We start from the raw sequence: 72,089 nt of genomic DNA on the forward strand, positions 1-72,089 counted from the left end.
GGTCAGCATAAATAGAGATGCCTGGGTGGGAGCTGGGCACTGAGATCTCTGCTCCAGAGGTTAGTCCCCGGAAAGGGCTGGGGGAGTGGGGTGGAGTGGAGACTGCTTGGGAGGTCTAGAAACTGGTCTGTCAAGTTTGACTGGGCAGAGACTGCCTGGGAGACTAGAAAAGAGAGCATCACAGAGGGAGGGAGCAATATGCTAAGGGAAGGGATGTGGAAAACCGCATCAGAGGGAACCTGGGAAAAGAGCAGTCCGCACCAGTGTTGGGGAGGGGAGAGAAGAAGGGGTGGGCCAGCACAGAATACTCCAAATGCCACAGGGAGATTACTGGCCTGCTATTTATCAGAAAGCTTTGCTTCCCAATGCATCCCCTCCACTGCCACCCCTTTCACACACGCTGGACCTGGGGCTGCCTGCCTTCTGGGAGGGCTGGCCTCAGCAATTGCCACAATCCTACCACCACAGGGGCTGTTCCTACCATGGCTTACTTGCCCTATGGAGGGGCTACACCCCCACGGAACAACAACAAACACTGCCAGCCCCCAGGAAAAGGCCTGCAGCCCAGAAAAGCTAGAACAGGCTTTTCCAGTCTATGAAAAGATCTGTCTAATTCTCAGAAAGTCCTTCCCAGTTTGGCTGCCCTGGGGAAGAGCCTCTTGGGTTCACAGCAGCCCAGGTAGCAAATCCATCCAGCAGCTCCAGCCCTTGGGGGTGCTGCACTCTTGTAGAAGAGCTGCCCAGCACCACCAGCCTGCTGCAAGAGCCTCACAGCCCAAAAACACCAAAGCAAGATCTGCCTGGCTGAGTGAAATCTGCTGCCATTGTGGTGTGGACCTCCCAGTCCTTTCTGCCCTCAGGAAGTCCTTTGCTTCAAAGAGACCCTGTTAGCCCTGCCAGCACTCCAGAAAAGCCACACTGCCTCAAAAAAAGACTGACCAACAATGCCAGCCCTCAGGAAACATTCCACAGAAGTGACAAGGCAAACACTGACCAGCCACAGAGGGTACTACACCAGGAAAAAGAAAACAACAAGCAAGATGAAAAAGCTGAGATACTGCCCCCAGTTAAACCAACAGAACACACCTAAAGCAGTCAACAATGAAACAGATTTCTGCAGTCTGACAGACCTGGCGTTCAAACGAGAAATAGTGAAAATACTGAAGGAATTAAGAGAACATATGAACGTTAATGCAGACACCCTCAGAGAGGAACTGGAAACTATAAGGAGGAGCCAAGTAAAACTAGAAAATACATTGGTAGAGATACAAACTGAACTAAGGGCAGTAAAATCCAGAATGAATAATGCAGAAGAACGAATCAGTGATATGGAAGATAGAATAATGGAAATCATCCAATCATGTCAACAGACAGAAAACCAAATGAAGAAACATGAAAGCAATATAAGAGACTATGGGATAATATAAAGCGAGCCAGTCTACACATAATAGGAATTCCAGAAGGAGTATAAAAATAAAAGGGGATGGTAAATATATTTGTAGAAATCATCATTGGAACCTTCCGAAATCTAAAGGATACTGAGTTCAAGATACAGGAATCACAGAGGGCCCCAAACAAGGTGAACCCAAATAGACCCACACCAAGACACATCATAATAAAAATGGCAAAAGTTAGTGATAAAGAGAGGACCCTAAGGGTACCAAGAGAAAAGCAGAATGTTACCTACAAGGGAACCCCAATAAGATTATCAGCTGATTTCTCTACAGAAACACTACAGGCCAGGAGGGAAAGGCAAGAGATATTTAAAGTGATGAAAGGAGAAAATATGCACCCTAGACTACTCTATTCAGCAAGAACATCATTTAAAATAGAAGGAGAAATAATTTTTTTTCCAACAAAGAAAAGCTAAAAGAATACAGCAATACAAAACCCAGGCTAAAAGAAATACTGAAAGGTCTTCTCTAAACCAAAAAGCAAGGAAGGAAAGAAAGGGAGGAAAAGAAAAAAAAAAGAAGAGGAAGAACTCAGATTGGGGAAACCACAATCGGAGAGCAGTCACTCAAATAAGCCAGCATACAGATTTAATCATGAACATGTTTCAAACAAAATAAAATTAAGAAGAAAAAAAAGTGTCATCAAAATCATAAAATGTGGGCAAGGGATGTTAGAAAATAAATAGACCCTTTGTTTGTTTATCTTCTTAATTTTAGTATAGTAATGAAGTGTTTGCACCCACAGGACCATCAGGCTAAAACACACAATTATAGGAAGGGGTTTGCATATTTAAAAACCATGGCAACCACAAGCCAAAACGAAACATTGCATTTGCAAAAAATGAAAAAACAAAACAAAACCAAACACTCAAGCAGATAATAACTGGAGACCATCCATCCAAAAAAAAAAAAAAAAAAAAAAAAGAAGAATGGAGGACCATAGAATCAACTGGAACACCAGGTTCAAAATGGCAATAAATAATCATCTATCAATTATCACCTTAAATGTCAATGGACTGAAGTCTCCAATACAAAGACAGAGAGTTGCTGAGTGGATAAAAGGGCAAAAACCTTTAATATGCTGCCTACAAGAAACTCACCACAGGACAAAGAATACATATAGATTGAAAGTGAAGGGGTGGGAAAAAATATTTCACGCCAATAGACATGACAGGAAAGCATGAGTTGCAACACGTATATCATACACAATAGACTTTAAAACAAAAGACATACAGACAAAGAAGGACACTCTTTAATGATTAAGAGATCCATCCAAGGAGAGGATGTTACTATCACCAACATATATGCCCCAAATATAGGAGCACCCAGATACATACAACAAATATTAACAGACATAAAGGGAGAAATTGATGGAAATCCTAACATAGTAGGAGATTTTAATACCCCACTCGCAGCAATGGACAGAGCCTCTAGACAGAAAACGAATAAAGCATCACAGATCCTAAAGGAAGCAATAGAAAAGTTAGACACTTCATATCTTCAGGACACTACATCCCAAAAAATAGAATACATATTCTTCTCAAGTGCACATGGAACATTCTCAAATCGAACACATCTTGGGACATAAAGCTAACCTCAATAAATTTAGGAGCATAGAAATTATCTCAAGTATCTTCTCTGACCACAACACCATGAAATTAGAAATCAACCATGGGAAGAGAAAGGAGAAAAAACCTACTACATGGAGACTAAACAACATGCTACTAAAAAACCAATGGGTCAATGAGGAAATCAAGAAGGAAATTAAAAACTACCTTGAAACAAATGATAATGAAGACACAGCCTCTCAAAATCTATGGGATGCTGCAAAAGCAGTGCTCAGAGGGAAATTTATAGCAATACAGGCCTTTCTCAAAAAAGAAGAAAGATCCAAAATTGACAACTTAACCCTCCACCTAAACAAATTAGAAAAAGAAGAACAAAAATGTCCTAAAGTCAGCAGAAGGAAGGAAATTATAAAGATCAAAGAAGAAATCAATAAAATAGAGACTCAAAAAACAATAGAGAAAATTAAAAAAAAAAAAAAAAACAAGAGCTGGTTCTTTGAAAAGGTAGACAAAATTGAAAAGCCCCTGGCCTGAATCACTAAGAAGAGGAGAGAAAGAACTCAAATAAACAAAATTAGAAATGCAAAAGGAGAAATCACAACAGATACAGCAGAAATACAAAAAACATAAGAGAATACTATGAACAACTATATGTTAACACATTTGACAATCTGGAAGAAGTGGACAATTTTCTAGAATCATATAGCCTGCCAAAACTGAATCAAGAAGAAACAGACCAACAGAACAGACCGATCACTAGAAATGAAATTGAAGAGGTCATAAAAACATTCCCTACAAATAAAAGTCCAGGACCAGATGGCTTCACAAATGAATTCTATCAAACATATAAAGAGGAACTGGTGCCCATCCTCCTTAAACTCTTTCAAAATGTTGAAGAAGAAGGAATACTCCCAAAGACATTCAATGATTCCAGCATCACCCTAATTCCAAAAGCAGACAGAGATAACACCAAAAAAGAAAACTATTGGCCAATATCATTGATGAATATAGATGCAAAAATTCTCAACAAAATCTTAGCCAACCGAATCCAACAACATATCAAAAAAATTATACACCATGACCAGGTAGGGTTCATCCCAGGTTCACAAGGATGGTTCAATATACGCAAATCAATCAACATCATACACCACATTAACAAAAGAAAAGTCAAAATCCACATGATCATCTCAATAGATGCAGAAAAAGCATTTGCCAAAGTCCAACATCCATTCATGTTCAAGACCCTCGCCAAAGTGGGTATAGAGGGAACATTCCTGAACATAATCAAAGCCATTTATGACAAACCCACAGCAAATATAATACTCAATGGGGAAAAACTGAAAGCCTTCTTACTCAAATCTGGAACAAGACAGGGATGCCCACTCTCACCACTGCTATTCAACGTAGTTTTGGAAGTCGGAGCCACAGCAATTAGACAAACGAAAGAAATAAAAGACATCCATATAGGAAGAGAAGACATAAAACTGTCACTGTATGCAGACGACATGATACTATACATAGAAAACCCTAAGGACTCAACCCAAAAGCTCCTTGAACTGATTAATAAATTCAGCAAAGCAGCAGGCTATAAGATTAACATTCAGAAGTCCGTCGCATTTCTGTACACCAGCAATGAAATATTAGAAAAGGAATACAGAAATACAATACCCTTTAAAATTGCACCTCACAAAATCAAATATCTCAGAATACACCTGACCTAGGAGGGAAAGGACTATATGCTGAGAAGCATAAAACTTTATTCAAAGAAATCAAAGAAGATGTAAAGAAATGGAAAGATATTCTACGTTCATGGATTGGAAAAATCAATATTGTAAAAATGGCCATACTACCCAAAGCAATCTACAGATTCAATGCAATCCCTATCAAATTACCCATGGCATTTGTCATAGAACTAGAACAAACAATCCAAACTTTTATATGGAACCACAAAAGACCCAGAATCACCAAATCAATCCTGAGAAAAAAAAAAAAAAAACAAGCAGGAGGCATAACTCTCCCAGACTTCAAGAAATACTACAAAGCCACAGTCATCAAACCAGTGTGGGACTGGTATCAAAACAGACCGACAGACCAATGGAACAGAATAGAGAACCTGGAAATAAACCAATGGAACAGAATAGAGAACCCAGAAACAAATGGTCAATTAATCTTTGACAAGGGAGGCAAGAACATAAAATGGGACAAAGAAAGTCTATTCAGCAAGCATTGATGGGAAACCTGGACAGCTGCATGCAAAGCAATGAAACGAGAACACACCCTCACACCATGCACACAAATAAACTCCAAATGGCTGAAACACTTCAACGTAAGACAGGACACCATCAAACTCCTAGAAGAGAACATAGGCAAAGCACTCTCTGACATCAACAACATGACTATTTTCTCAGGTCCGTCTCCCAAAGCAAGAGAAATAAGAGCAAAAAGAAACCCATGGGACCTCATCCAACTGAAAGGCTTTGGCACAGCAAAGGAAACCAAAAAGAAAACAAAAAGAAATTTCAGAATGGGAGAAAATAGTGTCAAATGATGCAACGGACAAGGGCATAATCTCTAGCATATGTAAGCAACTTATACAACTCAACAGCAAAAAAGCCAATCAAGCAATGGAAAAATGGACAAAAGACCTGAATAGACATTTCTCCAAGGAAGATATACAGATGGCCGGCAAACACTTGAAAACATGCTCAACATCACTGATCAAAAGAGAAATGCAAATCAAAACTACCATGAGATATCACCTCACACCAATCAGAATGGCCATCATTCATAAATCCACAAATAACAAGTGCTGGAGGGGCTGTGGAGAAAAGGGAACCCTTCTGAACTCTTGGAGGGAATGGAAACTGGTACAGCCACTTTGGAGAACAGTGTGGAGAGACCTTAGAAACCTATACATAGAACTTCCATATGACCCTGCAATCCCACTCTTGGGCATATATCCAGACAAAACTCTACACAAAAGAGACACATGCGCCCATGTTCATTGCAGCACTATTCGCAATAGCTAGGACATAGAAACAACCCAAATGTCCATCGACAGATGATTGGATTCGGAAGAGGTGGTATATATACACAATGGAATACTACTCAGCCATAAAAAAAGAATGACATAATGCCATTTGCAGCAACATGGATGGAACTAGAGAATCTCACCCTGAGTGAAATGAGCCAGAAAGACAAAGACAAATACCATGTGATATCACTTATAACTGGGATCTAATATCCAGCACTAATGAACATCTCCTCAGAAAAGAAAATCATGGACTTGGAGAAGAGACTTGTGGCTGCCTGATGGGAGAGGGAGGGAGTGGGAGGGATTGGGAGCTTGGGGTTATCAGACACAACTTAGTATACTTACACGGAGATTCTGCTGAATAGCATTGAGAACAATGTGTAGATACTCATGTTGCAACAAAACAAAGGGTGTGGAAAAAAATATATACATGTAAGGATAACTTGATTCCCATGCTGTACAGTTGGAAAATAATATAAAATAAAAAATTTTAAAAAATGAAAAAAATAGGTAACTATCAAGGACCAACTATATAGCACATGAACATATATTTAATATTTTGTGATAGCATAAGAAAATATACATATATAGTACATACTATATAAAAGATCTAACCACTTTGCACTACACTTGAAACTAAGACATTTTAAGTCAACCATACTTCAAATTAATTACTTAATCAATTAAATAATTTTAAAAACTATGCCAAGAATACATAAACATAAACATAATAAACTTTACATATATATATAATATTTATATACTTCAAAAATTGTAAAAAGGTCACACATAATAATAAAACATATTAAAAAACAAAATTTAAACATACTTACACATATAAACAAAGGAGGTTGATGCACTGAAGTACACACATTGAATGTGTATACTGGGTAATGTCATATTTAATGTCTATTACTTATGTAATGATAATTCAACAATAAATATGACTAAAGGGAAAGAGATTGATCCAAAAACCATGACAATTTAAAGCACGATTTAGAACGTGCTAGAGATATTGGTGTTCAACTTAAAATATTTTAAGGCTTTTGTAACAAGGTCAGTGAGTGAAATAAGAATGTTGTTTAGGTTATTCTCACTTGGCAAAGAGGTTATTTTTTCTGAAAAGTATCCCCAGAGCCAATGTCATGTCTCTGTTTCTCAGACTATAGATGAAAGTGTTCAGCATGGGGGTGACCACTGTGTACATCATGGAAGCAAAGATGTCTTTGTCATGGGACTGGCCTGATGAGGAGGAAAAGTACACTTCCATAATTGTCCCATAGAATAGAGATACCACAGAGAGGTGGGAGCCATAGGAGGACAAGGCTTTGCAAATCCCTTTAGTAGAAGAGACCCTCATGATAGCGACACCAATGCGGCCATAAGATATTAGGATGAAACTCAAAAGATAAATGAGTACTGCAGCTCCTCCAGTGAATATGACCAGATCATTGAGAGAGGTATCTGAGAAGGACAGCTTAAGCAGTGTAGCAAGGTCACAGAAGAAGTGGGGGATGATGCTGTGAGTACAGAAGGACAGTTGAGCCAGGAGGAAAGTGTGGGTCAGGGTACTGGCACAGGAGAGTAGCCATGATTTAGCCAAGAAACATAGACACAATTCTTTCCTCATGATGATGCCATAGCATAGAGGGTGACAAATATCCACATAGCTATAATATGCTATCACTGCAAGAAGATTTTCAATGCAAGCAAAAAAATATATCTGTGTCACACACCCTGCATAGGGAATGGATTGATCCTGAGTCTGCATGTTCATCAGCATTTTAGGGACAGTGACAGATGAAAAGGAGATGTCCGTGAGGTCCATGTGACTAAGGAAGAAGTACATTCAGGTGTGGAGACAAGGGTCCAGCCTGATGAGCATGGTGATGAGCAGGTTCCCCAGCACTGTGGTCAGGTACATGCCCAGGAACAGAGCAAAGGACATGCCCTGCTTCTCTGGCTGGATGGGGAGCCCCAGGAGGATGAACTTGGACATGATCCTCTGGTTCTCCCTCCTCATGTTGCTTTACTCTATTCTGGGAGTAGAGAGAAATCAGAAATTCCTGGAACTTAGAAGCACCATGCATAGCAGTTACCATTTGGTCACCAGTTTTCTCAGAGTGACTATGTCAGTGTGAAGACAGGTCTCACCATATTGCACTCACACAGTGATACTTCATCCAGTCTAGTGAGAGGAACAAACTTGATATTTCTGAACACTGACACAATAATTTGGAGAAAGCATATGACTTCAATCAAACCCTTCAGAGGAAATAGATAATGGTTCATTCATTTTAAAATGTAGCTATCATGATATACAGTAGGGAGAGAGTAATAACTAAGACACAATGTCTGCCATGGCTCTACTCTCAAATGGTTTATGTGCTTATGTCTGTATTATACACATACACACACACACAAACACACACACACACACACACACACACACACACACACACACACACCACTTCAACTATTATTTGGAAGATTAATGTACCAAGTACAAACTAAAGTGATTAACGCATAAACTTATTTTTATCATCAGAATGAGTATACCACATACCAAATAAAAGAAAGAAGGAATGAAAGAAAGAAAGAGATGAAGAAATAAAGGAAGGGAGGAAAAAAGTTGGAAGGAAGGGAGGTAGAGAGGAAGTAAAAGACAAACATTAGGTTTCCTTCTGAGGTCTCACTCTCACATCCAGAAAACAATACATGACCAGATCATGAATAATCCTTTAAGATTATTAGGTCCACAGAACTTGAATCACTGCTTTAAAAAAATTCCAATAAATAAATTCCTTAATATCTGTCATTGTCTCTCTCTCCCCTTCCATCACTATGGATTTAAAATGGCTCATTTACAAGCATACATGCAAAGTGAGCAACAGGAGAATTTGCCCAAGGAGGTGACCAGTATGTGAAGATGTTTCAGGTGCTGTAGAACCATGGACCTATATCAGAATTCACAGTTGCCTGATTAACTAGACAAGGTTCCAAAATTGATCCCACCTTGTTCCCCAGAATGAAAATGTTGAAATCAATAAATATGTATGAGGAACATTGGGAGAAAATCAGTAACCTTCAAACCATCTTGACCAAGTGCCCCCAATGTAGCATAAAATGACTTTTCTAGCTGTTTATCTAAAACTTAGAAAAAAGAACAGTCAGGTTGCATGGCTGATCAGGTCAAATGCTTACACATGTTTTCAAGGCCCTCACATGAGCCTCTCTGCTCTACAGCCATCCAAGGAAAGGAGAAGTAGATTGTGAGTATGTCATACACAGAAACAGACACTCAGCATGACACATAGTGACAAACACAAAACACCCGTTCTTGTTTTTGGCCCTCTCCAACTTATACTCATCCTAGTCAGAAGTGTGAATGTTTGTATGGATTCATACCAACTTACTTACAACTTTACAAAGGAAATCTTTTGTCACACGCAATTGAAAAAAACATGCAAACAAAAACCCATCTACACTGTTTGTGGGTATGTAAAGTGATGCTGCCAATATGGAAAACAGTATGGAGATTCCCTAAGACATTCAAAATAGAACTACTACAAGATACATTAATCACACTTCTGGGTGTACACAGAAAAGACAGGAATCAGGATCTCAGAGATGTATGTACTCTTACATATCCACGGCAACTCTGTGCACAAGAGATAAGCTCTGGAAACAAGCCACATGTTCATCAAGAGATGAATGGATAAATGTAGCATATACATAAAATAGAATATCATTTTGGAAAAAAACTTGGAAATCCTGCCATTTATGCAAGAGGGATGAACCAGGAGGAGGTTATGCTAAGTGAAATAAGCCAGTCCTACAAGGACAAATACTACACAACTTCACTTTGAGAAACTAAGAGAAGAAGAGAATAAACAGCAATCACCAAGGGCTATGGGGAAAGGAAATGGAGTGTTGTTATTTAATTAAAACCAAGTTTCAGTTGTGCAAGATGAATTGGTTCTAGAGACCTGACATACAGCATAATGCTTAGAGTCAAAAATACTATACTGCACACCTAAAAATTCCTTAAAATAGTAGAGCTCATGTGCAGTTTTCTTACCACAAAAAAAGGACACAAGGATATTTTGAGAGGAGAAAGATATGTTGAGGACCTTGATTGTGGTGGTAGCTTTACAAGTGTGTTCATATGTCCAAACATCTCAAAATTTTATACTTTAAATATGTGCAGTTTTTTTGTGTATCAACTATACCTCATAAGCTATCTAAAAAATAAAAAAACACATCCAGTCACCCATAAAACTCACAAACCATACACACTCACACACAGAAACTCCAATACACACACTGAGAACACCCTGTGTTCAAACCGAACACAAAAATAACACAAAAAGAAGCAACATGCACAGAGCAACTGAAGAATACACACATGTATTGCACATTTCCAGCCTCCATAGTCTATTATTAGCACTATACAATAGGTCTTTCCACAAGGATGGAAATACTCCATAGCTGTGTTGTCCAATACAGCAGAACCAGTCTCCTGTGGCTACTGGAGACTGGAAATATAGCTAATGCAACTTAGGAACCCACGTATTAATTTCAGGTCATTTTATTTAATTTGAATATTATGGCCACTTGTGCCTGGTGGCGCCATGGAAGTTGGTGTGTGAATCAGCCACCAAAAATACATGGTTATATGAAAAATGTAAACACGCATTTTCTCTACCTCTTCTTCGTCATCCTCATATCAACATACCCATCTAGGCCAAGTGATGGTTCCCCACCTTGGTGTGATCTATGCTGGACCAGGCTACTACCTGAGGATTCATCTCATATGTCCCCATGGCCTGAGGATATTTGGCACTTCTATGCCTTTTTATAAGAACAAGATCAATGAGGGTGATCTGAATTAGCCAACAGGACTGAGACCCCAGGGAACACACCCTCAAGTTTCTGGTTAGAGAAGAAGCCAACTGAGTTAATTGCCCAATTTCTTGTGTCCCTCTTGAGATGGATGCAGTGCAGGGACCAAAGGGGATGAACTGCAAGAGTCCCAGAAGATGTCTCTAATATCAGTGAAATATTGGTCTTATCTCTACCTGTTCATGAGGAGAAGGAGAGGTCACAAATACCCTTGAACTTTGAAGAAACTACAATGGAATCTGCCACTCCATTCATTGCATAAAGGAACAGAGTAGGACCAGCCCTTGAGATCCCATACCACTGACCCTGAAGTGTGTTGGAGCTCACATCTCATCACCATCATTTATAACATCCATGTGAAACCACAAAAGACCCACAAAACCAAAGCTATCTTTCAGACAATGGATGAAACTTTTGGCATCACACTTCCTGATTAGAAATTATACTACAGACCTTTAGAAATCAGCACAGTATGTTACTTATATTAAAATACACATATAACAAATGGAAGAGAATATTGAGCCAGAAATAATTGTACACACATATGATCAACAGATCTTTGACAAGGGAACCAAAAACACACAATCGGGAAAGGTTAGTTTCTTCAATAAATGGTTCTGGGAAAACACAAAAGAAAGAAAGTGAATCTGCAACAGTGAAAACAAATGTCAGTGCCATCCCATCCTGGTGGCTAAAAATCTTTGCCATCTTCATTCGCAACAACATGGCTATAAGGGAGATATTAAAGTGCATCTCACAATTCACAGCCATGTTCCAATAACATGGATGGATCTAGAAGGTATTATGCTCTGTGAAATAAGGCAGAGAGATAATGGTAAATATCATGATATCTCATTCATACCTGGAGACTAAAAATCAAAACAAACCAACTAAACCAAATGAAAATAGACTCATAAATACAGAGAAGAAACTGGTGGTTGTCAGAGGAAACAGTGTCTGGGTGAGAGGGATGAAATAGGTGATGTGGGTGAAGATGAACAAACCTCCAGTTATAAAATAAAGAAACCTTGGGATTTAATATATAGCATAAGGAATATGCTCAATAATACTGGTAGAAGCTTATGGGAATAGAGATTTACTAGATTAATAATTGTGGTGATCATTTCATGATGTATTAAAATGTCAAATCACTACATAATTCACCTGACACTAACATAATATTGTTTGCAAACTAATTTTCACACAGCGCCTGAATAGGGACTTGAACCCTCCACCCTCAGATTTAAGGTCTGATGCTCTACTCAGTGAGGTACACAGGCCCTGAAAATTTTATTTCAATAAAGAAGTTAGCAAAGTTGCTTCATGCTAGAATACTCCACAAACTATCATTCATCATGCTGAAACATTTTATGTATATTTGGGTCCTAGGCTAAGGGCTTTACCTATATCTTAAATAATATCAAACATAAGCCTTACATTCCCAGATTTTTTCAAAAATTGCACAGCTTCATTAAGAATTTGTGTTCTTTGGAATTCACTTTGTGGCTCAGCAGGTGATAATCCTGATTAGTATCCAGCAGGATGCAGGTTCGAACCCTGGCCTCACTCATTCATTTAAGAATCTGGTGTTGCCACAGGCTGCATTGTAGGCAGCTCAGATCCAGAGTTGCTGTGCCTGTGGTGTCAGCCAGCAGCTGCAGCTCTGATTCAACCCCTAGCCTGGGGACTTCCATATGATACAGGTGCAGCCATCAAAAGGAAAAAAAAAATCCAGTTACTAGTGATTTTATCATTGTTCAATTGGTTAAGGCAGTTTTTGCCAGGTTCTCTACAATATCTTACTATTTTAACCTTTGTAATTAACTAGGTATCTTTTGGTAGATATTTTGAGACTATGTAACCACAACACTTTTCTTAATACAATTTTACCTGCTATATCTAATACCCATTGATGATTCATATATGGAACAAACTATTGTAAATATGTGGGCCAAGTGGTGATTTTCTAATTTGATCATTTCCATTAGGGTTATTAGCTATATTATATGATAGACAGGGACTTTTCCTTACTCCATATTCACTTTTTTTTTTCACTGATATATTTATATCATCACAGACTCATGAATTCATACTATTCTCTGATTTATAAGCAATTACTGATGTTATTAATTTTGAAGTTCTAATTATCCATATTTGGCCAATGGGAGCCCTTTCAAATGGTTTCCATATACCCTTGATTCAGCGAGCACTTTTAATTTTCAAAACCAGCAAAATTTCACTGGCCTTGTGTCCTGGCTCCAGACCTAGTATCATCTCTTTTTCTAAGTCACTTTGGTTCCTGTTAGGAGACACTGATATTCAAAAATCAAATTTGGCATTACTTGTGTTTGTTGCTTATAAGGCTTCTAAGTAATTTCAGAGAATACAGCCAGGAAACATGTATAAAATAAACAAAGGGTATAGAAATTAGAAACAAGAAAACTAAAGGAATGGTTACCCATAAGAGATGGGTCAAGAGTGGGACAGAAAGAATTGGAGATGTGAACCAGACAGATGTTGATATATAATTTCAATCTGTTTATACACATTAGAACCCATGAGTTCAAATTGTTAACTTCAATTCTAGTTTGACACTATAGAGTAGCCTCTCTTTTTCCATGTACATTGCACCTTTCCTGATTCAGGAGTCATTGTCTTGTCCAGGACAAGTTTACTTATTTACTAAATCTTTGAATACATGTAATTACAGAATCTTGAATTAAAACCACTGTTAATAGCAAACTAACTTCAGCTGAAAAAAATTGCATGCCGAAAAATGTGCTTACTTTTTTTTCATCATTGTGAAATTAGTTTACAGACAAAATTCAGTGTTCAATAACTTAATTACTTTTTCCCCCTTCAGTCTGATTATGGTATTAACTCAAAATATAGTTAGACTTATTTTTTGTTTTATTCTGTTTGCTTTATTTTCCCTGACCTTCATATTTTTTAGTAGTGAGAGCTAACACAGTCAAAACTATACAAATAAATATATGCATCTCTCCATCTTTTCTATCATATTCCCACCCCAACCCCTGTCAGTAAAGAGTCTCATTAGTTTCTAATTTTTTCCTTGTGTGTTTCTACTTGTTCAATGGGAAGATACATGTATATATTAATTTCCATTCTTTTTAACATAGGAAGTAGCATGCTATACATGCTCTTTTATGCACTGCTTTTTCCATTTAATAATATATCACAGAAAATCTTCCAAATCATTCATAGGTATTTTTGTCATTATTTTTTCATAGCTGTGAAGCACTCAATTGCATTGAGATTCCATATTTCCCTTTTGAAGGACTAGCATAAAATAGCAGTGATGAATGTACTAAATGCCACCTAAATATACATTTACAGTGAATAAAATCTATGCTAACATGAAAAAAAAAATAAAAACATAAAATGGTAAATTTCAAGTTGGGTAGCACATTATAAAATAAATTTGTTATGAAAAATCAAGAGATAATCTCTACATAAAGCATGGAAAAGAATAATAAAATAATATATGATTAATAAGTTAATTAGGAGATATGGAATAACAAAATATATATTTATTTAAGCACAAAAGTGATAAAGAGAAGCAAGTAGAAATATGAAATCAGATGTCTCTATAAGAAAATGTATAGAAACGTGGAAAACATAAATTCAAATACATTATGATTATATGGGATGTTAATAGATCAAATTCTCCAGAAATACAATGATGGTCAACATACATGAAAAGAGTAAAACCCAACTTTACATACCTAAGAACAAACACTTTCCAGATATAAGGACATAAGAAAGTTTAAAGTGTTGGAAAAGAAACACATGTTAACACTAACTAAAAAAAGCTGGCATATTTAAAGTAATATCAGGGGAAGGAAATGAGAAGTGGGGTAGGAGCCATGGATAAAGAGAAATCTCCAAATATAAATGCAGTGGTGTGCTGTTGAATGAAAAAAGAAAAGGCTCCCTATCATAGGAGAGAATTACTCAGTAGCATTTTCCAATTTCCATAATGTAATTTTGCCCGTAGTGGCTGATTTCAATCCACCAGCTTGCTGTCATTGACTGTGGACTTGAAAAGAGATGTTCACAATCAGCTTGAAGCCACTGCAAGCTAATTTCAGCACATCTAGCAGAGAAGCATCTGTCCACAGGAGCAGAACATGATACTAAATTGGTCTGTTCTCAATAATATAGCACAAAAAAAGCAAAAATTGACATATATAAAAGGAGAAAAAGACAAAAACCAAAATCATAATTATGTGACATATTTTGTATAGGGTATTTTCAGATACTTTATGAGAGATGAAAAATTATAAATGTTAAAGATAAGCAATATTAAAAATGCAAGTAACAAACTGGACTTTATCAACATATTAAAAATATAAATGATGGCTGAATGCATATCAGAAGTTACAGAGTTGCCAAACTTGTGATAATTTTAGGAGATATATCTCACTGTGCTCATGACTGCAAAAAGAATTTTTAGTGATTATACTTCATAAAGTTAGCCCTATTGACAAATATCTCTAAGGCCTGTTTTCTGTCTATTTTCCTGAGGCTAGAGATGAAGGGGTTCAGCATGGGAGTAACTACTGTATACATGATGGAAGTGATTATGAAATTGTCATAGGAGTCCCATGATGAGAAGAAAAAGTAAATAGTAGCAAGTGTCCCATAGTATAAAGACACCATGAAGAGATGGGAGCCACAGGTGGAAAAAACTTTAAAGAGGCTATTGGAGGAAGAGACCCTCATAACTGTGGTACCTATATGAATATACAAGCCCAAGATACTACTCAAAGGCAGGATGAAAAGGGTTCCTCCCACAGGAAAAATTAATAGCTCACTGAGGGATGTTTCTGAACATCTCAACTTCAGGAGGTCAGTGAGGTTACAGAAGAACTGGAAGGTGGTACTGTCCACAGAGAAGAACAGATGGACCAAGAGAAGGGTGTGCAACAGGGCATGGATACAACAGAGGAACCAGGACACAGCTACTAAGGAGACATGCAATTCCTGCTTCATGATGGTGCTGTAGTGGAGAGGCTGGTAAGAAGGTCAGAGTGTGACCTTGAAATTTGAGAAGGAGACTTTGTATAGACCTGTTTTCTCTGACTACCCATCCTGCCCCAGACAAGAGTAAAAGAGGAAACTCCAAGACACAAACATGGAGTCTGGAGTAAGATAAAAAACTGTTTTAATAAAACTGAAGCAGAGTGTCAAAAGTCTTGCACTTACAAGGGCCCTTCTGGAGTAGCTAAATCACAGAAAATTGGATGCTAATAGCTCTGCAAAATAGGTTTCCTATGGAGCTTCCTGTGTGGATTTTGGTTTCAGAGAGATAGAGGGTAAAACATGTGAGAATGTCCAACACACATATACAGATATTTATTTCTTCTATGTGAAGGAAGTCATGGTGTGGGTTGGTTATGCAAAAGTACTCACACACTAGCACAGTAACACATAATTGGAGATTTATAGATTTATCTGGCTTATACTCTCATTAGGTAAATACAGTCAGGGTGTGAGTCAGCATCACACAAATCTATGTAAATCTCACAAACAAAATACACATGTACTACACAGTTACACACAAAGAACTGTCAAGCATCCTAGACCAGAGGTATTATCATCACAAGAAGTCCTACATATTTGAATCACAAGCAATTCGCAAGGTTTTATACATGGTGCAAAAACAGAAGATGCAAGTAAAATAAATACACATTTAGGAAATGTCCAGTCTTCTCTGACCTATTTATATCCCAGTGTGTGTCATTCAGTGTGATTTTCAGTTACACATACACACATAGACTCATGAAACACAACACAAACAACAAATACACATAACTTCTCTGATGGTCATGCACACACTTACACACAGACACACATGCCTGACTTGGGATGTTTCTGGACTCCTTCTGAGCTATACCCATGCTCTGAGTTGAAATATATTATGCTTCATTCTGTTACCTAGATTCTCACTTTATGTACAGAAGACTCAGCATCCAAATGAGAAAAGCAAACCTTGGTGGCCTAAGGACATGTACAGACTCTGCTGTTGGTTCTCCAGCTTCAAAATAATGCACAAGGAGATATGCTTTTCTCCATCCTAAAGAAACCCCAGAGGGAATCCATCACATTCCCTGGCTAGAGAATCAGTCTATTGGGGCAATTGCCCAAATTCCTCCTGACTGTCTGGGAAAGAGGATGATTAGAGTCCACAGGGGCTGAGCAGCACCTGGTTTCACAGGGGAAAAGTGTCCCTGATATCACTGGTACCTTGGCTTTCTGGTCAAGTCTTTGATGAGAAGCAGTTGTTCCCTCATTGCCCATGGCCTCTGTGTCATGAACACAACTTCTCCCAACAGCAGTGTATGGCACATTCAGTGTAAGGGCTTTTGCAAGTTTTTGCATCTTCTCCATCACTTACACAGGCTTTCATTAGGACACAAAGACCCTTAAAATGGACAGGTCTCAGAGTTCCCATTGTGGCTCAGCAAGTTACTAACCTGTCATAGTGTCTGTAAGGATTCAGGTTCAATCTGTGTCCTTATTCAGTGGTTTAAGGATCCCAAGTTGATGTAAAATGTAGTGCAGTTTTCAGATGTGGCCCAGATCCAATGCACTGTGGCTGTGGCATAAGCCAGACTCTGAAGCTATGATTCAAACCCTTGACCAGGAACTTCCATATGCCACTGGTATGGCCATAAAATAAAATGTGCATGTCTCCCAACTACCCTGTAGGTTTTGTATTGTACAGTCTGTGGCTTATTTAGGAGAAGGGGGAATTGAATCTATAACTCTGGAAAAAAGACTTGGTTCTTCCCCTTCTAAGAGAGCTCACCTGAGCAATTTATCAAAAACCACTGAGACTCAGTTTCTTCAAAATGGAAATAATAATTGTACTCTTCAAATGAATTTGAAGTATGGGTCAATGAGCACCTAATGAAAGTTTAATAAATGTCAATGTTTATTATAAATGTCTTTGTATAACTAGAGATCAGCTATGACTCACAACAGGCAATTGTGACTGGTAACTGTTGAGTGAATTCATCTGTTCATTCATTCACTCACTTAAATAATAATTAATGCTCCCACAAAGTAATTCTGATATATCCTCTAGAGACATAATAGAGAAAAAAATAGACAGAAATCCCTCTCTTAGAATGCACCTCCAAGTGGAAGTTGTTAAAGAAAAATTTAATAATGAAAAATGAGTGGTAGGTAAATGATGAAAAGTGCTTGGGTATGATAAAAATCGGGCATGGAGCTAGGGAGACTTTAGAATTTCAGGGAGGCCTCTGGTGCCCTAGAGGTTAATGATCTGGCATTTTCACTGCTATGATGCAGGGTTGGATCCCTGGTCCAGAAATTGCTGTATGCCATGGGTGTAGTAAAAAAACATTTGTTTTTCAAAAAATATAAAGTGTTACAGGATTCTTAAATAAAAAACCCAGACATCCCTTCAATCAAGTGGCTCCAGGTCTGCAAACTGGATTTCAGTCTATTAGACTCCCCAAAATTGAAAGGACTCCTGCTCTCCAGTATTAGTGAAGATATGGTAGAACTGGAACTCTTATTCCACATACCCAGCATGTGACTAGGTATTTGTCCAAAGGAAAAGAATGTATATATTTATGCATAGACTTAGATAAGAGTGTTCATAACAGCCTTAGTTAATAGCCCAAACCTGGAAGCAGAGCAGATGTTCATTAGTGGACTTATGATATAGCAAAGGAAACTCTATGCAGTATTTTGTAAAAACCAATCATGAGAAAGAACCTGAGAATATATACATGTGTGTGAGTGTGTGTGTGTGTTTGTGTGTGTGTGCATAACTGAATCACTTTGCTGTACACTTGAAACTAACACAACATGGTATGTGAACTATACTTCAATTAAAAATAAAATTGAATTAAAATATAAAAATAAAAATAGGGAAACTTCAAAAATTAAAATGAAAAAATAATTTAAAATTTTAAAATAATTTTAAAAATTAAAAAAATTTTGAGATGAATATACCCAATAGCTGTGGTATATCCATACAATGGAATACTACTCAGCAATAAGAAGAATGAAATACTGATACACAGGACAACATGAATGAACCTCAAAATGTTATGTTGAGTAAAAGATGGCAGCAATATAAGAATAGATACTGCATGGTTCCACTGAAATAAGCTTCTAGGAGATGCAAACAAATCCATGAGACAGAAACATATTAGTGTTTCCCATGAGGACAGGTGGGAGAAGCAGAGAGGGCAGAGTGTAGACATCAGGGAAATTCACAATCTTCATGGCTGTGGTGAAGTTTTCATTGGTGTATATGTATGTCAAAATTAGTCAAATGGTATAATTTTGAAGTTGATTGTATGTCACTTACACCTCAAAAAATCTGAGCATTTTTAAAGAACCAATAACAAAATCAAGTATGGCCATGTTATTCCTCTATTGAATCCCTTCCATTGGGTTCCCAAATCAGACAGAAAACAAGAAATTCTATGACAGTGGTTAATTTTATGTGTCAACTTGGCTACGCTATGGTCCCCAGATATTTTCTCAAACACAATTCTATATGTTTCCATGAAGGTATTTTTGAGGATGAGATTAACATTGCAATCAGTAGACTGTTAATAAAACAGATTGTTCTCCATAATATCTGTGGGCCTCATCTAATCAGTTGAAGGTCTTAAGAAAATGAATGATCTCCCACAAAGAAGAGCACTTCTGTCACCAGCCTGACTTCAGACTCAAACTATATATTTTCTCTGGGTTTCCAACCAGCCACCCTACCCTACAGAATATACTTGCTAGCCTCCACAATTATGTTAGCCAATTCTTTAAATCAATCTCTCTCTCTCTCTCTCTCTCTCTCTCTCTCTCTCTCTCTCTCTCTCACTCTATTTCTCTTGATCTATTTTTTCCTTCCTTTTTGGACATGCTGTGGCTTATGGAAGTTCCCAGATCAGGGGTCAGATCCGAGCCACACTTTCAACCTATGCCACAAGTAGTGGCAATGCTGGACCCTTTAAACCACTGCATAGATGCCACCAATCCTTTTGCATCACAACAGGAACTCCATAATCTCTCTCTCTTATTCCCCCCCCAAATCACACATCCTATTGGTTCTATTTCTCTGGAGAACCTTGACTAATATATCATCAATGACCTTAAGTTCCCTACAAATCTGGGCTTCTCATATTTCTAAAACTTATCACCTACCACCCCTCCCCTACTCACACTGTCCAGCTACAGAGACCCCCTTATTGTCCTTGGAATAGCCAGGCACTATCTCACTTCAGAGTATTTCCAGGTGCTGATCTCCATGCTTTTGTCCAGGTATCACAATGACTCACTTACCTTTCCTCACTTATGTCTTTGTTTGGATGTTACCTTCCCAATGAACTCTACCTAAACCATATGATGTTAAATTATGAACCCCACCCCCAGTACTCCTACACCCCCCTTTTAAGTCCTCCTTTATTCATAAGAGTTCTTACCCACAAAACAATTAGAATTTATTTATTTCAGGCATAGAAACCCATCTTCCATAGAAACTTCATCCCAGTAATGAAATAATTACATTTAAAAATAAGTAAAGTTTATGGTGTGTTAGAATGTTAAAACCTGCTATAAAAAAAAAGGAGCTGGATCAGGAGTGCTGGAATGTAAACTCTACATGGGATATATATCTTTTTAAGTTGTGTTCCCAGAATATATAAAATTTCCTGACACATAAAATCTTGCAGTAAATATTTTTGTGTGCATAAATTGTAAATTCGCATATGTAGATTTTTCATATTAGAACTCTGGGGGAGAGAACACTTATTTTCCAAAATTAAAATTAATCCAATAGCTATAGACTCTTCTCAACACAAAAATCCAATTTAGGGGGAAACATCAGTCTTCCTAGAATATGGAAACTTGGTAATTGAATTGACTGCTCTGTGCTCCACTACTGTCTCAGGCACAATCAAATTAAAGTTTATTTAGGTTTCAGCAATCCATACAAAGTACTTTATTAACAAGATACTGCATTGAGGATATAAGCATTCTGGACTTTACTAAGACTAAACATTAGAAATTAATGTTTGTAGCTCTGGAAGGCAAGAAGCCAAGACATGGAAGAACCTAAATGTCCGTCAATATAGGATTAAATAAAGAAGATGTGATACATATATGTAATGTAATACTACTCAACATAAAACAGCATAAAATAATGCCATTTGCAGCAACCTGGATGGACCTAGACATATCATATTAAGTAAAGTATGCCAGACAGAGAAAGACAAATATCATATGATATCACTAATATGTGTGACCTAAAGAAAATGACAGAAATAAACTTATGTACAAGTCAGAAATAGACCTGCATACATAGAAAACAAGTATGCTTAATAAAGGGGAAAGGGGGAAGGATAAATTAGGAGTTTGGGATTAACCTGTACACACTTCTATATGTAAAACTAACTGTTATATGTAAAGATAAGTAAAAATGACCAGTCATATAGCACAGTGAACTATACTCAATATTTTGAATAATATATAAGGAGAAAGAATCTGAATATATATATATATATATATGTACATAATTGATTAATTTTGCTATATACTTGGAACTAACATATAATTGTAGGTCAGCTATGCTTCAAATAAATAACATTTTAAAAAATTAAAAAAACAATGCCCAAGAATAGATGACCATAATAAATTTATATATATATATATATTTCAAAAAGCTTTAAAAATCAAAAGATAACAATATTACAACACATTGAAAAAAAAAACAAAATTTAAACAAACACATACACACAAAGAAGTTGGGTCTTTGAAGACCACAAGTTGAACATGTGTTTTGGGTACTGTCATATTTAGGGTTATGGAATAATAAATCAACAAGAGATATGACTAAAGGGAAAGATTGATCCAAAAACAATGATCATTTAAAGAACAATTAAGAAAGTGTTAGAGACATGGGTGATCACCACACAACTTTTTAAGGCATTTCTGACAAGGTCTCTGAGTGAAATAAGCACATGGTTAGGTAATTCTCACTTGGCTAAAAGGTTACTGCTTCTGAAAAGAAGCCATAGAGCCAATGTCATGTCTCTGTTTCTCAGGCTGTAGATGAAAGGGTTCAGCATGGGGGTGAGCACTGTGTACATCATGGAAGCAATTATGTCTTTGTCATTGGACTGCCTTGATGAGGAGGAAAAGTACACTGTCATAATTATCCCATAGAATATAGACACCATGTAAAGGGGGAGCCACAGTTGGACAAGGCTTTTCAAATCCCTTTAGACGAGGGGACCCTAAGGATGGAGAGCCCAATGTAGCCATAAGAGACCAGGATGAAACTCAGTGGGAAAATGACAACTGCAGCCCCTTCAGTGAATATGACCAGCTCATTGAGAAAGGTGTCTGAGAAGGACAGCTTGAGTAGGTTGGGGATGCTACAGAAAAAATGGGGGATGATGTTGTCAGCACAGAAGGACAGATGAGCCAAGAGGAGGGTATGAAAATGGGCCCTGGTACAGCAGAGAATCCAGGAGCCAGTCACCATCAGAGCATACAGTCCTTCTCTCTTGGTGGTGCAGTGCATACGGTGACAGATGGTCATGTACCTGTCATAGGCCATCACAATGAGGGGGAGACTATTGACACAATGAAAAGCATATAAAAATACACCTGTGATATGAACTCTGGATAAGAGATGGATAGTTCCTGGGTCTGCATGTTCTTCACCATCTTTGGGACAGTGAGAGATGAAAAGGAAATGTCTGTGAGGGCCAATTGGCTGAGGAAGAAATACATGGGGGTGTGGAGGTGAGGATTCAGCCTGATGAGCAAATCCCCAAGCACTGTGGTCAGGTATATGCCCAGGAATAGGACAAAGTATATGCACTGCTGCTCTGGCCAGATAGGGAGCCCCAGGAGGGGGAACTTGGACATGGATCTCTGGTTCTCCCTCTTCATTATCCTTTCCTCTCTTTGGGGATTGAGTAGAAATGGGAAATTCCAGAACTTTGAAGTACTGAGCTTAGCAGTTACCACTGGTCACATGTGTTTTCAGCATGATTGTGTCAGTGTATGGACAGGTCTAAATGCACTACACTCACACACTATGCCTCATCTAGTCTGGTGAGAGCAATGCAATGTGATTTGTCTTGAGACTGACAGAGTCATGTAAAGAAAGTATATGACCTCAATCAAACCCTTCTGTGGAAATAACAAACAGCTCATACTTTGTTTGACATAGTAGAGACACTATCATAGACAATAGGGAGAGAGTAATAAATAAGACACATTCCATTTCATGACTTTTCTGTCAGGCTGCTTATATGCTTGTGTCTGTCTAACACAACCACTCATGCATGCACATGCAAACACACACACAAACACACACACACACACACACCACTTAAAGCATTATTTGGAAAATTAGTGTAATATGTACAAAATAAAGTGATAAACACATAACACCTCTTATAATTAGGGTGAATACAAGAAAAGAAGGAAGGGAGAAAGAAAGGGAGGGAGGAAGGAAGAAAAGGTCAAACATTATGACAGTCCTTCAAAAAATTAAAGGTAGAATTACCATATGATTCAGAAATTTAACTTCTGCTTCTGTGACCAAAGGAATTGAAAGGAGGGGCCAAAGAGCTATTTATACAGCCATGTTCAAACAGCATTATTCACAATAGCCAAAAGATGGAAACAACCATGTACTTTAACAAATGAATGGATAAGTACAATGTAGTCTATGCATACAATGGAATATTATCAACCTTAAAAAGGAAATAAATCCTGACACAGCTGCAACATGAATGAACCTTGAAGACATTATGCTAAGTAAAATCATGCAATATTATGGTATTTCTTATGGTAAATACCATAAGAATCCATTTATATGACATGGATTAATGGTCAAATTAATAGAGACAAAAAATGGAATGGTGACTGCCAGGGGCTGTGGGAGAAGGAAAATGGGTATCTATTTCTCTATGGGTATAGAGATTCAATTTAGGAAGATTAAAAATTGTGGGACTCCCTGTCATGGCTCATGTTAATGAATCCAACTAGTAGACAGGACATGGATTCAATCTCTGGCCTTTCTCTGGGTGTTAATGATCCAGCATTGCTGTGAGCTAGTGTAGGTAGCAGACACAGCTGGGATCCCACATTGTCGTGGCTCTGGTGTAGGCTAGCAGCTGCAGCTCTGAATCAACCACTAGCCTAGGATCTTCCATATGCCTATGGGTGCAATGCATTAAAAAAAATCTGGAGGTGGATAGAGGTGGTGGTTGTACAATAATGTGAATTAGTTAGTGCCACAGAAATGTGTACAGAAACTATTGAAATGTTATTTGGTTACATATATTTTACTGCAATAAAAATTTTTAATTTAAAAAATGTCACAAGTTAATAAATCATTGACTAAAAATAAAATCAAAAGCAGTGTGATCCAAAAAATAAATAAATCAGCTCATTATTTGGGCAGGATAAGTAAGCAGACATCAGGAACTAAATATGGCAAAGTTATAGGAGGTCATCAAGCAAGATCAAGTAGCTTCCAAAAAATATGAGTTTATTCTGAGGTGTTGCTCTCACATCCAGGCAATAGTGCAGGCCTAGATCATGGATGGCCCTGGATGATTAGGAGGTCCACATCACTTGACTCATTGCATTTTTAATAAATCTGCCAATAAATAGCTTCATTCATATCTGCCATTGTCTCTCTCTCCCCTTCCATCACCACGGCTTTAAAATGGCTCTGTTCTGAGCATACATGCAATGTGAGTGACATGAGAATTTGCTAAAGGAGGTGACCAGAGAGCCAAGTTATTACAGATGCTGTAGGACCAAGGATGTATATCAGAATTCAGATCCATCTGATTAACTAGAGAAGGTTCCAAAATTTACCCCAACCTGTTCCCCAGAGTGGAGATGTAGAAATCATTAAACACCAGTGAGGAACATTACATGAAGTTTGGTAGCCTTCAAACCATCTGTACAAAGTGTCAGCAACTTAGCATAAAGAGGACTTTGTTTGCTGTCTGTTTATGTCTAGAGCTAAGAAAAAGGAAGACTCAGGCTGTTAGGCTGTCTTACCAGTTCAAATGCATACACATATTTCCAAGGCCCTCACAAGGCCCTCTCTTCTCTACAGCCATCCAAAGAGAGGAGAAGTAGAGTGTGAGTGTGTTAAACACACAAACACTCAGCACGACACATAGTGACAGAAAACAAAACCCCAGGTGCTGCTCTTTGACTCTCTGACCGATACTTATCCTACTCAGAAGTGTGGAGGTTGGTATTGATTCATACCAACTTACATACAACTTTAAAATGAAATCATGTGTTCCCATTGTGGTGCAGCAGAAATGAATCTGAATAGGAACCATGAGGTTGTGGGTTCAATACCTTGAGCTTCACTCATTCGTTAAGGATCTGGCATTGTCATGAGCTGTGGTGTAGGGTACAGACGCAGCTCAGATCTGGCATTGCTATGGCTCTGGCACAGGCCCACAGCTGTAGCTCTGATTAGAGTCCTAGCCTGGGAACCTCCATATGCCTCAGGTGTGTCCTTAAAAAGACAAAAACAAATAAACAAAAAATAAAAAGATACATTTTATCACACATGACTTATAAAACATTCAAACAAGAACTCTTCTACACTGCTGGTGGGGATGTAGAGTGGTGTCACCAATATGGAAAACTATATGGAGGCACCCCAAAACATTAAAAATTAGAAGCACCACATGATCCATAAATCTGACTGCTAGGTTTACACTAGAAAGGACTGGAATCAGGATATCAGAGATGTATCTACTCTCCTATATGAATTACAGAAGTGTGCACAATAGATAAGATATCAAACAAACTGCATGTCCATTAACACATGAATTGATAAACATTGCACACAATGGAATATATTTTTTCCTTTGAAAAAAGGAAATCCTGCCATTTGTGACAAGGATGAGCCAAGAGGAGTTTATGCTAAGTAAAATAAGCCAGTCCTATAAAGGCAAATACAGCACAATTTCCCTTGGAGAAACTCACATAAATGTCAGTCACCAAGGGCTAGGGGAAAGGAGAAATGAAGTGTTGTTATTTAATTGAAAATGTGTCAGATATACAAGATGAATTAATTCTAGAGACCTGCTATGCAGCATAATGCCTAGAGTGAAAAACACTGTACTATGAACCTAAAAATTCCTTAAAAGAGTAGATATCATGTTGAATTTTCTTTCCACATACAAAGGACACAAGGACATTTTGAGAGGAGACAGATATGTCGATGACCTTGATTGTTGGTAATGACTTCAAAAGTGTGTGCACATGTCCAAAATCCTCAAATTATATACATTAAACATGTGCAGTATTTTTTTGTATATCAATTATACCTCATAAGCTGTTTTTCAAAAAAAAACACATCATGCAAAGTCTACATCCAGTAATCAACACAACTCACAAACCATACACACTCACACACAAAGATACTCCACTATACACACTATGAATCACATGTGGTCAAACCTAACACAAAAATAACATTAAAAAATTCAACATCACACAGTAACCCAAGCACTTACACGTGTATTGTAGATTTCCAGCCTCCATGGTCTATTATCAACACTGTACAATAGGACTTTCCAACAAGGATGGAAATACTCTACAGCTCTGTTGTCCAATACATCAGCTCCAGTCTCCTGTGACTACTGGAGTCTTGAAACATATCTAGGGCAACTGTGGAAATGAAATTAAAATTTAAGGTCATTTTAATTAATTTTAAGGTTATGGACACTTTGGGCTGGTGGCACCAAGTAAGTCAGTGTGTGAATTAATCACTAAAAACACATGGTTATAGGAACAACACAAACACACATTTTCCCTATCTCTTCTTCCTATACCTCACATCTAGAAACACATACAGGACAATTGATGGCTCCCCAACTTGCTCAGATCTGTGCTGGTAGAGGCTACTACATGAGGACTCATCTTTTATGCCTCCATGGCCTTATGATATTTTCCACCTCCCTGCCTGTTTACAAGAAGGAGAACCATGAGCAGGAAATCCACATTTACCAATAGGACTAATACCCCAGGGAACACATCCCCAACTTCTGCTTAGAGAGGAAATCAACTGAGTTAATTGACCAATTCCTTACCTTACTATTGAGATGGATCTAGTGCAGAGACCAAAGGGGCTGAACTATAGAGGTCCCAGAATGTGTCTCTAGTGTCAGTGACACATTTGTCTTCCCTCTGATTCTCCATGAGGAGAAGGAGTGGCCATGATCTTCCTTGAACTTTGAAGAACCTACAATGGAATCTGCCACTCTGTACACTGCAGAAAGGACAGAACAGAATAGAATTGGCTCTTGAGAGCCCACACCACTGCCTCTGAGTGTGTTGGGGATCAAATCCCATTGCCATCACTCATTCTGTCCACATGAAACCACAAAAGACCCACAAAAACCAAAGCCATCTTAAGCAAAATGGACAAACCCCTAGGTCTCACAATTTCTGATTGCAAACTATGCTACAAACCTTTAGAAATCAACACAGTATGTTACTGACATTATAATACACAAATGAAAAATGAAACAGAATATGGAGCACAGAAATAAACCCACACATATATGCTCAACTTATCTTTGATAAAGGAGCCAAAAACCCACAATGGGGAAAGGTTAGTCTCTTCAATAAATGGTGCTGGGAAACTGGATATCCACACGCAAGAGAATGAAAGTGAATCCCCAACAGTGAAAACAACTGTCTATGTCATTCCATTATGGGGACAAAAATGGTTTCTGCCTTCATTGGCAACAACGTGGCCATAAGGGAGATACTGAAGTGTTTCTCACAATTCACAGCCATGTTCCAACAACATGGATGGATCTAGAGGGTATTATGCTCTGTGAAATAAGGCAGAGAGACAACAATAAATATCATGGTGTCACACTTAAATCTGGAATCTAAAAATCAAAACAACAAATCAACAAAACAAAATGAAAACAGACCCATAAATACAAAGAAGATACTGGTGGTTGCCAGAGGGGACAGTGTCTGGGGGAGAAGGATGAAATAGTTGATGTGGATGAAGAGGAAAATACCTCCAGTTATAAAACAAAGAAACCTGAGTGATTTAATATACAGCATAAAGAATGGTCAATAACACTGTAAAAACTTTTGTGGACAGATAGTTACTAGATTAATAATTGTTGTGATCATTACATAATGTATGAAAATGTCAAGTAACCATGTCATACACCTGAAACTAAAATAATAATATTTGCAAACAATATTTCACACAGCCCCTGGACAGGGACTTGAACCTTGGACCCTCAGATTAAAAGTGTGGTGTTGTATTGACTGAGCTACACAGGCCCTGAAAATTATATTTCTTTTCTTTTTCCTTCTTTTTTTTGGGGGTGCACCTGCAGCGTATGGAGGTTTCCAATCTAGGGGTTGAGTCAGAGCTACAGCTCCTGGCCTATGCCACAGCAATGTGGGATCCAAGCCGTGTCTGCAATCTATACCACAGCTCAAGGCAATGCCAGATCCTTATCCAACTGAGGCTGGCTGGGAATGGATCTGCATTCTCATGGATGCTAGCTGGGTTCTTTAACCACTGAGCCATGATGGGAACACCTGCCATTATATTTCATTAAAGCTTCTTGGTGCTATAATAGTCCAATATCATTCATAATGCTGCAAAATTTTATGAATCTTGGTGCTATAATAGTCCAATATCATTCATAATGCTGCAAAATTTTATGAATCTTTGCAGCCTAGGATAAGGGCTTTACCCATGTTTTGTCATTAATACCAAACATAGGCTTTACATTCTCAGATTTTTTTTGAAAATTACACAGCTTCTTTAAGAATTTGTGTTCTTTGGAGTTCCCTATGTGGCTCAGTGGCTTATGAACCAGACTAGTATCCCTGGTCTCACTCATTTCATTGAGGATCCGTTATTGCCACAAGCTGCAATGTAGGATGGCAGCTGCAGCTCCAATTCTACCCCTAGCCTGGGAACTCCCATATGCTGCAGGTATAGCCCTAAACAGGAAAAAAAATTCCAGTGGCTACTTATCTGATCCTTGATTAACTGGTTAAGGTGCTCTCTGCCAGGTTCTATACAGTAAGTTTCAATTATAACTTTGTAATTAACTAAGTTTCATTTGGTAGATGTTTTAAGTTGTATAACCACAACACTTTTCTTAAAACAGCTTCACCCACTATATATAACAGTCATTGATGATACTTACATTGAAAAAATTATTGCAAATGTGATGGCCAAATGCTTATTTTCTAATTTGATCATTTCCTCTGTTGATTAGCTGCATTAAACTGTGTGAAGGAACTTCCCTTTACTCCACAAGCATTTAATTTTTCATTGATTTATTTATATTATCAGGGTCTCATGAATTTTATTTTTATGTGAGTTATAACCCATTACTGATGTTATTAATTTTGAAGCTGTAATCATCAAGATTTGGCCAATGGGAGTCCCTTCCTGCTGACTCCCATGCCCCCATGATTCATTGAGAACTTTTTATTTTCAATCTCAGCAAAATTTCCCTGGTCTTGTTGTGTCCTGGCCCCATACCTAGAATCTGCCATTTTTCTAAGTAAATTTGCTTCATGTTAGAGGAGACAGATACTCAAAAACCAAATTTGGCATTTGCTCACCCATAAGAGATGGGTCAGAAGTGGGACAGAAATAATGGGAAATGGGAACCAGACAGATATTGTTATATAATTTCACTCTATTTATACACATTACAACCCATGAGTTTAAGTTGGTATATTCAATTCTAGCTCAAGACCACAGAGTTCTTTCTAGCCTCTCTTTTTCCATGTACATCACACCTTCGCTCCAGTGAGGAGTCAGGCCCTTTATCAGAACAAGTCTACATACTTACTAAATTTTGAATATATATAATTTCAGAAACTTGAACAGAAACTCTGTTAATAAAAAAATGAACTTAGCTCAAAAAATTTTCATATAACAAAATGTGCTTTCATTGTTGTGAGCTTAGTTTATAAACAAAATTCACTGTTTAATAAATTAGTTACTTTATTTTCCCCTTTAGTCTGATTATGGTATTAACTAAAAATATAGTTAGGCTCATTTTTTGTTTTATTCCAGTTTGCTTTATTTTCCTTCACCTTCTTTTTTATTTTTTAGTGGTTAAAGATAACATAGTCAAAACTATACAAATAAATATACTCATCTCTCCATCTTTTCTATCCTATTCTCACCCCAATCCCTGTAGGTAAGCAGTCTCATTAGTTTCAAATTTATTCTTCTTGCTCAATTTTTCAATAGTCCAAAGAGGGAGGAGTTCCTATTGTGGCTCAGTGGGTTAAGGAACCCTGGCCTTGTCTCTGAGGATATTGGATCACCCCACCCCTTGCTCAGTGGGTTAAGGATCCACGTTGTCACAAGTGGCAGCATAGGTTAGAGATTTGGCTTGGACTTGATCCCTAGCCTGGGAACATCTAGATGTAGCTGTAAAAACAAACAAAAAAAAAAATAGAAAGCAAACAAAACTTCATTAACAACATACTCAGAAGAAGAAAACTACCATGATTATAGAGTTAGTACCTGCTGTAGTCACAATTCTCTCCAATGTTGTTAAAAACATATTGGAATCTTTGCTCCTATGTCCCTAGTGTTCTTCCCTCTTCTTAAGGTCCTGCCGATTTTGTCTATTTCAGGATTTGAAGGAGTGCTTCTGCTCAGATAACTGTCCACACTCATATTCCTGCAGCACTTTAGTTTGCCAATGGCTTTCATATGCCTTCAATTTCATTCAATCCATCAAACTTTATTTGTGTCTGGGAAGTAGAGGAGACTGTTTTTTTCCCTTAATTTTACCAACAGGAGTACTGAAATCACTTAAAGAATCTCACACAGATACAGTATATTAGAGGCTGGTCCAAAGCCTGATTCCTTCGTTCCTTCGTTCCTTTCTTCCTTTCTTCTTTCCTTTCTTCCATCTTTCTTCCTTTCTTTCTCTTTCTTTCTTTCTTTCTTTCTTTCTTTCTTTCTTTCTTTCTTTCTTTCTTTCAATATCATTCCTTTGCATGCTTTTTAGTGCTGAACGTGCATCATATGGGATTTCTAAGGCTGTGGGTAAAATCTGAACTGCAGCTTCCCACCTAATCCACAGCCACAAAAACTATGGATGCAAGTAGTGTCTGTGACCTACACCAGAGCTCACAGTAACATTGGATCTTAACCCACTAAGTGAGGCCATGGATGAAACCCACACACTCATGAATACTTCAGGTACATAACCCAATGAGTCAGAACAGGAACTCCTTCAAGCATTGATTTTCTGATCATCTTTTCACTAGAAAAATAATCCACCCATTTTTATGGGGGGTAGAAAAGCTAAAGTCAAATGTTAAATGTGCAAAGTTAAAGTTAAATATTAAAATATGCCTGGGATGGGAAATTGATATTGTGTAAGAATCTGCTGGTAGATTTTTGCTCCAGACCAGAGAGGTGCTGAGGATTATTAACTGACTCAGTTCACAGGGAACAAGGAGGTACCAGACACTTGACCCTTCTGTAAAGCACAGGCATTTCACTGAAAGATGCTAGGTCAAACTCAGCCCAGGATCTCACAGATCACCTGTAGGAGAACCAGAGCTCCTAATGACACCCAGGAGCTGCAATGGGAACAGAAGGGAAAAATACAGACATGGTACTTTGATTCCAACAGCACTGTGTGCAAAGAGGTGGCTGGACAATTACGCAGTAGCAAAGAAGAGATGGAGTGTGACCTAGGGATGGGGCATTGAGAGAGAGACTATGGATGGGCTTGATTTTCCTGTCTTCATACCAAATATTGTCCTTTGCCCAATAGGAAATGGAGAGTCAAGCTTTAGGGTCTCCATGGTGCTAAAATTTGATAAGTGTTTTCAATGTGCCTAGCTTCTTAAGCAACTTACAACCAAGATCTGTTCATCAAATAGCATGATCCCATCTAAGAGCACTGGATGCTGAGAATCACCATGGCCAAACCCAAGGCCACAAATCCATTAAGTAGGGAAAAGATAAAGATCTGGGTATCCACATATGTGATCCCAGAAATGAGGATTTTGTTTCTAAACCATTTTACCAAAATTGAAGCAGGCTGTCAAAAATATTGACCTTATAGTGTCCCTGCTGGTGTAGTCAAATCACAGAAAAATGGATGACAATATTCTGCAAAATAGGTTTCTTGTGGAACTGACTGTGTGGATTATGGTCTTAGGCAAGTGGAAAATAAAAAGTGTGAAAATGTCAAACACACACACACAGATATTTATTTCTTCTGTGTGACAGGATTCAAAGCATGAATATGTTTCAAAAAAGTACTCACACACTATCACAGACACACTCTTGATAAATGGAGATTTATAGATTTATCTGGCTTATACTCTCAGTAGGTAATACAGTCAGGGTGTGAGCCAACTTCACACAAATCTATGCAAAACTCACAAAAAAATACACATGTACAACACAGCTACACACACCAAACTGTGTATCATCCTAGACCAGAGGTATTGTTTACACAAGAAGTCATTCATATTCAAATCACAAGCAGTGCATCAGGTCTTACACATGATGCACAAGCAGTAGATGCACGTAGAGTAAGCACACACTGAGGAAATGTCCAGGCTTCTCTGATCTCTCTATATCCTAGTGAGTGGCATTCAGTGTGTTTGTCCATTACACATACACACTTAGACTCAAAAAACACAACACACACACACACTAATGCACATAACTTATGTAATGGTCATTCACAGTCTTAAACCAAGACACATGTGCATGTCTCTGGAGGTTTCTTGGCTCTATGAGCTATACCTGAGCTCTGAATTCAAATACTTTCTGCTTCAGTCATTCACAGTCTTAAACCAAGACACATGTGCATGACTCTGGAGGTTTCTTGGCTCTATGAGCTATACCTGAGCTCTGAATTCAAATACTTTCTGCTTCATTCTACTACCTAAATCCTCACTTTCTTTCCAGAAGACTGCCAATCTAAAAAAAAAATATATCAAAACTTTGCGGCCTGAGGAGCTGTACAGACTCTCATGTTGGTTCTCCAGCTTCAAACCATGCACAAGGAGACTGCCTTTTCTCCATCTTAAAGAGCCCTCAGAGGGAAATTGTCCCCAGTCCCTGACTAGAGAAAAAGTCCACTGGAGCAACTGCCCAACTCCCTCCTGGTCCTCAGGAAGGAGGATGATAAGCATCCACAGTGTTGAGCTGCACCTGGTTTCACAGGAGAATGTGTCCCTGATATGCGTGGTACCTGGGTTTCTAGTTGAGTATCTGATGAGATGCAGGAGATTCTTCATTGGATGGGGCCTCTGCATCATGAGTACAGCTTCTCTAAAGGGCAGTGAATGGCACAGACAGTGGAAGTGCATCTGTCCCCAACACCAGTACAGACTTTCATCAGAACACAAAGCCCCTTAAAAAGTGCTCATCCCCCCACTCCTCTGGAATGTTTTGTAGGGTAGGTCTATGCATGGTTCAGAAGAAGGTGAAATGACTATAACACTCTGGAAGAAAGACTCAGTTACTCCAGGTTTAAGAGAGCATACTTGAGCAATTTATCAAAGACCACTGAGACTCAGTTACTTCAAAGTGGAAATAATGATCATAGTCACTGTGTGATTTGGAATAGTGGTTAAATGAACCCTAATGAAAGTTTATTAAATATAAAGGTTTATCATCCATGTCTTTTTAATTTTTCTTAGTTTTTTTTCCACTGTACAGCATGGGGACCAAGTTACACATACATGTATACATACATTTTCCTTCCATTTTTGTGTTGTAAGTATCTAGACATAGTTCTCAAAGCTACACAGCAGGATCTCATTGTAAATCAATTCCAGGAGCAACAGTTTGCATCCACTAACCCCATGCTCCCAAACCTTCCCACCAACTCACTCTTCTCCCAGGAAGCCACAAGTCTATCCTCAAAGTCTATGATTTTCTTTTCTGTGAAAACATTAATTTGTGCTGAATATTAGATTCCAGTTATAAGTGATATCATATGGTATTTACCTTTTTCTGACTTATTTCACTCAGCATGAGAGTCTCTAGTTCCATCCATGTTGTGCAAATGGCATTAATTTTTATGGCTGAAGTAGTACTCTTCTTTTTATGGCTGAGTAGTATTCCATTGTATATGTATACCACATCTTCCTAATCCAATCAACTGTTGATGGACATTCAGGTTGTTTCCAGCTCTTGGCTATTGTGAAGAGAGCTTCAATGAACATGTGGGTACATGAGTATTTTTTAAGGAAAGTTATGTCCAGATATATGCCCCAAGAGTGGGACTGCTGGGTCATATGGTAGTTCTATGTATAGATTTCTAAGGTACCTCCATACTGTTCTCCATACTGTTCTCTATAGTGGCTGTACCAGCTTACATTCCCACCAACAGTGTAGGAGGGTTCCCTTTTCTCCACAACCCCTCCAGCACTTGTTATGTGTGGACTTATTAATGATGGCCATTCTTAATGGTGTGAGGTATCTCATGGTAGTTTTGATTTGCATTTCTCTAATAATCAGGGATGTTCAGCAATTCTTCATGTGTTTGTTGGCCATCTGTATATCTTCCTTGGATAATGGTCTATTCATGTATTTTTCCCTTTTTTCCACTGGGTTGTTGGCTTTTTTGCTGTTGAGTTTTATAAGTTGCTTGTATATCCTAGAGATTAAGCACTTGCCCATTGCATCATTTGAAACTATTTTCTCCCATTCTTTAAGTTGTTTTGTTTTCTTTTTGGTTTCCTTTGCTGTGCAAAACTTTTCAGTTTGATGAGGTCCCATGGGTTTATTTTTGCTCTTTCATCTGTTGCCTTGGGAGAATAACCTGAGAAAATATTCATGAGGTTGATGTCAGACAATGTTTTGCCTATGTTCACTTCCAGGATTTTGATGGTGTCTTGTCTTATATTCAAGTATTTCACCCAGTTTGAGTTTATTTTGGTGCATGTGTGAGGGTATGTTCTATTTTCATTTCTTTGCATGCAGCCATACAGGTTTCCCAGCAATGCTTACTGAATAGACTTTCTTTTCCCATTTTATGTTCTTGCCTACTCTTTCAAAGATTAATTGACTAGGTGTCAGGGTTTATTTCTGGATTCCCTATTCTGTTCCATTGGTCTGTATGTCTGTTTTGGTACCAGTACCACAATGTCTTGGTGACTATGGCTTTGTAATATTGCTTGAAGTCTGGAGAGTTATGCCTCCTGCTTGGTTTTTGTTTCTCAGGACTGCTTTGGCAATTCTGGGTCTTTTGTGGTTCCATATAAATTTTTGGATTGTTTGCTCTAGTTCTGTGAAAAATGTCATGGGTAATTTGATTGGGATTTCATTGAATCTGTAGATTGCTTTGGGTAATGTGGCCATTTTAACAATGTTGATTTTCCAATCCATGAACATGGACTATCTTTCCATTTCTTTACATCTTCTTTAATTTCCTTAAATAATATTTTATCATTCTTGGCATATAAGTCCTTTACCTCATTGGTCATGTGTTTTCCCAGTTATTTGATTTTTGGGGTGCAATTTTAATAGGTATTATATTTTTGTATTCCTTTTCTATTATTTCATTGTTAGTATACAGAAATGTGACTGACTTCTGAATGTTAATCTTATATCCTGCTACTTTGCTGAATTTATTAATCAGTTCAAGTCATTTTTGGGTTGAATCCTTAGGGTTTTCTATGTATAATATCATGTCATCTGCATACAGTGACAGTTTTATCTATTCTCTTCCTATATGGATGCCTTTTATTTCTTTGGTTTGTCTAGGTGCTATGGCTAGGACTTCCAAATCTATGTTGAAGAGCAGTGGTGAGAGTGGGCATCCCTGTCTTTTTCCAGATTTGAGTGAGAAGGCTTTCAGTTTTTCCCCATTGCATATTATATTTACTGTGGGTTTATCATAAATGGCTTTAATTATGTTCAGGAATGTTCCCTCTATTCCCACTTTGGTGAGAGTTTTTATCATGAATGGATGTTGGACTCTGTCAAATCCTTTTTCCTCACCTATTGAGATGATCATATGGTTTTTGGCTTTAAAATGTGGTGTATGACATTGATTGATTTATGTATGTTGAACCATCCTTGTGAAACTGGGATGAGCCCCACCTGGTCATGGTGTATGATCTTTTTTATATGTTGTTGGATTTGGTTGGCTACGATTTTGTTGATAATTTTTTGCATCTATTTTCGTCAAAGATATTGGCTGTTAGTATTCTTTTTTGGTGTTATCTTTGTCTGTTTTTGGAATTTAGGTGATGTTGGCATCATAGAATGTCTTTGGGAATGTTCCTTCTTCCTTAACCTCATGAAAAAGTTTAAGGAGGATGGGCACCTGGTCAATGTCTTTGTATTGCTGGAGATCAGCTATGGCTCCCAACAGGGATTTGTGATTGGCAACTGTTGCATGAATTCATCTGTTCATTCATTCACTCATTCCCTTATATAATCACTAAGGTTCCCACAAATGTAATACTGGTATAATCTCTAGAGACATAATATATAATAATATAACCAGAAATCCCTCTCTAAGAACACATATCTAATTTGGAGATGATGCAGAAATACTTATTAAGGCAAACTGAATGGCAGGTAAACAGTGAAAACTGCTGCAGAATAATGAAATCATGCATGGAGTTAGGGAGACTCAAAAAATTCAAAAAATACCAAATGTCACAGGATTATTTTTCATAGGACTCCAATCTTTTACATTACTCCAATCATCTGACTTCAGCTTTTTAAACTGGTTTATTCCCTTATAAACTTTTTAGAATGTCTAAAATTGAAAGAATATCTGCTCTCATTGTTGCTGAAGATATGATGGAACTGGAATTCTCATACACTGCTCATGGGAATACAAAAAGTTTGAACATTTTCTTTAAAATTAATCTTATACGTAGGTATTTGTATTTGTCATATATATATATATATATATATATATCTAGGCATTTGTCTAATATATATATAGTTATACATAGGTCAGGTATTTGTCTAAAAAAAGAGTGTATATAATTATAGATAGATTTATTTGAGAATGTTTGTAACAACACTATTTAATAGGCAGAAGCTAGAAATAACTCATATGTTCATCAGTGGACTTATTTTATTAAGTGAATGTATTTCCTATAATAGCACAAGAAACTATACTTAGTATTTTGTAATAACATATCAGGGAAAAGAATCTGAGAAGAAAATATACGTGTGCGTGTGTGTGTATGTGTGAATAATGGAATCATTTTTTCTATACTTGAAACAAATAGAGCATTGTATGTGAACTATATTCTTCAACTAAAAATGAAGTCAAATGAAAGTAAAAAAAAATAAACAGAAACATTTTAAAAATTAAAAATAAATAATTAAAAAATTTAAAAGAAAAACAAAATTTTTATAATGTTTAAAAAGATGAATGGACATAACTGCTGTGGTTTATCCCTAAAATGGAATACTACTTAGCAATAAAAAGAATGAACTATTGATACACACTCAACATGAATGAATCTCAAAACGCTTTGGCCGAGTAAAAGAAATCAGATAGAAAAGAATCAAACTGTACTATTCCACTGAAATAAGCTTCTAGGAGATGTATGTATCCATGTGATGAAAACAGATTAGTGGTTGCCCTGAGGACAGATGGGAGGAAAAAAGTGAGGGCAGGAATGTAGACATCACAGAAATTCAGGATCATAATGGCTGTGGGGGTAATTTCATGGTGTGTACATAGGTCAAAACCAGATAAATTATATACTTTATCTTTCACCTTTATTAAAAAATTTAAAGTATAGCTGATTTACAGTGTTGTGCCAATTTCTGAAGTATGGTAAAGTGACCCAGTCATATCTCTATCTTTATATTATTTTCCATCATGGTGTATCCCAAGAGACTGGATATAGTTCAATGTGCTATACAGTAGGACCTCATTGTTTATTCATTCTAAATGTAAGAATTTGCATCTACTCAGCCCCAAATCCCCATTCATCCCACTGGTTCGTCCCCCCCCCACCCCCGGTAACCACAAGTTTCTTTTCTATGTCTATGAATCTGTTTTGTTTATAGTTTTATTTGTGCTATATTTTAGATTCCACATATAAGTGATATCAAATGATGTTTGTTTTTGTCTTTCTTACTTCACTGAGTATGCGAATATCTAGTTGCATCATTTTGCTACAAATAACATTATTGAATTTTATTGAATTTTATTCCTCTCTCTCTCTCTCTCTCTATCTCTCTCTCTCCAGAAGATATATACAACAAATATTCTGTATCCATTCATCTGTTATGGACTTTGAGTTATTTCCAAATCTTGGCTATTTTGAACAGTGCTTCTGTGAACATAGTGGTGCATTATATTTTTGAATTGTAATTTATCTGGATATATGCCCAGGAGTGGTGTTGCTGGATAATATTGTATTTCTATATGTGGTTTTCAGAGTGAAACAGTATACTTTAGGTATAGGTAGTTTATTGTATGTCACTTACACCTCCAAAAATCGGAGTTTTTTTAAAGAAACAATAACAAAATCAAGTATGGACATGCTATTCCTCTATTGAATCCCTTCCAAAAGGTTCCCAAATCAGACTGAAAACCAAAAATTCAATGGATAACTTCATCTGTCAACTTGGCTAGGCTACAGCACACAGATATTTGGTGAAACAAAATTCTAGATGTTTCCTTAATGGTATTTTATCTCAATGAATTTTATTACATTTATAGCTGTACAATGATAATCACAACCCAATTTTTTAGCATTTCCATCCAACCCCCCAGCCTATCCCCACCCCACAACCTGTCTCCTTTCAAAACATAAGTTTTTCAAAGTCTGTGAGTCAGTATCTGTTCTGCAAAGTTCACTATGTCCTTTGTTTAGATTCCACATGTGAGAGCCTACAGTATTGGTTCCTCACTGTCCCACTAACTTCACTTAGCATGATCACTTATAGATCCACCCATGTTGCTGTGAATGCCATTATTTCTTTGGTATGACTGAGTAATTGTCCATTGCGTATATGTGCCACATCCTATTTATCCAGTCCTCTGTCAATGGACATTTGGGTTGCTTCCATATTTTGGCTATTGTATATAGTGATGCAATGAACATCAGAGTTCCTGTATGTTTTTGAGTCATGGTTATCTTTAGATAACTGCCCAGGAGTGTGATTGCTGGGTCAAATGGCAATGCTATTTGTAGCTTTCTGAGAAATCTCCATACTATTTTCTACAGTGGTTGCACAGATTTACATTCTCACCAACAGTGTAATAGGGTTTCCTTTTCTCAACAACCTCTCCAGCATTTATTGTTTGTAGGCCTTTTGATGATAGCCATTCTGGCCAGTGTAAAGTGCTACTTCATAGTGGGTTTTATTTGCATTTCTCTAACAATTAGTGATGTTGAACATCTTTTCATGTGATTTTTGGCCATCTATATGTCTTCTTTGCAGAATTGTTTTAGATCTTCTACCATTTTTTGATGGGGTTGTCTGTTTTTAGTATGGAGCTGAGGGGGGATAAATTTTAGAGATCAATCCCTTGATAGTTGCTTCATTTGTAAATATTTTCTCCCATTCTTTGGTTTTTCTATTTGTTTTGTTTAGGGTTTCCTTTTCTGTGCAGAAACGTTTAAGTTTAATAGCATCCCATTTTTTTTTTTTTGTTATTTTCATTAGTCTATGAGGTAAATCAGAAATTATTGCTGTGGTTTATGTCAGAGAGTGTTGGGCCTATGTTTTCCTCTAAGAGTTTTATAGTATCCTGTCTTATATTTAGGTCTTTAATCTATTTAGAGTTTATTTTTGTGTCTAGTGATCTTATTAGGAAGTGATCACATTTTATTTATTTTTTTTACATATAGCTGTCCAGTTTTCTCAGCACCACGTATTGAAAGGATTTGGCTTTTCTCCATTATATTCCTGCTTCACTCATAATGGATTAGTTGACTGTAGGTACATGGGTTTAATTTCTGTCCTATTGCACTAATCTCTATTTCTGTTTCTTGTGTCAGTACCATACAGTTTTGATGACTGTAGCTTTGTAGTATAGTCTGAAGTCAGGGATACCAATTCTTCCAGCTCCATTTTACTTCCTCAGAATGGCTTTGGCTATTTTGGGTCTTTTGTGCTTGCGAACAATCTTTAAAATATTTTGTTCAAGTTCTGTGAAAAACATCCTGGGTAACTTGATAGGGATTGCACTGAATCAGTAGATTGCCTTGGGTAGTATAATCATTTTTATAATATTGATTCTTCCAGCCCAAGAGCATGGTATGTCTTTCCATCTCTTTGTGTCATCCTTGATTTTGTTCATCAGTGTCTTTTTCAGAGTACAGTTCTTTTGTTTATTTGGTAGGTTGATTCCTAGATATTTTATTCTTTTTAATGGGATGGGAAATGGGATTGCTTCCCTAATTTCTCTTTTGATTTTTCATTGTTGGTATATAGAAATTAAGTCGATTTTTTTTGTCTGTTGTCCTTTTCAGGGCTGCACCCGCGGCATGTGCAGGTTCCCGGGCTAGGGTTCTAATCAGAGCTGTTGCTGCTGGCCTAGGCAAGAGCCACAGCAATGCCATATCCAAGACATGTCTTGTGACCTACACCACAGCTCATGGCAATGCTGGATCCTTAACCCACTGAGTGATACCATGGATCAAACCCTCAACTTCGTGGTTCCTAGTCTGATTCATTTCTGCTGCACCATTATGGAAACTCCTGATTTCTTTGTATTAATTTTGTATCCTGGAAATTTGCCAAATTCATTGATGATCTCTAACAGTTTTCTGGTAGCATCTTTAGGATTTTCTACATATAGTATCATCTCATCTGCAGTGATAGTTTTGCTTCTTCGTTTCCAATTTAGTTTCATTTGATTTATTTTTCTTCTCTGATTTCTGTCTCTAGAACTTCCAAAAGTGTTTTGACTAATAATGGAGAAAGCAGACATCCTCGACTTGTTTCTTATCTTGGTGGGAATTATTTGAGCATTTCTCCATTGAGAGTGATGTTAGCTATGGGTCTGATATATATGGGCTTAATTATGTTAAGGTACATTCCCTCTGTGCCCACTCTCTGGAGGGTTTTATCAGAAATGGGGGTTGGCATTTGTCAAAAGATTTTTTAGCATCTATTGAGAGGATCATATGTTTTTATTCTTCAGTTTGTTAATGTGATTGATTTGGGGATAACACTGATTGATTTGCAGATATTGAAGAAAACTTGTATCCCTAGGATGAATAGCACTTGATGTATACATCTTTGGATGTTTCCTTCCCAATGAGCTCTACCTAGACGACATGATGTTAAATTATAAAAACACTCCAGTGCTCTTGTACCCCCCTTTTTGTGATTTTTAGGGCCACACCTGCAGCCTATGGACGTTCACAGGCTAGGGGTCAAATCCAAGCTGCAGTTGCCACCACAGCAACTCAGGATCTAAGCTGCATCTGTGACCTACACTGCACCTCACAGAAATGCCAGAACCTTAACCATTAAGCAATGCAAGAACCTTAACCCAAAAGAAACCCCATTTCCTCATGGATACTAGTCAGGTTCATTAGCACTGAACCAGGATGAGTACTCCTTGACCTCCCATTTTTATGATTCTTTTATTCATAGAAGTTTTACCTACAAAATCTAGCATTTATTTATTTCAGACATATAAAACCATCTCCCATAGCACTTTCATCTAGTGAAGAAATGACAATTTTTAAAATATGTAAAATTTAGGATATCTATGAAGGTTAAATCTTGCTATGGAAAAAAAGGAGGATGAGCTTGATCAGGAATGCTGGAATGTAAATGCTACAATGGAATACATCTTTTTTAATGTGTATTCCCAGAATGTAGAAAATTGCCTGGCACATAGTAGACATACCCATAGATATTTCTGTGTGCATAAGTTATAAATTCATGCATTTAGCTTTTTTTGTATTAGAAGTGAGATCTCAGTGGAAAAGATAACACTCATTTCCCAGACTAAAATGTATCCAATAGCTGTAGACTGGTCTCCACACAAATATCCAGTTTAGGGGGGAAATTATTCTTCCTGGAACAGGGAAATTTGGTAATTGGATTGACTACTCTCTGCTCCACTATTGTCAAAAGAACAATTAAATTAAAATTTATTTATATTTTAGCAAATTATCAAAAGTACTTGTTACTGCATTGAGAAGATATACATTTTGGACTTTACTAAAACTAAACATAAGAAACTTAACTGAATTTTTGTAGCTTTGGAAGGCAAGAAGCCAAGTCATGGAAGCAACCTCAATGTCCATCAACAGATGAATGATAATGAAGATATGCTTCATATATATACAACAGAATATTACTCAGCCAAAAAAAGAATGAAATAGCACCATTTATAGCAACATCAATGGTGTTATAAATTATCATACTAAATGAAGTAAACCAGACAGAGAAAAATATACATCATACGATATCACTTAAATGTGGTATCTTCAAAAAAATGATACAGGAGTTCCTGTCATGGCTCAGTGGTTAATGAATCCAACTAGGAACCATTAGGTTGTGGGTTAGATCCCTTGCCTTGCTCAGTGGGCTAAGGATCTGGCATTTCCATGAGCTGTGGTGTAGGTCATAGACATGGCTCAGATCCTGCATTGCTGTGGCTCTGGTGTAGGCCGGTGTCTACAGCTCTGATTCAACCCCTAGCCTGGGAACATCCATATGCCATGGAAACGGCCCAAGAAATGGCAAAAAGACCAAAAAAATACAAATTAACTTGTACACAAAACAAAAATAATACCCACAGACAGAAAACAAATTTATGGTTACCAAAGGGGAAAGTGGGGAGAGAAAACATAGGAGTTTGAGATACACACACTTCTATATATAAAATAGATTGGTAACAATGATCAATTGTATAGCACATGGAACTCTACTAAATATTTTGCAATAACATATAAGGGAAAACAACCTAAAAAATACATATATGGTACAATCATTTTTTATATTCCTGAAACTAAAAAAAATTGTAAGACAACTATAATCCAAATTAATTAATCAAATAAAAATTGAAAAACTAATACTCAAGAATAGATCACCATAATAATTCTTAAAATATTTGTATACTTCAAAAAAGCTGTAAAAATGTCAAATGTAATAATATTGTTAAGTACTGGAAAAAACCCAAAACTTAAACACACACATGCACATACACACAAAGGAGTTTAGGGCTTTGAGACACAAGATGAATGTGATGTCATATGTAAAGTTATGAAAGAATAAAAGGACAAGAGATATGACCAAAGGGGAAGAGATTATTCCAATAACAATGAGCATTGAAAAGAAAGTTAGAAAAGTGCTAGAGACATGGGTGATCAATACAAAACATTTTAAGGCTTTTATAACAAGGTCAGTAGGTGAAATAAGAACATGGTTAGTTTATTGTCTCTTGGCTGAAAGGTTATTGTTTCTGAAAAGAATTCCCAGAGCCAATGTCATGTCTCTGTTTCCCAGGCTGTAAACGAAAAGAGTTCAGCATGACGGTGACTACTGTGTACATCACTGAAGAAATAATGTCTTTGTCAGGGGACTGGCCTGATGATGAGGAAAACTACACTGCCATCATTTTTCTATAGAACATAGACACCACAGAGTGGACAAGGCTTTGAAGATCCCTTTAGTAGAGGGGTCCCTCAGGATGGAAATCCTAATGTGATCATAAGAGACCAGGATGACACTCAATGAAAAAATGACAACTTCAGCCCCTACAGTGAATATAACCAGCTCATTGAGAGAAGTGTCTGAGCAGGACAGCTTAAGCAGGGCACTGAGGTCACAGAAGAAGTGGGGGAAGATGTAGTCAGAACAGAAGGAGACTTGAGCCAGGAAAAGTGTGTGTGTCAGGGCACTGGCACAGGAGAGGAGCCAGGATCCAGCCCATAGACTTATACACAGTTCCTCCCTCACAATGATGGCCTATTGAAGAGGGTGACAAATGGCTACATACGTGTCAGAGGCCATCATTTCAAGAAGAAGGTTATAAATGCAACCAAAAATTATGAAAAAAAATCCGTGTTACACACTCTGCATAGGGAAGTGATTGATCCTGTATCTGCATGTTCATAAGCATCTTAGGGACAGTGACAGAGGAATAGGAGACATCTGTGAGGGCCAAATGGCTGAGGAAGAAGTACATGGGTGTGTGGAGGCGAGAGTCCAGTCTGTTTAACAAGATGATGAACAGATTCCCCAGGACTGTGGTCATGTACATGCCCAGGAAGAGGGCAAAGAACATGCCCTGCTTCTCTGGGTGTTTGGGGAGCCCCAGGAGGAAGACCTCAGACACACTGCTCTGTTTATCCCTCCTCATGCTTCTTTTCTTTTTCTGGGAATGAAGAGAAATGGGAAATGCTGCCAGAAGAACTTAAAACTCCAAAAAGGTCAAGAAACAACTGACATGACTATGTTGAACAAAAGAAATAAAGAGAGAGACAGAAAAGTAATCAGGACAGGACTAGCATTTCTGAGAGGGATCTGGGAAGGAGAAAAGGAGCCCATATCCTGGGAAGCCACCTAAGTGATGGAAAGATCACCCAAGTCAGAGGGACCTCAAAGTCACTGAAAAAAGCACAGCATCCGGACGGAGAACAGCAAAGCAGAGTGAGAACTGCACAGATCATCTTAACCACTGTCCTGGACACCTCAACCTAAGATGCTGGGGCAGGGGTTTGGCACTGAGACTTAGGCTCTGGAGGAGGTCAGCCCCACACTGGGGCTGGATGTGTGGGGACAGACTGAGGGGTTAAGGAGCAGTGCACCACAGGTGGGGGAAGGGAACGCCATGGGAGAGGGAACCTGGGAGAAAGTCCAGACCTGTAGGAGAGGCAAGGTGCCATTGTTGGGGAAGGCAAGAGGAGGGACGGACTCCATAGAAAACTCCCTGCACTGGAGCATGCACATGCCCACTGGCTCTCAGAGGGTGAGGAGACTCTAGAGAAGGCTACAGGTGGCAAGGAGCCTTTTGTTCCTTTAGGGGAGACTGGGTGCTTCTTGTGCAGGCTACTGGTGGCCAGGCACCTCTTGTGTGGGCTTAGGGCATCAGGGGGCTGTGTGTGATGTGGTGTCTCTTGCACAATCTATGGGTGGCAGGGACAGACAGAAGAGGTTGTCTCAGAGGCCAGAGGGGGGCATGGCTTGCCACCACTGTGAATGAGCCTCATCTGAGACCCTAGTCAACTTAGGGGTTGGCAAAATAGAAAAAAAGAGGGCATTGAAACCAAGCACCATATGCTATTGCTCTCACTGCCTTGGAAACACACTAGCCCTGCAGCTGCCACTGCCAAACACTCTTGGCAGCACCTAGACACTTGGCCACTCTCCCTTTCCACAACCCTACAACTAGGAGCAGCTTGTGCAGCACCTTCTGACTGGGCTAAGTGGGATGGGGTGCTTCTTGCGTCGTCTGCAGGCAGCAGGGGAAAACCACCAAAGTTATTCCTGATTCCAGGAGTGGGAGTGGCTCACCACCATTAGGGGTCTGTGAACAGACACCACTTGCCCCCCCATCACCTCAAGGGCACCACAGAGGAGGGCATTGTGACCAAACACCACCTGTTGGTGCTCTCGCACACATGGGAACACACCTGCCCTGCCGCTGCCACTGCCAAATGCTTTTGGCAGTACCCACTTGACTGATCTCTGTCTCTTCCCAGGATTCTGCAAATAGGAGCAGCCTATAGAGCACCTCCTATGCGGACTAAGTGAGATGGGTTGATTCATGCATGGTCTACAGTTGTCAGGGGAAAACCACCACAGTTATCACTGACTAAAGAGAAAGTCATGGACTGCTCCCACTAGGGGTCACTATACAGGCACCACCTGTGGTTCTAATCACTTCAGAGTAGGCCATTGCTATCAAACACAAGCTGTTGTTGCTCTCACACCCCTGGGAACTCACTCATTGTGTTGCTGCTATTGCCAAATACTCTGATCACCTTGTAGATCTGCCTAGAACTCATTGCCACTTCCCAGGTCCTGCAACTAGAAGTTGCCTGTGTCACCTTCTTGCAGGTCTTTCCTTCCACTGAGAGGCCAATGACCAGGCACTGATTCCTGCCCAACTCATTGCCTCCTTCTCCCTGAAAACACAGTAAGCACCCTGGGGATATCAGCCTGCTCACACTGAAGAAAGAGACAGCAAATATTCAAATTCCCACAACAAAAAATAAATGGTAACTCCCCAAAAATACAAAGAGGTATCCTTGCATAGGAATAGTGGTACAGGAGTGCAGTTTGGCTTTCCCAAATTCAACAAAAAAGAAAAGAAAACACAAGCAAGATGAAGAAGCTCAGAAACCATTCCTGGTTAAAGAAACAGGAGAATTCACCTAAATCAGTTAACAATGAAACAGACCTCTGGTGCTTGACAGACTTTGAGTTCACAAGGGAGATAGTGAAAATACTGAAAGAATGAGGAGACAATATGACTAGTAATGCAGATTCCTTTAGAAAAGAACTAGAAAATATAGGGAAGTTTGTATCAGAGATACAAACTGAACTAAAGGCAATAAGGAGCAGAAAGAATAATACAGAGGAATGAAATAGTGACATGGAAGATAGAATAATGGAAATCATGCAAACAAGACAGCAGACACAAAACCAAATGAGTAAACATGAAATCAATATAAGAGGCCTATGGGATAATATAATGAGGGACAATCTACACATAATAGGAATTCTAGAAGAAGAAAAAAAAAACAGGATTGAAAATATATTAGAAGATATCATGCCTGAAAACTTTCCACATCTAAAGGATACAGATATCAAGACACAGGAAATACAAAAGGCCCCAAACAAGGTGGACCCAAACAGGTCCACACCAAAATATACTACAATTAAATGGCAAAATTTAAAGATAAAGAGAGGATTCTAAAGGCATCAAGAGAAAATCAAAGTGTTAATGATAAGGGAACCTCCATAAGGCGATGAGCTTATTTCTCTAGAGAAACACAACAGACCAGAAGTGAATGGCAAGATATATTTAAAATTCTGAAAGGAAAAAAATGCAGCATAGAATACTCTATCTAGCAAGAAAATTATTTAAAATAGAAGGGTAAAGAGAACTTTTCTAAAAAACAAAAGCTAAAAGAGTATAGCTATACTAACACATTGTAGAAGAAATAATGAGAGGGCTTCCCTAAATTAAAATAATTTAATAAGAATTAGGATGGGTGAAACCACAATTGGAAAACAATCACTTAAATAAGCCAGCAGACAGATCTAAACATGAAGATGTTAGACAAAAAAAAAAAAAAAAAAAAAAAAAGACATCACAATTATAAAATGTGGGAAAGGAAAGTAAGAAAATAGAGATTCTTTTTTTTTTATTTTACTGATGTGTTTGAGCCTATATGGCTATCAGGCTAAAAGAAGCAGATATAGGAAGGGGTTAACACACTTAAAAAACTGGGCAACCACAAATCAAAAGCAAACATTGCATTCACAAAAAATGAAAAGAAAAACACTCAAGCAGAAAATAATTGGAGACCATCCAACCAAAAAAAGAAAGGAAGAATGGATAATCATAGAATCAACTGGAAAGCAAAGTTTAAAATGGCAATAAACAATCATCTATCAATTATCACCTTAATTGTCAATGGACTGAATGCTCCAATCAAAACACACGTAGTGGCTGATTGGATAAAAAAGCAAAAACCTTCAATCTGCTGTCTACAAGAAACTCACATTAGGGCAAAGGACACATAGAGATTGAAATTGAGGTGATGGAAAAAGATATTTCATGCTAATGGACCAGCCAGGAAAGCAGGAGTTGCAATACTCATATTGGTAAAAATAGACTTTAAAATGAAGGTCATAAAGAATGACAAATAAGGACATAATTTAATGGTTAAAGTATCTATTCAGGAGGATATTACAATCATCAATATATATATATATATCCCTAATATAGGAGCACCCAGATACCTAAAATAAATCCTAACAGACATAAAAGGAGAAATTTATGAGAATACAATCATATTAGGAGATTTTAACACCCCACTCACATCAATGGACAGATCCTCTAGAGAGAAAATAAGGCAATAAAGATCCTAAAGGACACAATAGAAACTTTAGACTTAATTGACATTTTCAGGACATCACCTCCCCAAAAAAACAGAATATATATTCTTCTAAAGTGCACATGCAACATTCTCAAGGATTGATCACATACTTGGGCACAACGTGAACCTCAACAAATTTAAGAGTACAGAAATTATTTGAAGCATCTTCTCTGACCATTATGGAAAGAAACTAGACGTCAACCACAGGAAAAGAAATGAGAAAAAAACTGACTACATGGAAATTAAGCAACATGCTACTAAAAATACTAAAAAATTAATAGGTCAATGTGGAAATCAAGAAGGAAATTAAAAAATACCTCGATACAAATGATAAAGAAGACAAAACCACTCATAATCTATGGGATACCACAAAAACAGTGTTCAGATGGAAGTTCATAGCAATACAGACCTTTCTCAAAAAAGAAGAAAAATATAAATTGGACAATGTAATCCACTACTTGAATGACTTACAAAAAGAAGAATAGAACAACAACAACAAAAAAAAAAACCCTAAATTCAGCAGAAGGAGGGAAATCATAAATATCAAACAGGAAATCAATAAAATAGAGATTCAAAAGCAATAGACAAAATCAATCAAACCAAGAGGTGGTTCCTTGAAAAGGTAAACAAAATTGGCAAACCTCTGGCTAGACTCACCAAGAAGAGAAGAGAAAAAACCTCAAATAAACAAAATAGGAAATTAAAATGATACACGACAACACATATTACAATAATACAAAAAAAAAAAACCACAAGGGAATACTACTGAAAATTGTATGCCAACAAATTTAACAACCTAGAAGAAATGGACAACTTTCTAGAGACTTAAAGCCTGCCAAAACTGAATCAAGAAGAAATAGATCACCTGAACAGATCAATATCTAGAAATAACATTGAATATGTCATAAAAACACTCCCTACAAATAAAAGTCCAGGACCACATGGCTTCACAGGCGAATTCTACCAAACATACAAAGGGGAAGTTATAACCATCCTGCTTAAACTTATTCAAAAGTTTGAAGATAAAGCAACACTCCAGAAGACATTCTATGACACCACCATCATCCTAACACCAAAACCATACAAAGATACCACTAAGAAAGAAAACTATAGGCCAATATGTTAGATGAATAAAGATGCAAAAATCTAAACAAAATTTTAGCCAACCATATCCAACAACATATCAAAAAGATCATACACCACAACCAGGTGGGATTCATCCCAGGTGCACAAGGATGGTTCAACTTATGCAAATCAATCAATGTCATACACCATATTAACAAAAGAAAAGTCAAAACCACATGATCATCTCAATAGATGCATTTGACAAAAGCCAATATCCATTCATGATCAAAACTCTTACCAAAGTGTGTATAGAGGGAACATCCCTTAACATAATCAAAACCATTTATGACAAACCCACAGCAAATATAATACTCAATGGAGAAAAGCTCAAAGCCTTCACACTAAAATATGGAACAAGACAAGCTCAAAGCCTTCCCACTAAAATATGGAACCAAAGAAATAAAAGGAATCCAACAAGGAAGAGAAGATTAAAATTGTCCCTGTATGCAGTTGACAGGATACTATATTTAGAAACCCCTAAGGACTCAATCCAAAAACTATTTGAACTGACCAAAAAATTCAGCAACATAGCAGGATATAAGATTAACATTCAGAAATCAGTCCCATTTACGTATACTAACAATGAAATATTAGACAAGGAATACAAAAATACAATACCTTTTAACATTGTACCCCCCAAAAATCAAATACCTGGAGTACACCTGACAAAGGAGGTAAAATATTTATCTGCTGAGAACTATAAAATATTAATCAAGGAAATAAAAGAAGATGTAAAGAAATGCAAAGATATTCCATGCTCCTGGGTTGGAAAAATTAATATAGTTAAAATGGCCATACAACCCAAAGCAATATACAGATTCAGATTTGTTGCTATTCCTATCGAATTACCCATGACATTTTTCACAAAACTAGAACAAACAAATTCCAAACAATATTCAAAAATTTAAATGGAACACACAATACCCAGAATTGACAAAATGATTCTGAGGAACAAAAACCAATCAGGAGGCATAACTCTCCAAGCCTTCAGGCAACATTACAAAGCCACAGTCATCGAGTGCAATGCTGTTACCAAAACAGACAGACAGACCAATGAAACAGAATAGAGAATGCAGAAATAAAACCAGACACATATGGTCAATTAATATTTGACAAAGTAGGCAAGAACATAAAATGGGAAAAGACAGTCTTTTTAGCAAGTATTGCTGGGAAACCTGGACAGCTGCATGCACATCAATGCAACTAGAACACAGCCTCACATCATGCATAAAAATAAACTCAAAATGGTTGACAGACCTAAACATAAGATAGGACACAATCAAACTCCTGGAAGAGAACATAGGCAAAACATTCTTTGACATCAACCTTATGAATTTTTTCTCAGGTCAGTCTTCCAAAGCAACAGAAATAAAAGCAAACAGAACCAATGGGACCTAATCAAACTGACAAGCATCTGCATGGCAAAGGAAACCAAAAGAAATCTTACAGAATGGGAGAAAATAGTTTAAAGTGATGCAACTGACATGGGCTTAATCTCTAAGATGTACAAACAATTTATACAACTCTACAGTGAGAAAGTCAACAACCCAATTTAAAAAATTGTCCAAAGACCTGAATAGACAATTCTCCAAAGAAGATATACAGATGGACGTCAACCTCATGAAACAATGCTCAACATACCTGATTATTAGAGAAATGCAAATCAAATCTACCATGATAAACCACCTCACACTGGTCAGAATGGTCATCATTAATACATCAATAAAGACAAATACTGGAGGGAGGGGGTGTGGAGAAAAGGGAACCCTCCTGCACTGTTGTTGGGAATGGAAGATGGTACTACTACTATAGAGAACAATACGGAGGTACCTTAAAAATCTATACATAGAACTACCATCTGACCCAGCAACCCCACTCTTGAGTATATAGCTGTACAAAACTGTCCTTATAAAAGACACATGCACCTGAATGTTCATTGCAGCACTATTCACAACAGCCAAGACATTGAAACAACCAAATGTCCATTGACAGATGATTAGATTAGGAAGATGTGGTATATATACACAATGGAATACTGCTCAGCCACAAAAATGGACAAAATAATGCCATTTGCAACAACATGGATGGAGCTATAGACTCTCATCCTGAGTGAAGTAAGTCTGAAAGAGAAAGACAAATACCATTTGATATCACTTTTACCTTGAATCTAATATATGGCACAAATGAACCTTTCTGCAGAATAAAAAAATTATGAACTTGGAGAATAGACTTGTGATTGCCAAGAGGAAGGTAAATGGTATGGATTGGGAACTTGGGGTTAATAGATGCAGAGTAATGACTTTGGAATGGATTAGCAATGAGATCCTGCTGGGCAGCCCTGGGAAATATGTCTGGTCAATTATGATGGCATGATAATGTGAGAAATAATAATGTATATATGTACATGTAACTGGGTAACCATGCTGTATTGTAGAAAAAAATAATGTATTGGGGAAATAAAAATAAAATAAAATAAAATGGCTCAATTCTGAGCATACGGACAAATTGAGGGACATGTGCATTTGCCCGATGAGTTTACCAGAGAGATGAGATATTATAGATGCTGTAGGACCAAGGACCTATATCAGAATTAACAGCCATCTGATTAAGTAGTGAAGTTTCAAAACCTGACCCCATCTTATTCCCCATGGTGGAAATATGGAAGTCATTAAACATCAATGAGGAATAATGAGAGAAGGTCAGTAGCCTTCAAACCATCTGGACAAAGTTTCACCAAATAAGCATAAAGAGGATTTTGTTTGTTGCCTGTTTATCTAGAGCTGAGACAAAGGAAGAGTCTGTCTGACCAGGTCAAATGCATACACATATTTCCAAGGCCCTCACATAGCTCTCTCTGCTCTACAGCCATCCAAGGAGAGGAGAAGTAGATTGTGAGTGTGGTATACATACAAACAGATACACTGCATGACACACAGTGACACAAAACCAAAACCCCAGGTGCTGCATTTTGGCCCACTCCAACCCATACTCATCCTACTCAGAAGTGAGGTTTGTATGGATTCATACCAACATACTTACAACTTTAAAATGAAATCTTTTGTTACACAGGACTTAAATATCATGCAAACAAGAACACTTCTACACTGTTGGTGGTGAGGTAAAATGGTGCCACCAATATGGAAAACAGTGTGGCGATTCCCCAAGATATTCAAAATAGAACTAAAAACACATGACTACGTGGTCAAAGTAAACACACATTTCTCTATCTCTTTTTCCTAGTCCTCACATGAACGCACATATCTAGGCCAAGCGATGGAAGCGATGGTTCCCCAACTTGTTCTGATCTCTGCTAGTCCAGGCTACTACCTATGGACTCATCATCTATGCCTCCATGGCCTGAGGATATTTAGCACTTCCCCACCTGTTTACAAGAAAAAAGAGCAATATCCACATTTATCAACAGGACTGAGACCCCGGGGAACACACCCTCAAGCTTCTGGTTAGAGAAGAAGACAACTGAGTTGATTGTCCAATGTCTTGCCTTCCTCTGGAAATGGATCCAGCACAGGGACGAAAAGGACTGAACTACAGGAGTCCCAGAAGATGTCTCTAATTTCAGTGACACATTGGTCTTCACATTACATGCTCATGAGTAGAAGGAGAGGCCATGAACACCCTTGAACTTTGAAGAACCTACAATGGAATCTGCAACTCCGTCCACCAATGAAAAGACCAAATATGGTATGACCATATCTTGAGATCCCACATCATTGACCCTGAAGACTGTTGGAGCTCACATCCCATCACCATCATTTATTCCCTCCGTATGAAACCACAAATGACCAACAAAAGCCAAAGCCCTCTTGATCAAAATGAACAAAACTTTAGGCATCACACTTCCTGATTGCAAACTATATTTCAAACCTTTAGAAATCAACACAGTATAGTATTGTCATTATATCTTGCTGTGTAGCACTGAGAACTGTGCCTAGGTACTTATAACTCAGCACAACAATGGGAGAGAAAATTATGTATACATGTATATGTAACTAGTTCCCCATGCTGTACAGTGGAAAAAAAGTGTGTTGGGGGAAATAACAATAAAAAACAAATTAAAGAAAGAAAAAAAATAAATAAAAAGGAGGGAAGGAATAATGTTCTGGGTTATTAAAAAAATACACATATAAAAAATGGAACAGAATATGGAGCACAGAATGAAACCCACACATACATGATCAACTGATCTTTGACAAGGGAACCAAAAGCACATAATAGGGAAAGATGAGTCTCTTCAATAAATGAGGCTGTGAAATTGGACATCCACACACAAAAGCATGAAATTTAATCCCCAACAGTGAAAACAACTCTCTGTGCCTTCCCTTCCTGGAAGTTAAAAATATTTGCCACCTTCTTTGGCAAACACACAGCCATGAAGGAGCTATTCAAGTGCATCTTACAGTTCACAGCCATGTTCAAACAATATGGATGGATCTAGAGTTATTACGCTCTGTGAAATCAGACAGAGGGACGATGATAAATATTATGGTATCACACATATCTGGGGCCAACAAATCAACAAAACCAAATGAAAACAGATTCATAAATACAGAGAAGAAACCAGTGGTTGTCAGAGGGGGCAGTTTCTGGGGGAGAGGGATGAAATAGGTGATGTAGGTGAAGAGGAACAAACCTCCAGTTATAAAATAAAGCAACCTTGTGGATTTAATATACAGCATAGAGAATATGATACACAATACTGTAAAACATTTTGGGGACAGATAGTTACTAGATTAATAATTGTGGTGATCATTTCATAATGTATGAAAATGTCAAATCACTATATAAGACACCAGAACATAACATTGCTGGCAAACTAAATTTTACAAGGTGCCTGGAGAGGGACTTGAACTTTGGACCCTCAAATTAAAAGTTTGATTCTCTACTGACTGAGCTACCCAGACCCTCCAAATTATATTTAGATAAAGACATTAGTATAGCTGCTTCCAGCTAGAATAGTCCACAAACTATTGTCCACCATGCTGAAAAATTTTATGAACTTTTGTGTCTTAGGCCAAGGGCTTTACCCATGTACATTAAATAATACCAAACATAAGCCCTACATTCCCAGATTTTTGTTTTTTCTTTTTCTTTTCTACAGCCACTCTCACAGCATATGGAGGTTCCCAGGCTAGGGTTCGAGTCAGAGCTGTAGCCTCTGGCTTATGCCAGAGCCACAGCAATGTGGGATCCAAGCCACATCTGCAATCTATACCACAGCTCATGGCAATGCCAGATCCCTAACCCACTGAGCGAGGCCAGGTATCAAACCTGCAACCTCATGGTTCCAAGTCAGATTTGTTAACCACTGAGCCATGATGGGAACTCCACATTCCCAGATTTTTTTAAGAATTGCACAGGTTCATTAAGAATTTGTGTTCCCTGAATTAACCTTTCCATAGAAAAGAAAATTATGGACTTGAGAATAGACTCCTTGTTGCCAAGGGGGAGGGAGAGTGAGTGGGAGAATTGGGAACTTGGGGTTAATAGATATAGACTAATGCATTTGAAATGGATAAGCAATTAGATCCTGTTGTGTAGCACTGGAAAGTATATGTAGTCACTTATGATGGAGCATGATAATGTGAGAAAAAAGAACCTATACATATCTGTGTAACTGGGTCAACATGCTGTACAGTAGAAAATTGACAGAAAACTGTATAACAACTATAATTTAAAAAATAAAAAATCATTATATAAAAAAAATTTTTAAAAAGTACACAGCATCACTGTAGATGAAATATACATATGTCAGTGAATTTGGCATTGAATTTTGTTTTTCCATCACTCACTTAAGATGGGATATTTGCCATTCTGAGAATGAATTAACATTCTACTTGGTGAACTGTAAACTGCCATGTAAAATAAATTAACAATTGAAACTGTAAAAAAATAATTTGTGTTCTTTGGAGTTCAGTTTGTGGCTCAGCATATTACAAACCTGATTAGTATCCATGAGGATGCAGGTTCAAAATCTGACCTTCCTGATTGTGTTACTGATCAGGTGTTGCCCAAGGCTTCACTGTTGGCAGTAGATGCATCTCAGATGTGTTGTTCCTGTGGCTGTGATGTCAGCCAGCAGCTGCAACTCTGATTCTACCCCTAGGCTGAGGACTTCCATATGCACAGATGCAACCCTGAAAAGAAAAAAAAAAAACCTCCAATTACTAGTGATTTTATCATTGTTCCATTGTTTAAGGTGGTGATTGCAGGTTTTCTACAATAATAGCCTATTTTAACATTTGTAATTAACTATCATTTGGTAGATATTTTAAGACTGTATAACCTCAACACTTTTCTTAATATGATTTCACCCACTATATATAATACCTTTTGATGATTCACATGTGGAAAAAACCATTGCAAATGGGAAGGCGAAATAGTGATTTTCTAATTCGATCACTTCCTCTATGCTGATTTGCTTAATTATCCCATAGGAAGGAACTTCCCCTTACTCCACATTCATTTTTTTTTCATTGATTTATTTGTATCATTATGGACTCATGAATTCTTATTAATTCTCTGAATTGTAAGTAGTTGCTGATGCTATTAATTTTGAAACTCTAATTATCCAGATTTGGACAATGGGAGCCCCTTCCAGCTGGGTCCTGTGTCCCCATGATTAATTGAGCACTTTTTATTTTTGAGCTAAGCAATATTTCCCTGGTCTTGTTTTTTCCTGGACCCAGTCCTAGAATCAGCCATTTTTCTAAGTCACTTTGGTTCCTGTTAGAAGACACTGATATTCAAAAATCAAATTTGGCATTATGTATGTTTGTTGCTTGCAAGCCTTCTAAGTGATCTCAGAGAATACAGCCAGGAAATATATATACAAGAAATACAGACTGTAGAAACTAGAAACATGCAAACTAAAGGAACGGTTACCCATTGGAGATGGGTCAGAAAGATTGGGAGATGGGAACAAGACATATATTGATATATAATTTCAATCTCTATATACACATTACAACCCATGAGTTTAAGCTGTAATCTTAACATAGTATCAAAAATAAATAAGCAGGAATTGACATCTAAAAGGAGAAAAAGACAAAAAACACAATAATAATTATGTGACTTTTGTATACAATTTTTGATGTATTTTATGAGAGATGATGAGAAGCAGAAAAAAATAAAGATAAGGACTATTAATAATGCAGGTAACAAACTGGGCCTTATTGACATATTAACTTTATACATGATGGCTGGGAAAAGGGCACCACATAAGAGGCAACTCTTAAAAAGAATATGAAGCTCCTTACATTTGAAGAGAATTATTGAAGCTATGTCATGGACTTTCAGTGTAGTTTGCACCATCCTACCTGTTTTGAGTCACTTAAAATCCTGTTATCAAAAATTTCCAATCCAAACCTCCAAGCCAATGTTGATAGTTTGAGGCACAGTCCCAAGGGTTTTACACATACTTTCTAATTAAATCTTCCCAGTAGCCCAGACAAATATTCTTATGAACATTTTAACCATGGGAAAACAAAACTATACATTATTTAAATGTGCAATGATACACACAATTAAGTGCAAGAGGTGGAATCACAACATAGAAAACCATCAAATGTACTTTATTCACTTTATGCTGCATTGCAAAAATAAGCATTTGGAACTTTACTAAAAGTAAACAATAGAATCTTAATATTTGTAGCTTTGGAAGTGAAATAGCCAGGTCTTGGAAGAAACATTAATGTCCTTCAATAGATAAATGATAAAGAATATGTGGTACATATATTTAATAGAATAGGCACTCAGCCATATAAAGAATAAAATAATGCCATTTGTAGAAACATGGGTGGAGATAAGGATTATCATACTAAATTAAGGAAAGCCAGTTAGAAAAAAATATCATGGGATATTGCTTATATGTGGTATCTTAAAAATGATACAATTGAATTTATACACAAAACAGAAATAGAAACATAGACATAAAAAACAAACACATGGTTCCCAAAGAGGGAAAGGGGGGGAAGTAAAATTAGGAGTTTGGATTAACATATACACACTGCTATGCATATATAATAGATAATGAACAAGTACCAATTGCATAGAATGTGGAACTATACTCAATATTTTGTAATAACATATAATGGAAAACAACTTGAAAAAATAGATAATATATATTATATTTAAACCTGAAATCACTTTACTCTACACTTGAAACTAACACAACATTGTAAGTCAAGTATACTTCAAATTAATTAATCAATTAAAAATTTAAAAACAAATGCCCAATACATGACCATAATAAGACTTAAATTTATATATATATATTAAAAGATGCAAAAAAGCCAAATGTAGTAATAAGTTAACACTCTGAAAAAAAAATTAAGCACACTTACATATATACAGAAAGGTGTTTGATGCTTTAAGACCACAGGTTGAATTGCATAGTTGTTGATATGATATATAGGCTAACCGAAGAATAAATGGACAATAGGTTTGAATGAAGGGTAAGAGATTTATCAAATAACAATGATGATTTATTTTTTATTTTCCTTCTTTTTTATTATGTTTATTTTTTATAATTATTTGTATTTCTTCCTTTATAGCTGGTTTAAATAGTTCTGTCAATTTTATACTACACAGCAAGATGACTCAGTCACACTTACATGTATACATTCTTTTATCTCACATTATCATGCTCCATCATAAGTGACCAGACATAGTTCCCAGTGCTATCCATCAGGATCCCATTGCTTATCCATTCCAAATGCAATAGTTTGCTTCTATTAACCCCAAAATCACAGTCCCTCCCACTCCATCCCCCTCCCCCTTGGCAACCACAAGTCTTTTCTCCATGTCCATGATTTTCTTCATGTAGAAATATTCATTTGTTCCATATATTAGATTTCAGATATGTCATAACATATGTTTTTTGTCTTTCTCTTTCTCATTTGCTTCACTTAGCATGAGAGTCTCTTGTTCCATCCATTTTTCTGCAAATGGCATTATTTCATTCTTTTTTATGGCTCAGTAGTCTTCAATTGTGTATATATAGAACATCTTCTTAATCCATTCATCCACTGATGGACTTTTAGGTTGTTTCCATGTCTTGGATATTTTGAAAATGCTACAATGAACATGCAGGTGTATGTGTATTTTTCAGGGAAAGTTTTGTCTGGATATATACTCAAGAGTGGGATGGCTTAGTCATATGGTAGATCTACATATAGTTTTCTAAGGTACCTCCATACTGTCTTCAATAGTGGCTATATCAATTTATATTCCCACAAATAGTGCAGGAGGGTTCCCTTTTCTCCACACCCTCTCCAATATTTGTTATTTTGGGATTTATTAATGATGGTTATTCTGACTGGTGTGAGGTTGTATCTTGGTAGACTTGATTTGCTTTTCACTAATAATCAGTGATGACGATAATTTTTTTCATGTACATCTTGGCCCTCTATATATCTTCTTTGGAGAAATGTCTAATCAGGTCTTTTGCCCATTTTTCAATTGGGCTTTTGTTAATTTTGATTGAGTTCTATAAGTTGTTTGTATATTTTAGAGATTAAGGCCTTATCAATTTCGTCCTTTGATACTATTTTCTCCCCTTCTGTAAGTTGTCTTTTTTATGGTTTTTGATGTGCAAAAGCTTGTCAGTTTTATTAGGTCCCACTGGTTTATGTTTGTTTTTATTTATGTTTCTTTGAGAGACTCATCTGAGAAAATATTTGTAAGGTTGATATCAAAGAATGTTTTGTGTATGTTCCCTTCTAAGAATTTGATGGTGTATTGTCATACAGTTAAGTATTTAAGCCATTATGATTTTATATTTGTTCATGGGGTGAAGGTAGATTTGACAACTTAAAGGACAGTTAGAAAAAGTGCTAGAGACATGGGTAACCAACAAACAACATTTTAAAGCATTTATGAGAAGGGTATATGAGTGAAAAAGAACATGGTTAGGTGAGTATCAATTGACAAAAAGATTATTGTTTCTGAAAATACTCCCCAGAGCCAATTTCATGTCTCTGTTTCTCAGGCTGTAGATAAAAGGGTTCAGCATGGGGGTGACCACTGTGTACATCACAGAAGAAATGATATCTTCATCATGGGACTGGCCTGATGAGGAGAAAAAGTATACTGCTGTACTTGTGCCATAGAATAGACATACCACAGAGAGGTGGGAGCCACAGGTTGACAAGGCTTTGCAGATCCCTTTTGTAGAGGGGACCCTCCGGATAGAGACCACAATTTGGCCATAAGAGAGAAGGATGCAACTCAGTGAAAAAATTACAACTGCAGCCCCTGCAGAGAATATGATCAGCTCATTGATCGAGGAGTCTGAGCAGGACAGCTTAAGCAGGGCGGCAAGGTCACAGAAGAACTGAAGGATGATGTTGTCATCACAGAAGGACAGTTGAGCCAGGAGGATGGTATGTGTCAGTGCATAAGCACAGGAGAAGAGCCAGGATCCAGCCAACAGACACATACACAGCTCCTCCCTCATGATGATGGTGTAGTGTAGAGGGTGACAAATGGCCACATACCTGTCATAGGCCATCATTGCAAGAAGAAGGTTATCAATGCAACAAAAAAATATGAAAAAATACATCTGTGTCACACACCCTGCATAGGGAATGGATTGGTTCTGAGTCTGAATGTTCATCAGCATCTTAGGGACAGTGACAGAGGAAAAGGAGACATCTGTGAGGGCCAGGTGGCTGAGGAAGATGTACATGGGGGTGTGGAGGCGAGGGTCCAGCCTGATAAGCAGAATGATGAGTAGGTTCCCCAGGACTGTGGTCAGGTACATGCCCAGGAACAGGGCAAAGAACACACCCTGCTGCTCTGTCTGGATGGGGAGCCCCAGGAGTAGGAACTCTGACACGCTGCTCTGGTTCTCCCACCTCATGCTCCTCTCCTGTCTGCTGGTGAAGGAGGTGATAGGAAAATATCAGAGACATTGAATCTATGATTGTGGCCACCACACTAGGTCTCTAACCTTCTCATGAAGAAAAAGAATAAATGTCTGCATTTCTTCTATCACCTATGGTTGTCAAAGCAATTGCCACACCATCAACACTCAGCATGGTTCCTTTGGATGAAAACCAGCTAATTCATTCTTTTTTTTTATTAACCATTTTCCTGACACTAAGCTACCAATTGGGACATAGAAGAATAAAAATGATATCAAGGATCTCTTCCCTCAGGAAACTAACCTTTAATGGCACACCTGACTAAGGTCTAATTTAGGAAACTGAAGCCAGATTTGCTGTGTTATGATTTTGGTTCCAACACTTACTTGCTGTCTGACTTGAGATGCCAAATATCTCTTGGTCTCATGTTGTCTCTAAAATGAACATACCAATATCACACTTTCAGAGATTTAAAAAAAGGATTCTAATTATTAGGCATTATGAATTAGAATATCTAAGAATACTTTCCTGAATAAAATAAACACTAAACATTGCATACATAGTTTTTTAAGAGTATCTGTTTACCACCCACAAAAGTATCAAGTTTAGGAATTTAATAAAACAATATTATGATTTGGTCCCCATAAAGGACCAAGAAACTGACCTGAAATAATATGTTAACTTATCTGAGCTCTCACACCCTTCAGGTGAGTTTCTGAGTTCTTATCCTATCACTGGTATAAGATCCCTGCTCAAACTTGTTTTTTTGCATGTTTATATTCTTGTCAAGAAATAAACCTTACCTCAGTCCATGGACCTCCATTTATCTCTAACTACATCTGATGCTCTAAGTTGGCTCAGATCTGGATATTCATCATTCAGATGATACTTGAGATCTGAGGTGGGGTCTGATGCTGAGATATCCTGAAGGAATTGGGTGTCTCCTAGAATGCAGTTTCCTGATTGACCAGCCCTATTTCCAATATTGATCTTCAAACTGGTAATAAATGATCATTAATGAACACAAAGCAGACAAATAAATTTTTCCATGATTGCCTCACTGAAGTTTTCATGAGTCCTAGGAGGGATGCCATTAAAACTTCCCTTTTGGATTTCCCATTGTAGCTCAGCGGGTTAAGAACCCAGCTAGTATCTATGAGGATACGGGTTAAAAATCTGGCCTTGCTCAGTGGGTTAAGGAACCAGCATGGCCAAGAGCTGCACTGTAGGATGAAGACAGAGCTCAGATCTGGCATTGCTGTGGCTGTGGTGTAGGGCAGAAGCTGCAGCTCCGATTTGACCCCGAGCATGGGATCTGCCATATGCTGCACATGCTTCCTGAAAAAAATGAAAAAAAAAGTAAAAAACTGCACTATCAACATGCTCAGAAATTTTATGAAGTGAGCATGATCATAGAGTTAGTAATAGCTCTTTTCATGTTTCTCTCCCAATCTTTTAAATATATACTGGAATATTTGCTTCTATGAAACTATTGTTCCTCCTTCTCTTTAGTTAGATGAATAGGCAAGATGTTAAGAAGAAATATTTTGGGATTTAAAGGAGTCCTCCTGTACAGATAACTGTCCACACTCATATTCCTGAAGCCCTTGAGTTTGACAATGGCTTTCATATGACCTCAATATCATTCAGTGCAACATCCATTATTTATGGATGGGAGGCAGAGAACAGTGTTTTTCCCTGTGTTTTAACAACAGGAGTAGTAAACTTAACTTACTTAACAATTTCACATAGATACTGCGTAATGGAACCTGGTCTCAAATGTTGATTTGCTGATCATGTTTCACTACAGTGAATCCACCCATCTCATTTTAAGGGGGCTGTAAAAGCTAAGGGGAAATGTTAAAAGTGAAAAGGTAAATGTTAAAATATGCCTGGGGTAGGAACATGACATTAACCCTGTGTAAGAATCTGTCAGTAGATGCTGGCTCCAGACCAGGGAGTTGCTCAGAGTTAATAACTGTCTCAGTTCACAAGGCACAAGGAGGGACCAGGCACTTGGCCCTCCTGCCAAACACAGGCTTCTTACTGCAAGCTGCTGGGTCAGACTTAGCCCAGGATCTCACAGATCACCTGCAGGAGAAGTAGAGTTCCTAATGACACCCAGGAGCCACAATGTGAAAATATAGGAATAATACAGACATGAAACTTTGATTCCATCAGCACTGTGTGCAAAGAAGTGGGTAGGAAATTGCTAAGTAGTGAAGAGGAGACAGTGTGTGACTTTGGGGAGTGAGAGACTATGGATGGACTGACTTTCCTGTCTTCATACCAAATACTGTCCCATGCACAATCAGGACATAGAGAGTAAGGAGTTTGCATCTCCACAAGACTACAATTTGCTAGTTGCTTATGATGTTCTCAGCTTTAAGCACCTTACAGACAAGATGTGTTAGAAAATAGCAGGATCTCATCTAAGAGCACTTGATGCTGAGAATCACCACAGCCAAACCCAAGGCCACCAAGCTATTGTGGGGAAATGATAAAAGTCTGAGTGTTGCAGGATGTGATTCCCAAAATGAGGATGTCATTTTTAAACAGATTGCTATAAATTGAAGCAGAGTGTCCCAGGGTTCCTTCAGGAGGTGTCCAAACACAGAAAAATGGATGTTTCCTGTGGAGCTGCCTGTGTGGATTCTGGTCTCAGGCTGGAGGAGAGTAAAAATATGAGAATGTCTCAGACACACACACACACAGATGCTTATGTACTCAGTGTGAAGAAGTTAAGCTGTGGTTTTGTTACACAAAAGTCCTCAAACAATGGTCAAGTGGAGATTTATTTAGAGCTTTATAGATTTATTTATAGATTTATAGATTATAGAGATTTATAGATTTATTTTAGATTTATTTATAGATTTATATACAGTTTTTTCTGGTTTATAGTTTCACTAGATAAATATAGTCAGGATGTGAGTCAGCTTCACACATATCTATGAAAAACTCTCAAAGAAAATACACATACACAACATAGCTATACACACAGAACTGTCAAGCATCCTAGACCAGAGGCAAAATTCATATTCAAAACATGACCAGTGCATAAGGTCTTATACATGGCACACCAGCACCAGATGCAAGTAGAATAAGCACACTGCAAAAATGTCCAGGTTTCTATGACCCCTGTTTATACTAGTGTGTGGCATTCAGTGTGTTTTTCAGTTACACATACACACATCAACTCAAACAACAAAATACACACACATAGAAATGTAACTTCTCTGATGGTCACAAAGACACATACAGACACACATGCACAAGTATGGAGGTTTCTGGGCTCCTTCTGAGCTACACCTGTGCTCTGAGTTCAAACACCCTCTGTTTCATTCTGTTACCTGAATCCTCACTTTCTGTCCAGAAGACCCAGGATCCACAGAAAAATAGCAAAGCTTGGTGGCCTGAGGACGTTACAGAGTCTCATGTTGGTTCTCCAGCTTAAAAATGATCCACAAGATCTCCTTTTCTCCATCCTAAGTTGACCCTGGAGTATATCCAGCCCAGTCCCTGACTAGAGAGGAAGTCTACTGGGGAAACTGCCCAACTTCCTCTGCCTCCTGGGGAATCAGGATGATTAAGGTCTACAGGGGCTGAGCTGCACATGGTTTCAAAGGAGAAAGTGCCCCTGATATCAGTGGTATTCTGGGTTTCTGGTCAAGTCTCCAGATGAGAAGCAGGAGGAGTTTTCTGTGGCCTCTGCCTAATGAGGACAGCTTCTCCCAACAGCAGTGAATGGTACAAGCAATGCAAAGGCTTGTGCAGATTCCCCAACACCAACACAGGCTTTCATTAGAACAAAAAGACCCTTAAAATGTGCATATCTTCCCACTCATCTAGAAGGTGTTGTAGGGCACGGTCTATGCCTTGTTCAAGAGAAGAGGGGTTGAATATAAAACTCTGGAAAAAAAGATGCTGGATTCATCCCCTACTAAGTGAGCACACTTGAGCAATGTATCCAAGGCCACTGTGACACTTCTACTTCTGTAAAGTAGAAATAATAATCATAGTCTTTGTGTGAATTGGAAGAATGGTTAAATGAGAACCTAATGAAAGCTTACTAAATGTTAAGGTTTATTGTCATATCTTTGTATCACTAGAGATCAGCTATGGCTCCCAAGATGCAATTGTGTTTGGTAACTGTTGAATGTATTCATCTGTTCATTTATTCACTCATTCACTTAAATAATCATTAAGGCCTCACAAATGTAATACTGATATATTCTCTAGAGACATAACGGATAATAATGTAATCAGAAATCCCTAACAACACACATACAAGTGGTAGGAGATGCATAAAAGTAATTAAGGCAAACTGAATGGCATGTAAATGATGACAAGTGCTGTAGAATGATGAGAATCATGCATGGAGCTAGGGAGAAGTTAAAAAAAATATTCCAGTGCTACAGGATCCTTCTCCAAAGAAACACAGACACCACTTCAATCAAGTTGCTCCAGTTCTGTAAACTGGTTTCACCACTATACACCTATTAGACTGGATAAAATTGAAAACAATATTGCTCTCAAGGTCACTGAAGATATGATGGAACTGGAACTCTCATACACTGCTCATGGGAATACAAAACAGTTTGAACAATTTTAAAAAGTTAAAAATATTCTTAGCACATGAATAGATATTTGTCCAAGGTTAAATAATATATATATATAGTTACACATAGGTTTATATAAGAATGTTCATAAGAAATTTATTTAATAGCCAGAAGCTGGAAACACACCAAATGTTCACAAATGGACTTAATGTTAGTAATGACTGGACTTGCTATGTAGCACAGGAAACTATACTCAATATTTTGTAATAAATTATCATTCTAAATTCACGTTTGCATCTACTAACCCCAAACTCCCATCCATCCCACTCCCCTCTCCTCCACCTTGGCAACCACAAGTCTCTTCTCTGTCTATGAGTCTGCTTCTGCTGTGTAGATAGGTTCATTTGTGCCATATTTTAAATCCCACATGTAAGTGATATCATATGATATTTATCATTCTGACTTACTTCACTTAGTGTGAGACTATCTAGTTGCATCATATTGCTCTAAATAGCATTACTGCATTCTTTTGGATGGATGAGTAGTATTCCATTCTCTGTATGTATCATATCTTCTGTATCCATTCTTTTATTTATGGACATGTAGGTTATATCCATGTTTTGGCTATAGTGAACAGTGCTTCTAAGAACATAGGGGTGCAAGTATCTTTTTGTCTTGTAGTTTTATCTGGATATATGCCCGGGGTGGGATGGCTAAATCATATGGTACTTCTATATTCAGTTTTCTGAGTTGATATTATACTTTAGCCATATGAAGTTTACTGTATGTCATTTGTACCTCTAAAACTCTTGGTGTTTTTAAAGAAACAATAACAAAATCAAGTATAGCCATGTTATTCCTCTACTGAATCCCTTCCAGTGGGTTCCCAAATCAGACTGAGAACCAAAAACTCAACTATAACGCTTAATTTTATATGTCAACTTGGTTAAACACAGTACCCAGATTTTTGGTCAAACACACATCTAGATATTTCTATGTCAGTATCTTTATGGGTGAGATTAACTTCTGATCTGCAGACTCTGAATAAAGCAGACTGTCCTCCATAATGAGGGTGCTCATTATCCAGTCAGTTAAGGACCTTAAGAAAGACAATGAGCTGCCACAAAGAAGATGCACTTCTGCCAGCAGTCTGCCTTCAGACTCAAACTGCACATTTTCTCTGGGTTTCCAGCCTGCCAACCTACCCTGCACACTTTACACTTGCTAGCTTCCACAATTATGTTAGCCAACTCTGTAAAATAAACCTCTCTCTCTTCTTTATTTCTTCTCTTTTGTATCATATGGAAGTTCCCAGGCCAGGGATCAGATGAGACACTTAGTAGCCACCTACGCCACTGCTGTGGAAACAGGATCCTTTAAGCCACTGTAGAGACACAACCAATCCCATAATGCCACAACAGGAAATCATAAATCTCATTCTCATAGGCACACACACACACACACACACCCTATTAATTCAACTTCTCTGGAGAATCTTGACTAATACACCTATTATGATCTTAAGTGCCCTACATCTCTGGTCCTCTGATATCTCTGAATTCATCGCTCCCAATGCATCCTCTTTTTAGTCCTGTCCTTGTACAGAGGCCCAATTAATGTCCCTGGGATAACTCAGACACCACCTCCCCTCAGAGTATGTCTAGGTGCTGATCTCCATCCTTTTGCCCAAGCAGCCCCAAGGCTCACTTCCCTGTCCTCACTAACATCTTTGAATGTTACCTTCCCAATGAGCTCTGCCTACACCATAAGATGTTAATTATGAACACAAACCAGCACTCTTTCCCCCCTTTTTGATTTTTAGTGCCACACATGGGGCATATAGAAATTCCCAGGCTAGGGGTGGATTCAGAGCTGTAGCTTCCTGCCTACACCACAGCCACAGCAAAGTCAGAACCAAGCCATAGCTGAGACCTATACTGCAGCTCACTGTAATTCTGGATCCCACTAAGTGAGGTCAAGGTATGAATCTGTGTCCTCATTGATATTAGTCATGTTTGTTACCCACTAAGTGAGGTCAAGGTATGAACCTGTGTCCTCATTGATATTAGTCATGTTTGTTACCACTGAGCTTTGCCAGGAAATTCTTGCTCCTCCTTTTATGTCATCTTTATTCATAGATTTTTTTACAAACAAAAACTTAGAATTTATTTAATTCAGACATAGAATACCATATGCCATAGAAATTTCAGCCCAGTTCTATGATGGCATATTTTTTAAAAAAATAATTTTATGTTGTGTTAGAAGCTTATATATATCTATGGACAAAAAGAGCATCATGAGCTGGATCAGGAGTGATGGAATGTAAAATCTACAAGGGTATACTTTTTTTTAAAACGTGTATTCCCAGAATATAGAAAATTTCCTTGCACATAGTAATAATGCAGTATCTATTTCTGTGTGCAAAAATTGTAAATTCAGACAGTTACCACTTTTTCATATAAGAAGTGACATCTGTATGGAAAATGCAACACTCCTTTCCAAGACTAAAATAAATCCAATAGCTGTAGACTGGTCTCAATGCAAACATCAAGTTTATGGGGAAAAATTTAGTCTTCCTGGAATGGGGAAAATTGGTAATTGGATTGACTACTCTGTGCTCCCTTATGGTCAAAAGCATAATAAAAATAAGGTTTATTTTGGTTTAGAAAACCATCAAAAGTACTATATTAACTTGATACAGCATTGACAATATAAGGATTTTGGACTTTACTAAAATGAAATATTAACACTTAACTGAATGTTTGTAGTTTTGGAGGGTGAGAAGCCAGACATGAAAGCAACACAAATGTCCATCAACAGATGAATGATAAAGTAGATGTGGTACAGCTATATAACAGAATATTGCTCAATGGTAGAAAGAATGAAATAGTGTCATGGAGGTAGAGATTATCACACTAAATGAAGTAAACCAGACAAACACAAACACATGTAATATTTCTTATATCTAGTATCTGAAAAATAGATAACAAACAGGGACCAATCTCATAGCACATAAAATGTACTCACATTTTGTGATAACATATAAGGGAAAACAATATGAAAATATACATATATATTGCATACTATATGAAAGATCTAATCACTGTGCACTTGAATCTAACACAACATTGTAGGTCAACTATACTTCAAATTAAATGCACAGAGAGTCCCACTTGTGACATAGGGAAATTAATCCAAATAGTATGCATAAGGATGTGGGTTCAATCAATGGCCTTGTTCAGTGGGTTGTGTATCCAGCATTGCCCTGAACTGTGGTATAGGTCACAGGCATGGCTTGGATCCCATGTTTCTGTAGCTGTGGGGTAGGCCAGATGCTGTAGCTCTGCTTTGACCCCTAGCCCAGGAATTTCCATATGCTGCTGGTGCAACCCTAATAATCCAAAAAAATGGGGATACAAATGAACTTATACACAAAACAGAAATAGACACACAGATATGGAAAACAAACTTAATGTTACTAAGGGGGAAAGGGGCGATGAACATTATGAGTTTGGGATTAACATATACACACTCTGTATATAAAATAGATAACAAACAGGGACCAATCTCATAGCACATAAAATGTACTCACATTTTGTGATAACATATAAGGGAAAACAATATGAAAATATACATATATATTGCATACTATATGAAAGATCTAATCACTGTGCACTTGAATCTAACACAACATTGTAGGTCAACTATACTTCAAATTAAATGCATAATTAATCAAATAAACAATTGAAAAACCAATGCCCAAGAATAGATAACCGCAATAAAACTCAAAACATATATATACTTCAAAAATATGTATAAAAGCCAAAAGTTATAATTATACAACATATTAAAAATAAAATTTAAACATATTTATGCTTATTCACAAAGGAGATTTTTGCATTGAAGACCACAGGTGGAATGTGTGTTATGGGAATCATCATATTAAGGGTTATGGAAAAATAAATTTATAAGACATATGACTAAAGGGAAAGAGATTGATCCAATAACAATGACTATTTAACGAACAGTGAGGAAAGTGCTAGAGACAAGGGTGGTCAATGCACAATTTTTAATGCTTTTCTAGCAAGGTTAGTGAGAAAATAATAACATGGTTAGGTGATTCTCTCTTGGCTAGAAGATTATTGTTTCTGAAAAAAAGCCCCAGAGCCAATGTCATGTCTCTGTTTCTCAGGCTGTAGATGAAAGGGTTCAGCATGGGGGTGACCACTGTGTACATTAGGGAAGCAATGATGTCTTTATAATGAGACTGGCCTGAAGAGAAAGAAAGGTACAGGGCCATTATTGTTCCATATAATAGAGACACCACAGAGGGGTGGGAGACACAGGTGCACAAGGCTTTGAAGATCCCTTTAGTAGAGGGGACCCTCAGGATGGAGACAACAGTGCAGCCATAAGAGACCAGGACGCAACTCAGTGGAAAAATGAAAACTGCAGACCCTAGACTGAATATGACAAGGTCATTGAGATAGGTGTCTGAGCAGGACAGCTTAAGCACAGCAGCAAGGTCACAGAAGAAGAGGGGGGTGATGTTGTCAGCAAAAGAAAGACAGTTGAGCTAGGAGTAGGTTGTGGGTCAGGGTATTGGCAGAGGAGAGGAGCCAGGATCCAGCCAACAGACAAAGACACCATCCTCTCTCCCATGATGATAGTGTAACATAGAGGGTGACAAATGGACACATACCTGTCATAGGCCATTACTGCAAGAAGAAGGTTATCAATGCAAACAAAATTATGAAAAAATATGTCTGTGTAACACACCCTGCTTAGGTAATGGATTGATACTGTGTCTGCATGTTTATCAGCATCTTAGGGACAGTGGACAGAGGAAAAGGAGATGTCTATGAGGGCCAAGTGGCTGAGGAAGAAGTACATGGGGGTGTGGAGGTGAGGGTCAAGCCTAATGAGGAAGATGATGAGCAGGTTTCCCAGCACCGCAGTCAGGTACATGCCCAGGCAGAGGACAAAGAACACACCCTGCTACTCTTGCCAGATGGAGAGCACTTGGATTTGTAACTCTTACATGCTGTTCTTCTCTGGTTCTCCCTCCTCATGCTGCATTAATCTTTTTAGGGCATGAAGAGAAATAAAAATTTCCTAGAACTTAAAAGTACTGAGCATTGCAGTTACCACATGATCAGCTGATTTCTCAGAGTGACTGTGTCAGTGTACAGACAGATCTCACTGCACTGCACTCATGCCCTGATGCCTCATCCAGTCTGGTGAGAAGAACACAACATGATTTGTCTGAACACTTTGACAGTCTCATGGAGAAAGCATATGATTTCAATAAAACACTTCAGTGAAAATAAGCAACTGCTCATTCTCTTTTCTATAAAGTGGATACATCATGATAGAGAGTAGGGAGGGAGTAGTAAATAAAACACAGTCACTTCCATGGCTCTACTGTCAGATTTCTTATGTCCTTGTGTCTGTCTAACATATAAACACACACACACTCTCACAAACACCACTTAAAGTGCTATTCAGAAGATTAGTGTACCCTGAACAAAATAAATTGCTCAACACAAAATCTTATTTTTATCATTAGAATTGATATAAAAAACAAAAAAAGAAGAAAGAATGAAAGAAAGAAAGAAGGGAAGACAGATAAATAGGAAGATGTGAAGGAAGGAAGTTAGGAAATAAGATAGGAAAGGAGGGAGGGAGGGTGGAAGGAAGGAAAAGACAAACATTAAGAAAGATCCTCAAAAAATTAAATAGAATTTCCATATGATTAAGGAACTTTCCTTCTGCTTATTTACCCAGAATATTTGAAAGTAGGGCCAAAGAGGTATTTATACACCCACATTGAAAACGGCATTATTCAGAGTAGCCAAAAGACGGAAACATCCCATGACTTTTAGCAAATGATTGAATAAATAAAATGTGGTCTATACATAGAGTGGAATACGATTCAGCCTGAAAAATGAAAGATATCCTGATACAGCCATAACATGAATGAACCTTGAAGACAGTATGCTAAGTAAAATCATGTAGTCACGAAAGTGTAAATACTGTAAGATTCCATTCATATGAGATTCCTAGAATAGTCTAATTCATAAAGACAAAAAATGGAATGGTGACTGGCAGGGGCTGGTATGGGGAGGAAAAGGAGGAATTATTGTTCAGTGGGTACAGAGTTTCCAGTTGGGAAGATCAAAAATTCTGGAGATGGATGGTGGTTATAGTTGTAGTGCAATGTGAATTACTTACTTCCAAAGAAATGTACACAAAAATTATTGAAATGCTACATTTTTGTATTTTTCACAACAAAAAATTTTAACTGATAGAATATATCATGAGTCAATAAATACTGACTAAAAAGAGCAATCAAAAGGAGAGTGAGCCAAAAATTAAATACATCATTTCATTATGGACAGGATGAAGAAGCAGATGTGAGGAACTAAAGATGGCAACGATATAGGAGGCCATCACACAAGATCAAGTAGCTTCCCAAAAATGTGTATTTGCTACTGAGGTCTTGTTTTTTTTTTTCCAAATTTTTATTACTCAAATGAATTTATCACATCTGTAGTTGTATAATGACCATAACAATCTGATTTCACAGGATTTCCATCCCACAGCCCAGGCACATCACCCCAACTCCCAATCTGTCTCCTCTGGAGACCATAAGTTTTTCAATGTCTGTGAGTCAGCGTCTGTTCTGCAAAGAAGTTCAGTCTGTCCTTTTTTCAGATTCCACATGTCAGTGAAAGCATTGGATGTTGGTGTCTCATTGTATGGCTGACTTCACTTAGCATGATAGTTTCTAGGTCCATCCATGTTGCAAAAAATGCTGGTATTTCGTTCTTTTTAATGGCTGAGTAATATTCCATTGTGCATATGTACCACATCTTCTGAATCCACTCCTCTGTCAATGGACACTTAGGTTGTTTCCATGTCTTGGCTGTTGTAAATACTGCTGCAATGAACATTAGAGTACATGTGTCTTTGCGAGACATGGTTTTCTCTGCATAGACGCCCAGGAGTGGGATTGCTGGATCAAATGGTAGTTTTTTTTGTTTTTTTTTTTGTTTTTGTCTTTTGTCTTTTTTGTTGTTGTTGTTGTTGCTATTTCTTGGGCCGCTCCCGCGGCATATGGAGGTTCCCAGGCTAGGGGTCCAATCGGAGCTGTAGCCACCGGCCTACGCCAGAGCCACAGCAACGTAGGATCCGAGCCGCGTCTGCAACCTACACCACAGCTCACGGCAACGCCGGATCATTAACCCACTGAGCAAGGGCAGGGACCGAACCCGCAACCTTATGGTTCCTAGTTGGATTCGTTAACCACTGCCCCACGACGGGAACTCCCAAATGGTAGCTTTATGTTTCATTTTCTGAGGAATCTCCATACTGCTTTCCACAGTGGTTGCAACAATTTACAATCAAAC

General features: G+C 37.7%; 3 protein-coding genes across 3 annotated transcripts; all 3 read right to left on the minus strand.

Annotated features, from left to right (window-relative positions):
- Window positions 1–15,434: 15,434 nt before the first annotated feature.
- Window positions 15,435–17,375, minus strand: LOC106504387 (olfactory receptor 1J4-like). The gene is made up of 2 exons (XM_013977818.1): window positions 17,232–17,375; window positions 15,435–15,998 (listed from the first exon to the last, which is right to left on the minus strand). The coding sequence occupies exons 1-2, from the start codon at window positions 17,373–17,375 to the stop codon at window positions 15,435–15,437; spliced, it is 708 nt and encodes a 235-aa protein (XP_013833272.1).
- Window positions 17,376–22,239: 4,864 nt separating this feature from the next.
- LOC100152027 (olfactory receptor 1J4-like) lies at window positions 22,240–44,356 on the minus strand. Its single transcript, XM_021082234.1, has 2 exons — window positions 44,066–44,356; window positions 22,240–22,749 (listed from the first exon to the last, which is right to left on the minus strand). The coding sequence occupies exons 1-2, from the start codon at window positions 44,354–44,356 to the stop codon at window positions 22,240–22,242; spliced, it is 801 nt and encodes a 266-aa protein (XP_020937893.1).
- Window positions 44,357–59,172: 14,816 nt separating this feature from the next.
- LOC100157267 (olfactory receptor 1J4-like) lies at window positions 59,173–60,148 on the minus strand. Its single transcript, XM_001926754.2, has one exon. The coding sequence runs from the start codon at window positions 60,112–60,114 to the stop codon at window positions 59,173–59,175; it is 942 nt and encodes a 313-aa protein (XP_001926789.1). The 5' UTR covers window positions 60,115–60,148.
- Between the last annotated feature and the right edge of the window lie 11,941 nt (window positions 60,149–72,089).

This window comes from Sus scrofa, unplaced genomic scaffold (genome assembly GCF_000003025.6).
Source record: "Sus scrofa isolate TJ Tabasco breed Duroc unplaced genomic scaffold, Sscrofa11.1 Contig59, whole genome shotgun sequence".
NCBI lineage: Eukaryota > Metazoa > Chordata > Mammalia > Artiodactyla > Suidae > Sus > Sus scrofa.

What these genes read in the sequence shown, in the direction of transcription:
- LOC106504387 (XM_013977818.1), bottom strand. Translation starts at nt 17,375, where the DNA reads ATGGAGAAGATGCAAAAACTTGCAAAAGCCCTTACACTGAATGTGCCA. An exon ending in GACTTGACCAGAAAGCCAAG is followed by an intron (nt 15,999 to 17,231) that starts GTACCAGTGATA and finishes CCTTCTTACCAG; the next exon opens with CCTCTCCACTACAGCACCAT.
- LOC100152027 (XM_021082234.1), bottom strand. Translation starts at nt 44,356, where the DNA reads ATGAGGAGGGATAAACAGAGCAGTGTGTCTGAGGTCTTCCTCCTGGGG. An exon ending in CACTTCCCTATGCAGAGTGT is followed by an intron (nt 22,750 to 44,065) that starts GTAACACGGATT and finishes TTTCTTCCTCAG; the next exon opens with CCAATTGGCCCTCACAGACA.
- LOC100157267 (XM_001926754.2), bottom strand. Translation starts at nt 60,114, where the DNA reads ATGAGGTGGGAGAACCAGAGCAGCGTGTCAGAGTTCCTACTCCTGGGG.